At 47.0% G+C, this 62,374-nt stretch overlaps 1 protein-coding gene across 7 annotated transcripts; it reads right to left on the reverse strand.

The window, feature by feature from the left end:
• Positions 1-798: 798 nt before the first annotated feature.
• On the reverse strand, positions 799-52,870 carry LOC122363172 (alpha-1-macroglobulin-like). Of its 7 annotated transcripts, none has more exons than XM_043332129.1 (35): positions 52,727-52,870; positions 44,117-44,322; positions 43,601-43,713; positions 42,701-42,826; positions 42,223-42,339; positions 38,977-39,131; positions 35,027-35,234; positions 29,661-29,810; positions 29,126-29,214; positions 28,715-28,766; positions 28,291-28,464; positions 27,610-27,795; positions 26,890-27,066; positions 26,323-26,413; positions 25,610-25,722; positions 25,139-25,200; positions 24,496-24,655; positions 24,107-24,211; positions 13,944-14,140; positions 8,913-8,997; positions 8,275-8,418; positions 7,648-7,844; positions 7,229-7,314; positions 6,704-6,816; positions 6,098-6,251; positions 5,470-5,607; positions 5,102-5,202; positions 4,788-4,934; positions 4,348-4,480; positions 3,762-3,916; positions 3,160-3,324; positions 2,684-2,767; positions 2,375-2,561; positions 1,700-1,872; positions 799-1,337 (listed from the first exon to the last, which is right to left on the reverse strand). In XM_043332129.1, exons 1-35 carry the CDS (start codon positions 52,792-52,794, stop codon positions 1,311-1,313), a joined length of 4,638 nt encoding a protein of 1,545 aa, XP_043188064.1. In that variant the 5' UTR covers positions 52,795-52,870; the 3' UTR covers positions 799-1,310. The 7 variants fall into 7 exon arrangements, with proteins under 7 accessions (XP_043188064.1, XP_043188060.1, XP_043188066.1 ...); XM_043332125.1 differs by lacking the exon at positions 13,944-14,140 and adding an exon at positions 22,763-22,965 and having other exon boundaries at positions 52,727-52,845; XM_043332131.1 differs by lacking the exon at positions 13,944-14,140 and adding an exon at positions 9,950-10,113 and having other exon boundaries at positions 52,727-52,844.
• Between the last annotated feature and the right edge of the window lie 9,504 nt (positions 52,871-62,374).

The raw sequence follows: 62,374 nt of genomic DNA on the forward strand, positions 1-62,374 counted from the left end.
TAGTCTTCAGAGTTTACTGCAACCTTTCTGGTTAATTACACAGCCAGGCATTTCCCGGCATAGAAGCCACTTCTTTTGCTGAACAAGGCACGAAGTTAGGAGTGATGTGTGAAATTGCACATTGCAGACCCTTCTACACTGATAACCTAAGCTAGAAAATCACTTCAGAAAACAGCAGTGGAATTCCATTGAATCAATCACGTTGTCCTACAATGCTAAACGTTCTTTTGGTACTGCCTCTGAGACAGATTCTGACTTTCTGAGAACCAGCTAAGTTTCAGAGCAATCGCCCCGGTAATTGCTGAGTTATTGCAATGGGGGACAAGCTTGACATGGGAATGTGGGTAGGCACCCAACGGGGAATGCATATCCATATATCACGGTTGGGGTGCTACTGCAATTGCGCACGTGTAGGGGATGACTTCCAGATCTCGTGAACGGCCGGACCAATTGTGTTCAAATTTGGCGCACGATTAGGGACCAGCGAGTAGGGTGCCCGGCAGAAGTCAGTTTGAACCCAGTTTGCACGTGCGCACGCGCAAGGTGCCAGTTTAACATACATCTTGAGAACGGCTGGACCGATTGCGCTCAAATTTGGTGCACCCTTAGCGATCGGTGAGGAGAATGCCGGAAAAAAACTATGTTTGGGCCCAGTTTGCACGTACGCACGTGCAGGAGAAGCACTCCCAGGGCTCAATCTTCCACTCGCTCTTTTATCGCCCCAAAAGGCGTCTTACCGGTTCTTACAAATTGCATGACTTGGCAACGGTATCATCGACATCAATTCCAAACCCAAACTACCACGGTAAAAGTGTATTTTTTAAAAGCAGCACGTAAGGTCACAAGTACTGAATTACCCTTTTCAAAGCCACTGATGATGGACATACATTGTTCTCAATCTTATGCTGAGAACATCCTGAACAGGGTGTCACTTGACTTGGTCTTTGACAAACGAAGCACCATAAGCATGGACTATGGCGTACAAACAGAACTGATTCGCTGCCTAAATATACGTTCGAAGCATTTTAATATCAAGCAGCATCACTAAACGGCGGTGCGTGCCCCTTTTCAGCCAACCACCAATGGATACATACACAGAAAGTCGATCTAGCAAGCTATTCGAAAATCAAGCCCCTATGGTCATACGGGAAATGCCAATGCCTTCACAGCTACGATTTGACGTCCGCTACCGCGGTCCGCGCCGCCTTACGGCACAGGCCGTAAGCATACAGTACGGGCCGTATGATCTGCTCGGGCCGTCAGAGCTGTGCTACGGGCCGTAGACGACGTGCAGAGATCGATGGAGTTTTCTAAGCAGCGGGAGTCAGCTCGTACTCCTGAAAACATGGGAGACATGTCATCTGTGAGTTTTGGGAAAGGTAACACTGGTGTGATAGCACAGATGCATGATTTATTACATTTGTTGTGATACCTACTGTTAATGTGTTAACATACTCATGTTTGCTTTGTAGTATTTAACCTCACATAAAAACGTCAATTCTTTAACGCATATCTTTTGACGTGTTTCTAGAGAGGGTACTTTATAACACAATGTAGGTTAGAAACATGTATAAAGGCTATTTCATCTGATATTTCCATCGTATCTACAGTTATATCTCAGCTTACACCAACTAAACAGGCTACCAGGGTCACGCTACCCAATCTGGTAGAAAAGCTCTGTAACTCCCAGCGTGCTCACCTGAATGTTCCTCTCCTCGGGACGGTAGAAGTCGTGCACCTTCACAATGGACGGTTTCAGCTGCTCAACTTCGTTCTCCTGAATAATGCGGAACTCCAGACAGGTCTTATCTTCGGCCACTCCTTGCAGTGTGAAGATCACTTTACCTTCCTTGATCTCATAGCTGCGAACAGCTGTAAAAGATAGGCAAAAGTTTAGTCTAGGATCTAGTTGTTAGAGACCAATGTCAACCGAACACGTTATTTTTCATTTAACAGCGTGTTAGCTCTGTAACTCCCAAACAGCTGAAGTCGAGTTATGGCGTGCTATATTATATTTTAAGACTTTTTGTGAAAAACGAAACCGTTGGAAATTCCAAATGTTTCGTAATAATGCCAACCCACTGATCGTTTCGATTCAGTACAATTACATTACAATTACATGTAACATGATATACATCCCGCAAATTTTTAGATGTTTATTTTACCAAACGAAGACACCTAAAACTATAAGGAAAGCAATATAGTAGACACAAGCCAATGCAATTCAGAGACCAACAGATATGTGTGACCTATGTCGGCATGTCCTGTTCTGACATCGCTTGAGATGCATTCCGACTTTTTCGTACTCTCTCCTACAGAGTGACCATTTCTTGAACTTCTGTGTCTGTCTATTATATGTCCTATGAAAGCCCACCTGAGCCTCTGCGCAGGTCCCTCAGGGTGCTGTCCACAGCAACATAGCCAGAGGGCAGTTCCATTTCCAGAATGGCGCGGTCCACGGCGCCAGAGTTTCGGAGGAAGCTGGTGCATACTTCCAGCTCGTAGCCGGTACGACCTCGCTTCTTGGCAGCCACACCGAGAGAGAAGGCAGGGTCGGGCACCTGGGAAACCGTGAGGGCGGTGTCATGAAACAGTACATCAGCGCCATACCATCATCAACATTAACGAACGCAGGCAGTGGCACCAGCAAGGAGTGGCTCTGAGAGCAGCACAAACTCCGTACCTCTAGAGTGCTGCTGAATCGGAAGATACTCTGGTAGACCACGCAGCCAGGCGGACTGACATCAAAGTTCATGGTGCCAGGCAGCTGAAATACAAAGGCACACACGTCTTAGCAGCCGGTCAAACACATGGGGTACATTTTTAGAAGAAAATGTTTATCGACTTTGCGACCTTAGGGCAGTCAAACAATGCTTGAAAGAAGCCGAATGATCGAATTTATCTAAGCGATGCCTAGTTTCCCTTTCGTGAAGCCTCAATTTCATATCTTTTGGAATGCCAAGTTGATCCTTATTCTATATCAGACATTTTATAACGGGACTGCCTCACGAAAAATTCTGGAATGGTGGAGGGGTAAATAACCTGAGATGTACGCGCCAGTATCATGGGGGCGTCTTGTATTCCATTCAAGATATCGTGAGCGCAGACCTGACACCTTGGACTACTGCTGCAAGCTCCGTCTCCGCAGTCTGCACTTACCGTCAGGTCTGGCACCTTGGACTCCTGATACAGCAGTCTGTTGTCTCCATCCACCATCCGCTGAACAGTCTCTCCTCCAGCAGTCACAGACACACTCGTGGCCAGATCAGAGGCGAACGTGCGAGACGCGAACTCTGACAGAGCTTCCACAGCAACAATGGTGTCCTGCAAGCGCAGAAAGAGGCGGGACGTGAATGATGGCACTTTAGAAGGTAGGCCAGGATTGTAAAGCAGTGGGAGAATGCAATTTTTTCTAGGGCGCATTCTCCCGCTGCCTGAGGCATGCCGTCAGAGGTGACAAGTCAGCAGGAAAATGTCAACATTGGTAGCTTCAAGTCGGAATCCCTGCGATCCAGTAAGATCTCCATGTCCTCGCGTTTGAGGAAAAGATCCTGACATCTCAAGTCGTGATATAACCAGATAACATACTCAAAGAAAGTTATGCATTCGAAGACGTTCCATTTCACCGAGTTTCATTTGGCATTTGCAGTTGGATCATTTTACATTTGGGGAGTACTACTCGAAAGAAATAATCCACAAACACCTGAAAATGGCACCAGATGTGAATAATGCACATATCCTGAGCCTGAGCCATCACTAACCTGAGTGGATTTGAAGCCTCCGTTACTGTTCCTCTGCGTGTTGATCCAGCGAATGGCGCGCGCTGCTTCCTCCATGTTCCCCTTTCCGGAGATGTGCATCAGCGAGAGAGCCATGTAGGCAGTCATTTCGACGTCCACGGCTCGGCTTCCACCGACTACAGACGTAAAACGGCGTCAGTGTTGAGCAGCAGTCTCGAGGTCGGGTGGCGCGAAATACAAAGCCAAAGACAAGCGATGGGTGCGTCTCCCCATCGTGGAAACAAAAAAGGACGTAAGAAACTGACCGATGACTTTGCTGGACTAGACTAGCTAAGTTTACGTAGACTTTGCTGGACTAGACTAGCTAAGTTTACGTAGTTATTTGGCATGAATGTGTAGAATCGCGTGGCGCTTCCACAGTTTCACATGGTGCTGTTGTGTATGCTCGATGAGCAAGTTGGGGCTGATTCTGAACACCGTTCGTAGCATTCATCACTGCGTGTCATTATACTTTCCACATAATGAGACAAACGGCAGGACTGCTTCAGCAGCAACCAAACCGGTCTCTCTCACCATCCGTCATTTTACTGATTTGAGCTGAACTCACATAGAGAATCACGGTCGCCCTCCCAGAACAGGATGTCATCTCCCTCGCGTTTGGCCTTCGACATCAGCTTGTTCACCAGCCTCTCTCCCTTGACATCTTGGCCCATATTCAAGTATGTGTACGCCAAAAGAATCTGAAAAAAAAACAGGGGAGATATTGCGTAACGGTCCCTTTGGATTATCATGTTGGAAAGATATATCGAGTTATGAGAAAAAGAAATAAACAAAAGGAATACTTCATGTGTTTGAATCATACACATGTATGTAGTCCCTAAATTTAAGGCTTCGCTCCCCAAGCGTCGCCGAAATGCAGCCATTTTCAACAGTTCACTATTTATCTCTACGATAATGCCCACTATAAGAATCAATAAAATCATTGTGCCACTTTATTCAACTGGATCCCACATAGTGCGCTGCTCGCTGACGGCGTTGAACACTCACCTCCGAATACAGTGTCTTGTTGGGGAGCAGAAGACCATCCTCTAGGCAGGCGAAGCCGCTGGCCAGCTCATTAGTGGTTGCGATGTCCTTCAGAGCCAGCATGACGAAGGCCGTGAGGGCCGCTTCACCGCCTCGCTCGGTGCCACCCTGAGTGCGACAACTTGATGATCAACTCTGACACATTCAAAGGACCATTCTTATTACAACCTTCAAACTTAAATTACATAGACATGATGTAAGAAATTGGAAATCAATTTCTAAGCAAAACGTAATGATGAACTCAAACGTTAAGTAAGAAGAGAATGGAACTTTACCTTCAGCTCCTTGTGAATAAGCTCGCCGAACCTCGGGAAACAGCCAGTGGTGTTCTGTTTGCTCAGAATCCAGTCCTTAGCCTTGTTAATAATAGTCTCATCTAGAAATAAGGTAGAAAATAGTGTTGTTAGAAAACTAATATTGATTTTGCTGCAAATTATTACCAATGAATTTTAATACAAGTTTGCTGGTCCAACAACTGCTTTGTTACCGCACCATAACAGCTTGACGCTACCGCAAGGGTACCACCTTGATATCGATTCAGTCTTAGTAAGCATCCATTACGAAAAAAGTGCTATCCCAAATCATTGCGTGCAAGCACCGCAAAATTCACGACACTTTCTTGCACACATTTTCAAGAACTGACCGATTTCGATGTACTCGGACGCCTCGCGGAAGGCCTTGACAACAAAGGCAGTGAGCCACATGGAGCCCTGAGGGTCCTCATTTCCGTATGACGAGAACGAACCATCGTACCGCCTGAAGCGCAACTGGCGCTGGTAACCTGTAACAGAAGAGTGATGGGACTGTAAATGGGTCCGCTAAACCGGCAATGACCATCGCACCCTTGCGGGTACTCGCTAACAACAATACGGACCTGTCGGTGCGACGAATTAGATCACGTCGCTCCTGAATTTCCCGAACAGGCTATCCATTATCCGACTCACTGCACTTATTATTATTATTATTATTATTATTATTATATTATTATTATTATTATTATTATTATTATTATTATTATTATTATTATTATTATCCGACTCACATTTATTAAAGCATGGATCGTCCTAACTGATTCAAGAGTTTAATCCTTCTTCCAACACGTCATTAGGAGAGTATCCCATCCAGTGTTTTTACTTCTTAAGATTCCCTTAACGCGCTCACTCCTCCCCCATCTCCCGAGCCCGATGTCCTCACATCCTCCTTAAGATCTACCGTCCTCGCTCTTATGTCCCTTCACTTCACAGGCATAAGATCTCATCTTCCTTTCTCACCGCTCTTCATGTTGTGTTCTAGCTGTCGCTTCTGACGCTCGTTGAGCTGACCAGTTGTCTCCAGGTAGCGACGGATGTAGATATTGGGCACCAGAGTGATCATGTTGGGCTCACCGGCACCGGTAGGCGAGCTAATGAGACCTCCCTCAAGACCCTGGAGGTAGTTACAGACACAGGTTAATGCAACCGTCCGAGAAAGAGGTGTACGATGACGCAGCTTCATGGAATGCTATGGTGCGGAGGGTGATCATTTGGGTCCCTGCGTTCCTATTTCTTTGAAAGAAATGGCGATGAAGTTATTCTGATGGAGTTATTTGTCATGCAAATAAACTGCGCCGATTGACAATTCTCACGGACAGGTTCAGAAAATGCAAAAAGGTGGAAGGTAAAATCTATGTTCGTGAGGAAAAAGGACAGCGGCTGGGAAATTGAACTTAGTCAAAGTGAAAGGACCCTGGTAATCCTAGACATCCATGATGTAACACCCCACACTCCACAGCCTTGTTCACGATCTACCACAGCCCCGTTAAAGGATCATTACAACATTGTAAACAACTTAACTACCCGGCCCACCATAGCCTTGCCACCTCCCGTGTGTCGTCCTACCTGGAAGGTCGGTCCCAGAAGATCTCCGATGACGGAGAAGTAGGCGCGCTGAGAGTCGGGCACCAGACCTTCCGGCACCGGCAGGTTCACCGTCTCCGTGTGGTGGTCGTCATCTGCGTACGAAAACATAACTGAATCAGCATTATGCGGCAACAGAGAGAGTGCGGGATTATGTGGGACCTGTATATAGTAAGCGCTTATGGACTTGATTCCGTGTTTAGTGCGTAAAGTGCACGTTGACGACTTGAGGTTTATAACTGGTGCTTGGCCCTGCGACACCAGCAAGACATTTTGACCACACCACCGCATTTGCCGGATTCAGATAAGCCCAACGTGTTTCAGATATCCGGGCATTACTAACTTCTACACCATACGCTTTCACCTTTACTCTTCGTCAACAATATTTCCCAACATATTAAGCTCCCTAAAATAATACACGAGTGATTGTAAGAATAAAGAGAGTATGAGAGTACCTATAAAGAGAGTATAAAGAGAGTATAGAGTATGTGCAATCAGAATTCTTACCCTTGTCGAGACAGATGAAGCGAGAGTGGGTCACTTCTTGAGGGAATCCCTCTGGTTTGACGACAATTGGTCGGATGACGGTGTCACTGCGGTACAGAAAATGCGTCAGAAGTGAGCGTGATGACAGATAATCTTTTCATTCTTCGCTGTTAGACTAGAAATAATTTTTATTCTTATTTACCTAATTCTTATTTAATTTCAAAAGCTGCAAGAATCTTGTCCAGTAAAAGAGGCAATATGTAACCGAGTGACCCAGTGGTCAGTATCAACAGGCGACGTATTTCACGCCACATGACTAAGAACTGACAATAACGACTGACTGCCAACCGGCCCTTCCTAACGCCTATGAACTGCATCCGTTGATGGCCTGCCCGACATAGAGCCACCAGGAGCTAAAGTAGCTGTAGCCAATAGCTGACCTGCCCGGCGCGATGGTGTTGCCTTCGTCGCAGTATCCGTCCTGTGCCCTGGCCGTGACTGTGATGTTGACCTCGCCCAGACCCAGGAAGTTGACCGGGAACGACCTGACCTCAGTGCGACCGGCCGCAATGCAGAGACCCATGGCGACCTCTCCGCTAATCTCATACTGGTCAGAGGCACCAACTTCGAGGTAAACCTGGAAAGAGTGGACATGAAGTGAGCGGAACTCTTCATCTGCAGATACGAAAGTACCAAACGAACACCCGGATAATGAAGCACTGTCACAGAGATGGACCGCAAGCTGAGATGTGAAAGAATATCTTCAGGTAAGGGACAAACAGATGTGTATTGAATGTCATAACCGCTCAGAACGTACATCGCGAGACTTACGAGACTTAGAGCCACAGGTAGTAGATTATACAGTATACACATGCATCTTCCGAGGGGGTACAAAGCAACAGTCGAAGGTTAGAGACTTTCATCGCTAAGCTTATATGTGACTGTGAGAAGGGACATTAAGCTGCTTAGACCCAGCTGATTGCCCCACTTAATCAGCTTCCCAAGTGAGATCTAGCCCATCTCACATTTGGGCATCAAGCAGGAAGGCCAAATTGACGCAAGCTTACCGAGAGACTCGAGTCGAGGAAGTTGAAGACGCTGACAGACATGTTCAGGATCTCACCACGCTTCATCGAGTACGGCAGAGACACCTCCGTGAAGAACGGCTTGAAGGTGGTGATGCTGGTCTTGTTAGAGATGCCGAATCCGTCCTGCGAGTCATCCAAGGTGAAGTCAAAACTTCCCATCATCGGAAAAAAGTTATCCATAACTTGGTGCACTGTACTGGGCGCAGAGGTACCCCTCAACGTAAGCGTCTTATCAGTTAAGATCCCGAGAATGAGTAAAATACAACAAGTAAACGCGTGTTTAGTTTCGTTGTAATGAGCCCTATCTAGTACTTGGCAAACCAGGATGGCTCAGAGAAACGATCTCTATTCTGTGCTCCCTGGCCCATCACTTAGAAGTTGAGCCGGACTAACAACACTTCACGACCAAGGCTTCACGTATGCCATCCACCTGTCACTGACCTTGCTGTTGGTGCAGATGGCTGATCCGACCACCTGTCACTGACTTTGCTGTTGGTGCAGATGGCTGATCCATCCACCTGTCACTGACCTTGCTGTTGGTGCAGATGGCTGATCCATCCACCTGTCACTGACCTTGCTGTTGGTGCAGATGGCTGATCGGACCCCCTGTCACTGACCTTGCTGTTGGTGCAGATGGCTGATCCGACCCAGGAGGTGATGGTGTCGGGCATCTCGGAGGTGATAGTCTTCACACCCTCCGCACTGGCAGCGTAGACACGGGGGAGGGCTACTCATACCGCGACGTTACAGGGTAGGTGAAGGACGCCCATATCAGGGCAAGGCACAAGAGAGGATCACACATGTATTGACAAGGAAGGCAGAGACTGGAGGCAAATTTGTAGGACACAAGGTGGAAACATCCACACTAGAAAAAAGAAGAGCAACACTCATACCAAAGAAGATGAGGAAAAATCATAAAAAATCAAGGTAACAATCACTCATACGGACAAAGGTGAGGAACGCTGGTTTGAGACATACTATAGATATGGGAGACATGAAACGGCATTTGAGAACACTAGAAGAAAAGGGTGATGAGCACACATCACGGGTGGAGAATTGTGCTGGACTGGGGGTGCTCGAGCTCTCCCAATTCCACGCCGGCTTGGCTTTGGAGCCGCGGCCGGGCGGCGCGGGTCAAGGTCACCGCTAGGTGGCGGCGGATTTGCTGCGCCCGAGCACCCCCAGCTGGTCACAATTCTCCACCTATGGCACACATATTACAAACAACACAAACTCAGGTGTAAAGGCCCACTGTTACTACGTTGCTGAACATGAACGCGTTTGTAGGCTGATGCCCATTCGGCATGATAAGAAACACAAATTTCACCGGAACAAAGTCAGCACTGAGACATAACAGATAGCAGCGGCTGTCCTAAAGAGGAACAGAGCCTATGGGAAGGCTAGATAACGACTCTTGGGAGACAACTCTTAGTCGCCCAGAGGTTGGCGCAGCGTTGGTCTAACATCCAGTACTCTATCTGGTAACACCTAAGCTGGTTAACTCTGTCCCTGCATAGTGCACTGATCGTACATTTATAGGGTTATGTTCCTGACGATTCTCGGACTATAATTACGTTCGTACATCCCTGCCTGCCCTCCACTATGAAACATCGTTCTTAGTGTTGTCATCGTCTTCGACAGGTCCACCACTCACTCTAGCGTCTCGATGCTGAACAGGAAGGCCTCTGGGAAGAAGTCGCGCACCTGATCTTCTTGAGGCGGCGCTCCGCCCCCAGCGGCAGATGCCACGTCGGCCGGACTAGCGGCCAAGAACGCCTGCTCTGGTGCGGGCGGAGCAGCGGCAAACGCCACAGATTGCTGCCAAACGTGTGCGCGCGCAACATCAGCGAGGACCGGAGAACACGAACGACTCAACGCCACGGCTCGGTGGACGACCACGAGGCGATGCGTCAACGAGAGGTCCGGCTAAGCCGGTCGCGCGGAGCCGACAGCCAGAATCGGAGTCCTCTCGTATGGCCACAGAAATGACGGCAAGGCCAATGAAGGCAGTGCGAATGGAGCAACAATTAGGCGCAGTTGCCATTCCGAATTATTTACAAATGTGCAACACTGCTGAATAGAGACTATATTTTTGACATTGAAGAAGAAGACTCATATAAAAGCATCCCAGGAATAACAGAGACTTGACACTTTACACATTATCAACAAACAATTGCTCTTAAGAAATTTAACAAAATTAAACACTACACAACGCCGCAACTTGGACAACAAAACAGCTCCCATTGGCCCAGAATGGAAGACGACGTGGCTGCGATTGTGGTAAGGTTCGGATGGCGTACAGGAAGCTGAACTGGACGTGAAGGTCATCATCAGACGCCGGCGAAAAGAGGACCGCCAGAGCGGACAGTGAGTAAGTGACAGCGTGCACCCACCACCTTCGGTATAGCACGAAGACGAAAAGAGACAAGCTCACGGTAGTCGGTCAATGAATGTTGAGCAAGATATTGGAATATGAAATCGCCCGTCTTGCTGTCACGGTTAGGGTTAGAGTTAAGACGGGGTTTAGTATGCAATCATCTATTTACAAAGCGGTATTTCCATACAACCTATAAACTTGTACTCGGAGAGCCGGACAGACGAGCAACACCTACTCATTGCGAATGTTTACTGAATGACCGAACATGAAAATGTGTTGGACAGTTCATCCGGCGATGCGATGATCCACTGGTGCTGCAAACAGTCAACAGACTCCATCATAAAGCTCGGTCTGAGCACGCTGAAGGTAAGGCCTTGTCAGCAATATCAACTCCACATGGTGGATTGACGTTGATGTGCGCGTAATGTGACATACAGCACCAGCAGTCAGCACTTTGTCACTTAGTCGACGGCGGAATTGATAGAAAGCAGCAGGCGCGAAACGCCGAATCGCTCGGCGAAACAGGGCAAGCACCAACCCTGCAGGTTTCTGTTCTAAAGCATCAAGGAGAAGATGGCTGTTTATTTTGATATCAACTTCTGGATGCCCTCAAGTTTCCTGTTCCAAACATCAAATCGCTATAATGAAAGGCTATAACTGGCTAGGACCAATGCAAGGTAAATGTCATAAGACTGAGTGGGCAGCAGTAGGTATACCTATATACTTTTGAGTGGTTGCAGTCACCATTTCAGTCTTTAATGCCATATTCACTTACTCGGAATCTTGAACCAAATACATAGAAACTCTTCACGCCATGTCATTCCTCCGTAACCAAACAATGAAATGTTCAGAAGACATTATAAGGGCAGACACACCATACATAAGTCAACGGTACCAAGAAAGTCTTCTGAACCGAACCTTGCCAGACATGGTGAAATGCATCACCTGAAGCAATCGTCATCTTCTTGGAGCCTTGTTCGGAACTGCACCCACTAAGGGCCCTTCTGCGCGTATTTTTATCGCCTGTGCTTGTGCTGTGATCTTCTGTTGCCCTTCCAAGTGGTTTTCGTCGGAAATTCTGTATTCAGCTATTTACCCAGAGGTTGCTCTGTCTTTGTGCAGTGAGGCTGGCGTGTCTCTACAAGCTATACTGTTACGGGATCCCTGAGGCTAGATTATCCTTAAAATTGAGGATGCTAACGTATTCGGCACACTCTCACTTCCGTTCCAATGTCACCTACAAATTTGTGATTGGATCAACAGAGGACGACCATTCTATACTTGCGCGGGATTTTTTTTTTTAGGTTACGTCCTACTGTGCAAGTCCATGTAATCACGTTGCTCGTTGAACTCTTCCACTATCCTGCTTGCCATGTCTACTTTCCTTTCAAATAAATTGGGGCAAAGTGAATCCTACACCATGTACCGGGATTCACATCACACGCATCGTCTTCAGCACGTCCAGCACTCACTCTAGTGTCTCGATGCTGAAGAGGAAGGCCTCTGGGAAGAAGTCGCGCACCTGATCCTCTTGAGGCGGCGCGGCGCCTCCTCCACCTGAGACACCACCTTCTGCGGCGAACCGTGAAGCGTCCGCAGACTCTTTGGAGAAAGCCAACGCCGGTACCGGCGAATCCAGGTCGTCGAGAAGCTCTTCTTCGCCGCCCCTAGACGCCTGGACGTGGATAGATTTTTCAGCAAAGGGCGTCAAGCCTCCTTGAGCAGTGGAGAGACGGACGATCTCTCTGAGCTCACGACAGTGGAGCAGTGCAGACAAAGTGCACCGTGTTGCAAGCAGAGGCCGGTGTGAAGGTGCCAAGCAGGTGTGCCGGGTGCGAAAGCAAACGAAAAGATATGGAAAAAGACCGAAATTGACTAAACAGCAACTGCGGAACGATGCTAGAGCAATAACGGCAATGAAAAGGCTACAGCTATATTTTGATTTTGAACGATGGCCATGCCAAAGTTGACAAAAACAAAGCATCTTCATCCTAACATGTAACTTCATGGATGGCTGTTAACAAAAAGAACTGAATCGCTTTCACGGCAGTAATTAAGCGCCTTTAAATATTCACAACTATCCGACTGACAATCTCTTCGTAGTAGCTAATCAACACGGAGTTTGGCCTATCGGACACAAACAGATCCTTGAAGGTATGTGTAGGGACTGAAACCGAAAGTAGCCGAACCGAAACATGCAGATGAGAAAGCGAAGCAGTGATGTGTGGAAGGATATCTGCTCATAGAACCAAAGAACCAAGCCATTCATAGAAGAATCGAGAGGCATAGGTAGCGAAGAAGACCCACATAAGCCGCTTTAGTAAGAGGCGAAGAAAAACTACCTAATTAAGTCAGATGAAACTTAACGAAGCTTAGTCCCTGCGTATCCTTCCTTCCACCAACTGAGTTGGAATAAAAAAATCACAAAATCAGTCGACATATTAGACATCGCAAAAACGGAAGCCTTCCCAGAGGCCCTCCGCTATAGCTTCTTGCAAAGCAAATAAAATACAGTTTATGTTAAAAATCAGTTAAAGATCGTGTTAAGTCAGCGTAAAATCTGTTTCCCCATTAAACTAGACGCTTTTAGATAGGTATACCCATGGCGTGCTGAACCCAGCGATGGGTAAATGGAAAACGTCGTTGGTATCTAAGCCCAGGCATAAATTTCAATTATTAACATAAATAAACAGTTAATGGTGAGGGGCTAAAAATAAGTCCTAAAACACAGATGGATTCTTCTGTTTTATCCGTACTCAAAGGATATAAGTAGCTTTATTGACATACAGCCGGCTAGTAGTTGACTTTTTTCAATCGAAATATGCATTCCGAATGCGCATAGAAAGGCCCGCGGTCACATGCAGCGGGTACAAAAAATCATTCGAAATGCCTTCTTACCTGTCAATTGATAGATTTGCAATTAATGCGATGAATCAATCGACCTATATTTGTATCATGCAACTTGTAAAACCAAATGGATGATTAACTTTGAATATTGGGCTGAAACAGATTCTTCCCGCAGCCAGGAAATCGCGTGCGAGAGCCTATTCAAATACCTACATTTCACTTCTGCCCATATCAATCGCATGCTAGAGGTGCGTACGATCAATGTGAGCGTGACATAATGTATTTGAATAGGCTCTTGCATGCAATTTTCTGACTGCGGAAAGAGTCTGTTTCAGCCTTTAGAGCACTGCGCAGCTGCCAGTCTAATCAACAACTTCAGCCTGAACAACAACATGAATTCAACTTTTTATTCCTGATTACTCACTCAAGAGTTTCAATGCTGAAGAGGAACGCCTCAGGAAAGAAGTCGCGGACCTGATCTTTTTCAGCTTCCACAGCAAAAACACCGTCATTATCTTCATCATAAGCCACATCGCTGTCCATTTCCACGCCGGCGACGGCCATCACAGGAGCTGGCAGTCTGGCTGCGCCACCGCGGTATTTGTGCTTCTTGCTGAAACTCTGAGCCATTGGGATCGATTGGATTTCGTTATGCATAAAATATCTGATTAGCAGGTTGAGTCAAAGGAAGGAGTAGTACGCGACTCCGCGCAGGGAAAATTTGTGTAGGATGCAAAAGTAGTTCAGTAGAACTGACAGAATTTTGAGTTGGGAATAAGCTGGCAAAGCTGCGGGCCTGTGGGTTTTGGGTGGGGCATGACATGACATAACCTCTGATGGTCGTATAACTTTTTAGTATTTTCATGCTTCGCCCCCGTTGATGCCGAATGGCGATTTTAATCTTGGGGCAAATCATAACTTATTTGATGACTGAACTTCATATAACTCTTTGATTTATACTTCCAAGCACAATGCAGCTTATGGTGAACAAAGTAGGTTAACCCGCGCCCTGCTGGGGGTCCTGGATTTCCACGCCCTGCTGGGGGGGTGTTTGAACACCCCCCCTTGTAACTCGGCTCCTGGGCCATGTAGCGATACGCAGAAGGCAGCGTTCGAAAGAGCGTAAAAAATAATGACGAAATCACTTCGGTCAATTTTTTGGTCAGGTCAAAGGTCAGGTCACCAGAGGTCATTGAAGGCAAAATTTCGCCGATTTCCAGGTCCAATGTCGAAAATTTCCAAGAAGCCAACGCATAACTCGGGAACCAATAGAGCTACAGCGCCGCGGAAAAGCGCATTCGATAGCCCTATTAACGCCCTTTCTGAGTAATTCTCTCAGATTTGACCTAACGTCAACGGTTTTGCCTGCAGGGGGCAAAAACTGCAAAAATAACCGATTTTTTTGAAAACAGTTTTTCTGCAATAACTTTTGACCCAAGCCTTGTACGAGCTTACTTTTACCGGCATCGTGTTCCTCTCGTCATGACGCATCGAATGAACTATAACTTGACCTTGAAAGGTCAACTTGAAAATTTGACCTCAGGTCAAGGTCATGACCTGACCGGAAAGGGTCATGTTGCATATCAGTCGATCCGTATCGTCGAGCTGAACACATCTAAGGCGTTTTCATCGCTCTAGCATGCCTCTATCAAAAGTTATTTGCGAAAAACTGTTAGATACCATTCGTGACCTAAGATGACCTCAGGGCATAAACAAGGGTCACGGACACCATTTTCAAGTTCAGTGTGTCTAAACCACTTGTAATTCGGTGTTTGGGAGTGTTTATAATGTCTTTCATCCAAAAGAGGCGCATTTCAATTTTCTCCCATTGACTTATAATGGGGAGGTCGCAAAATTGACCTGACCTTAGGTCATTGATATCAAAATTCTGAGATATACATTTTGTACATGTTATTGCTCTTAGCAATCGCTGAAAGTTTCAAAGCGATCGGTCACTCGGTGTAGCTATGACAGACATTGAAAGTTTTTATGAGGTGAGGTCACTTCAAGTGACCTGGTGACCTGACCTTGAATGACCTTGGTCTGAAATTTTCACAACATGTGTAGAATTGATGTATGATAAGGTGTACCAAAAACGGCGGCGCTCCGCGCCGCCGTTTTTGAGATATTCGCGAAAAACCACAGGGGGGGGGGTGTTCAAACACCCCCCCCCCAGCAGGGCGCGGGTTAAGTGGTGTGCCTAAGTACCTACGACACATTCAGCGCGCAGGGCTAAGCACATAGCCACATGAAGACCTCCACCTAGGCTAGACCTAGACAGTATAGATAGGTACCAACCCAACGCGTAGTGCGCTATATTCGACAGCGTCAGACGTATGCTTCAATCCTATTTTCAACTGGCCGCTTACCAACAGGCATGCCAAGTTCTCTAAGTCTGTCTAGGTTTGAGTTCCGTCGGGTCTCGCGAAGCATTGGCAAGTTTCGCCAATTTCTGTTAACCCGCGCCCAGCTGGGGGTCCTGGATTTCCACGCCCTGCTGGGGGGGGGGGTGTTTGAACACCCCCCCTTCTAACTCGGCTCCTGGGCCACGTAGCGATACGCGGAAGGCGGCGTTCGAAAGAGCGTCAAAAATAATGAGGAAATCACTTCGGTCAATTTTTTGGTCAGGTCAAAGGTCAGGTCACCAGAGGTCATTGAAGGCAAAATTTCGCCGATTTCCAGGTCGAATGTCGACAATTTCCAAGAACCCAACACATAACTCGGGAACCAATAGAGCTACAGCGCCGCGGAAAAGCGCATTCGATAGCCCTATTAACGCCCTTTCTGAGTAATTCTCTCAGATTTGACCTAACGTCAACGGTTTTGCCTGCAGGGGGCAAAAACTGCAAAAATAGCCGATTTTTTCGGAAACAGTTTTTCTGCAATAACTTTTGACCCAAGCCTTGTACGAGCTTACTTTTACCGGCATCGTGTTCCTCTCGTCAAGACGCATCGAATGAACTATAACTTGACCTTGAAAGGTCAACTCCAAAATTTGACCTCAGGTCAAGGTCATGACCTGACCGGAAATGGTAATGTTGCATATCAGTCGATCCGTATCGTCGAGCTGAACACATCTAAGGCGTTTTCATCGCTCTAGCATGCCTCTATCAAAAGTTATTTGCGAAAAACTGTTAGATACCATTCGTGACCTAAGATGACCTCAGGGCATAAACAGGGGTCACGGACACCATTTCCATGTTCAGTGTGTCTAAAACACTTGTAATTCAGTGTTTGGGAGTGTTTATAATGTCTTTCGTCCAAAAGAGGCGCATTTCAATTTTCTCCCATTGACTTATAATGGGAAGGTCGCAAAATTGACCTGACCTTAGGTCATCGATATCAAAATTCTGAGATATACATTTTGTACATGCTATTGCTCTTAGCAATCGCTGAAAGGTTCAAAGCGATCGGTCACTCGGTGTAGCTATGACAGACATTGAAACTTTTTATGAGGTGAGGTCACTTAAAGTGACCTGGTGACCTGACCTTGAATGACCTTGGTCTGAAATTTTCACAACATGTGTAGAATTGATGTATGATAAGGTGTACCAAAAACGGCGGCGCTCCGCGCCGCCGTTTTTGAGATATTCGCGAAAAACCACAGGGGGGGGGGGTGTTCAAACACCCCCCCCCCCAGCAGGGCGCGGGTTAAAACCGGCCGACCAAATCTTGCTTGGTTTGGGCAAGGTTGGCATATCCCGGCCCCTCCGGCATCCTCGATGCAGATATACAACTTGACAATGTGTTCTTTTACAACCTTTTGAAAAAGTTAACGCGGAATGAAGAGTGCCTTAACCCTCTAGTGCCCGGGCCCCCGGTATCATATCTGTAAGTCAATTTGCAGAAAATTCGCCTGCTAATCATAGAGGTGAAAATTGTTGAAAACCCTGCAGTATCAGAAGTGGTACGTCTTGGCAACCACCTGGTGGCAAAATTTTTAAGTAATGATATCTCAGTTTCCCACCAGGTGATTTTGAAGAGGGTCAGTTTGTCCTTTGCTGAAAGTCAATTTGAGATGCAAGTGTAAATTTAAGCATTTAGAACACAAAAAAATAGTTATTTGGAAAGAAACTTGGTATACTGTGAGACAAATGTTCAACATATATCATAGTATGTTGCAAAACATCGCAGCTATTTCAGGGTCAAAGATATGGACCCCTATTTTTGGGGATACTAGATATGATACAGTGGGCATAGCACTCCAATATTTTCTATGAATTTTTCGCCGCTGCAACATGCGGTGTGCCAATACCATAGTTTTTTTCCGGTGATAAGCATTGCAATGGCCTGTGAGTCATTGCAAATGACGATGGTACAAGATGCATAAATTTGTGAAGTTCGCACCTCTTGCGCCAGATGCTCCAGACTATTCCGCTCCAGACTTAAAATATCATAACGATATTGGTACGCTTATGCCGCCTCTCATCCTTGTCAATCTTCTAACATCTAGCTCTCTATGAGTGGCCTTATGCCTCATACATCTCGACTTTTCTAACGCTCGTAGGAATATGGTTTTGCAACTGTTTGACGATGACAATAGTGAACCTTTTGATCTGCAGGACACTAGCAGACCATATCTTCTAAAACCACGTTAGGAATGACATGCTATCGATGACAAGCTTGTTGATTTCAAGGAACGATCATCCGTGCGAGCATTTATACTCGTGAAACCAAAAATTGAGACTTGATGTTAGGGACAGGAGGATTCAGCGGTCTCTTGCACAATTTCGATATTCCAACAGGGGTTGTGGACGGGCTTATTTATGTCTTGTGGGTCTATGTGTTAGCTGGGCATGGATGAAGACTTGCATTAGCAGCCAGCCAGCATTTTTCATTCATATTGGAGAACGATTCACAATTTGTTTGCGATTCAGATCTCCTCCGTTCATCCCAGTAGTAAGAGATTGAATGTGGAGTGGAAAACTATATCGTCATCTTCAGAGGAAGCTCGCTAAACGGGCTCGCCATGAAGACAGACTCAGGACCGAAGGGCGTGGTTCCTTTGATTTCCTATCTAAGAAGTAGGCAACCATGCACTGCTGCCAGGTTCCAGCAGGTGCCTGACACCTGGCAAGCATTTTCACTGCCAGGTATGTCATTTGTTGTCATATATTGACATATGCCGCCAACTATGGTAGCTGAGTGTCACTAAACAAAAAGGATTATACTAAAACATGGATACTACTTTTGTACTGACCATAAGAATAAAAGTTACGGCATTGCGTAATGCGTATGCTCACCTCCATATGAGGTCAATGAACATTGTGCAAGTTCCTGCCGATCGGTACACAGTTACCTGTACCTTTGTTGTCTGACACGTACAACGGTTACTGCACTGGTCAGTGCGCGGCTGTTGTACTGACGCTGATGACATCAGGACCGCACGACCAGTCAAAGTAATAACTGACGATTCACAGGCTGAGGGTTTCAGTCACCAGGGATTGTCCGGCTATCGTGAAGATAAACCAACATCGTCTTTGGCATTGATCCCGGTCCGTCGGCAGGCTGTCCAGTGTCCAGCATTTTGCATCAGAACTGCTTCACTTCAACCACTTACCGCGAGCCAACTGTAATGTCTTCATTTCTATATCAAGTATGCATAACGCATCTACGTTTGAAAAGCATGGCCCACATGTCTGAATTATGAAAAAATTGCACAAGTGCAACGCGCTGTATCGTGGAAATTGAAGAAATAGAAGGCACTCGTAAATAGATGCCTATGATTAGCGTTGTTCCCTAAGCAGTAAGCACCGACTGAAAGGACATTTTGATACAAGAAGAATGCCAATGAAATATTAAGAAAATGTTCTGATAAAAGGTGCACAGTAAAGGATGTCTTGTTGGCATTTTACACATTGTAACTGCCACTTTTATCACTGAAATTTTTGATAATATATATTTTCTCATCTATGTCTTCACTTCCTTCTGCACTGTAAAAAATATTGACTAGCCCCTCGTCAAATGATTCTCAACGCTAAATGTCGGGGGTACAGACTAGTTTTGCATCCTACTTTTGACACACGCTGCGAGCCCCTGGCTTGTTTTGTGTTCGTCAGATGACAGTTACCAGGTGTCGGTTAGTTTTTACCACGTCCCAAAAATAGCTGGAGCGTTTCTGCCTTGTTTTGGAAGCAGGTCCTCGTTAATGCTGCGTATGATAACAAAGTACCTAGTAACAATAATAACGAAAAACAATGTCAAAACGAGGGAGGCTTGTTTAGTGACGATGTTCAAAAGATGCATCGTCTTGTTCCTACTTAACGAATGAAGCTCAAACTAGGTCAAAACTAGGGGCCCAACTAGGCCCTAATCAACCCATAGTCAGATGACCAGCAGATCCTACGCCGCCCAATCCAGTCATCGAATTTGCCAGCGAATTCGTTTGAAGACCATCATATTATTAAATATCGGTGGTCTTCAAACGAAATCCCTTACTAGTTTGATGACGAATTCATCCCGCCCATTCCAAAAACGCTCAAGATAAAATGAAAGTGTATTTCTGAAATAATGTGCTTTCTTGCAATGCACCTTTCGTATATCAAGCGAACCTTTCACTTCCAGCGCCCGTTTACAGTTATCAATCGAATCAGAAGCATGCACATAGCTATCGATAGATCTGAACCTAAGAACACAGAAGACATTTTGTAGAGTACCTGTCTGAGCCTATGCAGTGGAGCCCGTGAGCCGCCCAAACCGCAGCTGCCTCATGAACTTGATGATAGGTCTGAACCTCAGATTGGCCAGAGCTTGGCCGTCAATAACCAGCTTATTTATATCCACAGTTGTAGTGACTTAGGGTTTGGAATTTGCCAAACCTAAGTTTTGATTACCAAGAGAAGTTTTGTAATTCTTGCACTTGGCTTTTCTTCATAACTTTGGCGGAAATCGTCGTAGTGAAACTTCAGTGTTCCGTTAGCTGTCGGTTCTTGAGAGAGTTGGCCAGGCCGGACACCGGGGGCGGCTCCACAACTTTCGAAAAATTAAACCTAAGTCCTATTGCACTGCATGGAGAGCAATTCATTTAAAATCGCTCTTGTCCCCCCCCCCCTCGACAACTTTGCAAACGTCTCTGCGCAATTTGGTTGAGAATAATGGCTTATGGCAAGTTATTGAATCAGAACGTCGATCACTGCAGGTCATATATCGGCAAGCAATTCTTCATAACTAGACACTGCACAAATGGAAACGATACAGGTTTGCCCAGTGATAAACACTCGCACTTCACAGACGCGCGCACCCCCGACCGAACGCGGCACGGCACAGCGCAACTGGCGCCGGGAAGCCGGGAACGCATTAAGTGAAGGATTCACAGGTGCGCAACTTTACTGCGAACACTAAAAACCTACCGCAAACGATTAAAAAAAAAAACTTTTAGGGCAATCGGAAATACAAATGTATTGACTTATAGAAATAAAATTGTCATTCACCTTCCAAATAACCCAACAATTTATTTGCCGTAAAAAGTGTCTGGAAATGGAAAGTTGCAAACATGATTCAGCAAGTAGGGAAACACAGCAGCTACCTGGCGAATAATCTCAGGCTGGTTTAGTGACGAGTGCATTGCTACGGCTTGTTCCTCACCCTTCACAGATTACTATGACAAAACTACCCCTAGTATTTTGATCATCCTGAGGCTGGCTTTCACCTAATAATTTGATGAGGGTCTTCCTCGTTTCGGATTGAGGCGAAAACAAACGTCTAACAACCTTGATAGTTAATTCAGCACTTCAAAACAAAGGTACACCTAGGGTATCATTACAATACCGGATCATAACGATCTGGATAGTTCTCAGCCTGTGAGCTAACTAAGCGGTAACTAGTCAAGTGGTAGGTACCGGAAGCATTGACAACCTGGTGACTGTTTCGAGACCCTTGTTTTGACACATAGCTCGTCAATATTTTTTACAGTGTGTGTGGTCTGATACCACTAAAAATTAGCAAGTGGAATGCCCAATGTATCATATCTGATACAAAATTTATTTCCGAAATTTGAACTGCGAAAAAATATTTGACATCAGATTTCGAACAAGGGACCCAAAATGAGTCATATGTCACAAGGTGTTAATTTTTGGAACCGTGGAACTATGTGTGGGCATTAGAGGGTTAAATTGCAGAACTAACGACTAGTTAACCATATTGGGAACAGGCCGCCGCGATTGCTCCCAAAGGTCTTCCAATCAACAGTAGAGCTGGGAGAGACTGATGACATAAACGCTGAAACTATGATGATATGTTGATAATCCGTTCAAGGACCATCCAAATAAGTCCTTGGGGATATCTCAGGATCAACGTGCACGCAACCAGCTGAAAACGTCAGTGCTGTAAATTTCACATTGCAATAGAAGGTGAACAAAGTTTTTGAATGCTCAGAGTGGGTAGTAAAATTTCAGCTAGCACTTACTCCAGGGTTTCGATGCTGAAAAGGAACGCCTCTGGGAAGAAGTCGCGGACATGCTCAGCCGCTGGGTCCGTCACTCCAGGTGACCCTGCGACCTCCACGTCTTGCGCGAATTCCAAGTCCTCTACGACATCCTGACCACCGACTAAAAAGGCTATTTCTTCCTTATCAGCATCAATCATATGTATCTGTGCAGTGAAAATCAGCTGTCAAGGATGTGAAAATGAAACACTTAAACATATCTGACACATAGGTTTGAACAAGTTTAGCTTTTATAAGAACTTAGCAATGATTTCTTGGAATATCATCCCAGCAATCAATAAGAAAAGACAGTCTCGTCACGTTAACTTCTCCGCTGACGGTGTGATACCGGGCTGACAGAGGGCAACGCAACCTCCGCAAGAACTTCCGAAACGACTGTGCAAAGAGCGACTCGTGCAATATGCAGACAAGAGGCACCTGCGCCTTGAAGAGCTATCTCGCTACGTGGCCCAAAGGGCTAGCTTGTAGAGATGGGCTGGCAAAGAGCAGAGCGACTTGGTGCGGTAGATCCTCAGACAGGACCCCATGATAGTGCGCAAGAACTGCGAATCTCTCCGATATCCAACTTACTAAGGAACCTTCAACACAAACTATCCCCCGCTGCTATATGAATGTCTCAGTGCTGACTTAGTGTTGGAACAATGTTACATAGATGTCTGGCGCTGCTTACAGACTTCTGTCGGTTGAATTTTAGAAAGCACAAAAATCAGTGGAGCACCCCTATCACAGTCCGCTCCGCATCGATCAGTTACCCTCCTAGCTGAGTTAGCATGGTGCTAGTCGAGACTGCCACGACTCACTCCAGAGTTTCCAGGCTGAACAGGAAAGCCTCCGGGAAGAAGTCGCGAAGCTGATCTTCCTGGGAAGGTGCAGCAGCTACGCTAGCGAGCGCGACCGGCGGCGGCGGCCCTGCCTGACCCCGAGCGCCGAAATCGGCACTCGCTGGGCTATGAAAAGCCACCGGCATGACACGATGACTTCCAGAGTAGCTCACACGCGTAGACTTTTGAAAAAAAAAGTTATAGTAAGGAATCAGTCAAAGCAGTTTTTAGGCGACCAGCAACTGCATGCTGACAGTATTATCAGTAAAATCAAATTAGCATACAAATCGTAACGCTAGCATTCATAACGATTCTTTGAAGAGAAAAATCCTTATCCACAAGCCTTTAACGTACTTTTACTGTAATGCGCCAATTTACTGTGAACAAACCGAAAAAAAACTTATTGCTATTTTCAAGTTCTTCGAGTCAAACATTTATCAACCATACAAAACAGTTTCTTTTCTAGTAACTTAACAGCACCGTTAAAGATAATGCAAAAACAAAATGCTCTTTTCTTTGCAGCTTATATTCCGAAAGCATTCTCCCTCATTTATCACAAAAGCCCCTCAGATATGAGATATCGAGATAATTCGCAGCACTTGCGCACGCCATCATCCTCAAACCACGCTAGGTGAGTACCAAGCCCATTTCAAACGAGAGCCTCGTGATAACGTTACGTCCAACGGTGGCAAAGACGCGAATCCCTAGCGCGGCTCACAGCAGTCTCAAGCCGGGTGTGCCTGATCTCCAGTTAGTACCAGGCGCTCTGGTGGGGGCCAATGCGGCAACCCTCAGTTCGGCTCTTCGCCGGAAAGTTGCGAGAGGAGATACCCGACTCTGCTAGTCCCGGTCCAAGAGAATTGGGCAGCCAATGTTTCGCGAAATTTCAGGACTTCTCTTATTCCAACCCCAAAAGCATGTCAAGCAGCTAGGCTGAAGATACCAGCAATTTCCTCTTGGTGTTGAGGCCACGAGAGAATGGATTAGAAGCATACGTCTGGCGTTGCCGCGTTAAACTCGAGCACTTAGTTGCTCGGTTGGTGTCATGCATGCTGATAGCTAGCGTTGCACCACAAACGTGCGTGGTTACAGCACAAACCTGCATTATCGGGAGGCAGCTGACGGGCGCTAAGACGTTGACGGCGTCGATGATGCTGGTGGCGGGGGAGAAATACCCAGCTGGGAATATGTGGCCATGGTAGAAGTGGAATGGGCGGGGACCTGAAGGAACACTCTGGAATTTCAGGTGAGGTTTTCCCAGCGGCAGCCCCGACAGTAACCTACCGTGAAGAAAGCAGGAGTGGTCGATGTTACGCGGCTTGCCTGGATTTTATCCTCGGTGAGCTCTGGCAGTTCCTTGGCCTGAACTCTCTTGTAGCAGGGCCGAGTCTCCAGGGCCAGGTTGGAGAGAACGAGGAAGCCGGCTTCCTGCGAAAAAAAAGACGAGGCTTTTAGAGAAGAATTCACTGACATTGTCAGAGCCGAAGACAAAAACATTAGGTCGACATTGTGTCATTAAGAACGCGTTCTAAGCAATGTTTAGCTGTTGAGAGGGGATCGATATCATAAATATTGTGCGATATCCATGCACAGTACTGAACACTGTGCCAACTATTCAAGAAATAAAACAATCCGCAATGATATTCTGGTCTTCCTAGCCATACTAAAATCTCATACCACCCGGTTGCAGTTTCCAATGTCGGTTCACTTACATCGAAAGGCTTGATGGCGTCCTCGCGATCCGTGCGGAATCGCTGAGACCGTATCGGTGGAGGGATGAAGCGCGACGACTGGGCAGCTCCGCTGGTTTCAGACTCCGGCGTTTCCTCCGGGGTTGACTGGCCAGTAAGTTCAGCCACCGTGGCGCCTCCGCTGTGGGATTGGAGGGTGTTAGATACCGTCGCTCTGGTGAGTCTGGTGGCAGTAAGACGCGGATCATTGCGGTCCTTCAGCTGGATTTCACAATCAAACTTTCAATGAGGAGGTAGACACTAACTTAACAATCAGTAGGAGGTAACTGGATGCCACCTCTTTTGCGACTCCTCTCTGACGCAGAGCGTTGGAAGTGTCAAAGTGCACAATTGTTTCCCAGTCGCGGACTAAGTAAATGCCAATATTCCTGTATGTAGAACGTAATAGAATGCAACCTACTATGCTCACTTTCAGGAACAAAGGCTCAGCATTGGTACCGACTATTAGCCACTCTGCTCTTGAACAAGTGTCTATCCTTACCATTTGATGATAAGTTAAATCCATTATTTTGTGTATCGCCTTCTTCTTCACTGAAAGCGTCTACCAGACATTTACGAACCATAATATGTAACAGTTCACCAATGGCCATTGGCCCGAACTCACCTTCGCAGAGTGTCTACCAGTGAAGACTGCAGCTCCTTGCAGTAATCGCTATCGCTGCGGACCTGGGAAGGTCAGAATAGGAGCTGTAGGTAAACGCTTGGTTTTTGTAGTTTTTAAATGCCAGAAAGGTTTCCCATCACGATGTTCAACACTATATTTGGTGCATCGATGGGGATGTTACAAAATCAAGGCCCTCTAACCAAATAGTCTTAATAGTCTTATCAAATCAAAAAAGTCTTATCGACAGCCATATTTATATCTATTGTCTGGTGTGTAAGCATCCAAGCACATCGTAGGGAACAAAAAATGCATTTCTTTAAGATGAACACAACCGCTAACTAGTTATTGGGAAGTCGTCCACCAAACATTCAGGCGACCATCGTCCATCTCTATCACGTGAATCAACTGGCATAGAGCTCCTGTTGGTCAGGACAACTTTCTCATAAAACTCCATGTCGTTTGCCTTCTCACCTGGTTGGGGCTCTCGAAGCTATGAATGATGAACTGCTGCAGCTTGCTGAACACAGTGTCCAGTGTGATCTGGTTGGACGTGCCCAGAAGTTCGGTGCTCTTGTCCACAGCGCCTGGGAACAATCACAGATATTATGTAGAAGATATCGAAGACACCAAGAATTGACGTTGCGTATGAATTCAGCACCGCCGTGCTGACGGTGAATTGACGGTGAATTGCTGAATTGACGGTGCGTATGAATTCAGCACCGTCGTGCTCGTCTGGTGCATGGTGAAAGGTCCATGGGCTAATGAAATAACGAAAAGGAATATCTGCGCTATACTTTGTCGATCAAAGGACATGGAAATAGTTCGTATTAAAAGGACCTTCACCTCGATAACTATTGTACTTGCAATAACAATAAATAGATTTGTTTGGCAAACTCTCGAATAACATATGACATGAACATGAACATGATAATGAACAAGTTCTCGTTCATTATCAAGCCACTTGAGATTATCTGCTTTTTTTGCCAAATCGTATTTATCACTCTTCCCCACAGCGGACTAATATTTACTAAAATTGTCCCACAACTGGCCTTTTTCACGCATCATTTACAAGATGCATTGGAATCCGCATCAGACTATATGTAAATGGCCCTAAAGCATGGCTCTTGCAACCCTTACGAGTTCCCCGCATTTATTTATGAGTTTCAACATTATACTATACTCACTGATTCCACAGACGGAGTTGGGAGCGGCACGAACGGTGAACGAAGCGGAGTCTCCCGGCTTGACCGTCTTCTGATCCCAGCTGACCTGGACCTGAAGTCAGCAAAACACAACAATGTCAACTGTAACACGCCATTTAAGAAAATTGATGTGATTCACAACTATGTACCTACTTAAGTAGATTCTATAAAACATTAAAACCTTAGGCCTGAGTGACAAGCGGGGGTAAACAAAGACATGAACGTTTACGACGGATGCTCAACATATTTGCTAGCAATTTTTATTTTTTACCCTATCAAATTTGGGGAACTTAGTTGAAATCGTGAAATGGTTAGAACAACGCGATCATCCTGCATGATGTGTTGAAATTCGTCATATCATTAGAGCTCAATGATATACATACACCGATATTTAATTATGAAAAGTTTGGGATTTGCAGTGGAAAGCAAGAAAAAAGACATTAGACAACCCGAAAAATAACAGAACTGCGAGTTTTACCCAAAACCAACGAAACTAAGCTACACATGTCACCGAACTTTCTACTCCTACATCACTGTGGCATAACTTACAGTGTTGGGGAAGCACTTGTCGACCTTGAAGACCCTGGAGTCGCTGACCACTTCGCCACTCTCCTTGATGTAGTAGACAAGCAGCTTGAACTCGGGGCCCATCTTGGGCAGCACCGGGAACGTCAGCGTGTTAGTGTTCATGTTGCCCGCCTTGATGATCTTGCCTCGGGACAGAATCTGTTGAAAGGAAGACATTTCCATGGTGAGCTAGAGGGTAAAACGACGAACACCACGACAGCTACTGCGTAGCGTAATTCCAACTAAATGAGCAAGTAAAGGACGCGTATAGGCATAAAATAGATCAAGCATAACCCAATTTGAGTGAGGATCGTGGCTAAGGCAGCCCTTTGCCAGTCTGTAAATTTCTCAAAGACTGCGGTTGTACACGACTCACGAGTGCACTTATTTGTATATGCACCCCATCAACCACTGCATACTTGTTACCTATTGTGCTGGCGGAATGGAATTCCCTTCCCGATTACCAGAAGCCTTTGCGTTATAAAATACGGGTGCATGCTGCTGTTCTTGTAGACCATAGAGAGGAGGTATCCTGGGTGTTGAGGACAGCAGATCATGTTGCCTACTTTGAAAACATAGCGCGGACGATTCAGGTCTAAAAAGCAGCTTCCTTCAGCTAACTAACAGAAGTCTGCCGGTAAGTACTCGGGCAGCCAACTTAGCTGTCAATTGTCTGGATGAGTGTGGCCTCCTGCTACCTACCTTGTAAACCATGGCTGGCACCGGTCCCTCCTCAGTTGAGAGCAGTTTCACAGTGACATCTCCGGAGCAGGGCAGCTGTTCGGGAAGTTCGTGCGCGTCGATGCTCAGGTACGAGTGGGAAGGCGAGAAGAACGCCCTCAAAGTGGAGTGCGAACTGTCAGAATCGCCACCGACGCTGGTAGAAGTCTGTGGGCACACGAACACGACGAGACGATGTTAGATCAACGTTCGGTGACGTTTACTTTATGCAATTACTGGTTCATGTATGGGATTTGGATATTTTGGTGGAAGGAAGGCCTAGTAAACATCGACAGCATACAAACCTTCGGTTATCCACACACCTGTCCAGCCTCGAAGCTATGACCGCGAAAATTCGGAACACGACAGGCGAAAGCAAAGAACATTTTGGGGTGAAACGAAATAAGTCCAATTAAAAATTAACATAAAAGCAATCGACAGTCCAAAACACATTCTCGCTGACGTCAATCATATCCGTTTCGAATCCATACTTCCCCGCCATGGGCCATGGGCCTGGGCCCATCGCACACTTTCTCTTTCCCTGTTTATTTTTCCTCACGTCTCCCCTTATTTCCCACATCCTTCCTCTCTTCACACTCGTCCTTCCCTCGCACGCATCATCAGTGAGTACATAGTCACCCACTCTTACCCCAGCCCACCTACCGAGATGTCAATGGAGTCGATGTCCTCAGCCTGCGGTGGGATATAGTAGACGATACGACCGTTTTCGTCTGTTTTATACTCGCGACATTCGCCACCGGTGGTGCGGCGATTGGGCTCCGAAGTCTCCCAGAAGAACGGCGTGTAGCCGAACTCGGCCTGCACGTGCGACTCGTACTGTGGAAGGTATACAATAATGAGATAGAATTTGTGATAGAAAAAGCAAAACCAAACGCATGCGCGTTGGTTTATGCTATGTATCCACAACATTGCACGAAGACCAGTATGAGCGAAATAAGACAATTTATGGTTGTTGAAAACAGGTGCTAAAGCTGACTGACAAACGTGTAGTTGATTAAAAAAAAAAGTTAAAAAACACGGTCATTAGACCTGAGTAGTTACGGAGCAAACGAAAACCTTGTCTTACCTTCTTATGTGTGCTATAAACGGGGTCATCGGGAGTTGGCTTCTTCTCGTCACTGCAAACAGATTGATGAAAAAAATGTTAGTCCCAGACAAAGATACGATAGCGTTAATCCACTGGACGAGGTTCATGGGAGTTGAACCGAACATTGGACAATCATGTAGCATGTTAGCCTTCTGAAATATGAAAGAAAGTCTCTGGTAGACGTTTCTCTTATTTTGTTGTCAAATATTTTTCTTTAATTAGTTGAAATAAAATAGAACAAACAAATAAGACCGTATGATTCAATCCGCTATATATCGAGACACCGGAACATTCCAAGGCAAAAAAAGCAAGCACGGCAGATGGCTTTAATTTTAGATGGCTTTTGCGCTCGTTCGCGGTCCCGACACACAAAGCTTCAAAATAACGTACCTGATGACCCTCTCCTTGTACTTGGCTGTGTAGCAGACCTTGACGATTTCATTCTTCGCTGCCTTACCATCTCTCATGCTCAGCGTGTACTGAAAAGAAAAGAAAAACGGAAGCGACCATAATGTTAATTATTCTTAGACATCCATCGCTGTTTTATATTGATCAACACAATAATATGTTCTTTTTTGTGGCTGTTTGATGATCATCTTATTTTACTGATATTGAAATGAACACTAAGTGTGCAGGCCTTGGTTACCATTTAACGAAAAATAGAGTGATGAAACGGATGGTGAATCCACAATATTTATTCACAACCGAACGAAAAAGTCGCTAAAATAGTCCCGATATCATATTGTTTAGCCTGTATTACAGTTGGATTACTGGGTTTCATCAGCGTGCACATCGCACAAGGCACAAGTCGAACCCTTGAGGTCAATCAGCGTCAAGCACCTTACTTCTGACCAAACGCTCACGTGTCATGTGCGCTCTCGCCCCTATCGAGAGCACAAATGACGTCAGGTTTGCGCAAGCCTACCTCTCCGTAGAAGGGCAGCTTCGGCTTCAGGAACTTCTGCGCGTTGTCGCTCTGCCTGAGGTTGATGAAGGAATACGCTTGACTGACCTCCTTGACCTCAACCTGCCGGAGTCCTGTACCCTGCTCTTCCACATCGATGGTGATGATGACCTGAAGAAATCAGCGAGGAGATATTGGCCAACGTCAGAAAAAAATCAGCGCACGTCAGCAATCAGCGTAATAAAAGCAATGTTCGTGTAGTTTATAGTTATGTGTAGCTCTGTGTGACCGGCTGAGACGCTGCGTGGCCCAGACGCGCCTGGGGGACGCCGTCTAGCCGACACTGACAAATGTGTCCAAGGGGGGTGTCCTGTTACATGTGTGGCGACGGGGGCGCCGAGTCGCGGTGGTAGCGGCGCCGGGTCGTGCGAGAGGGTTGGCAGTGTGGTTGGAACGGTCGCAGGAGAAGCACCCAATACACTCGACTACAAGCTATTTCGGCACCATGCCTAAAGTGAAGGCATCTGCGAGTGCTAGTGCTGGTGTGACACCGACGGCAGCGGAGTCCGGCGGAAGGGCCACTTTCGACCCTCGGCTAATACCCGAGTTCAGTGGCGAAGGGACCGGTGCGGACATAGTGGAATGGTTCACCCGTGCCGAGGTTTTGAGCAAGCACCATGGGGTGAATCTGGCGCTCGTGCTGCCAGCACGACTGACTGGCGGTGCCTTCGCGGTCTGGCTGCAGATGTCAGAGGAGAGCCGCCGCTCCGTGGACAGCGTCAGGGACGCGCTGTACGACGCCTTCGCCATGGACCCGCTGGCGGCCTACGACGCGTATGCCAGCCGCCGTCTCCAGCCGGGCGAGTCGGCCGACGTTTATCTGGCGGACCTGCGCCGTTTGGCCACGCTGCACGGTGGAGTATCGGAAAAGGCCCTCGCTTGTGCCTTCATCGCTGGACTGCCGGACACCGTCCGCAGCGCGATTCGGGCCGGCACTCGAGCAGAGGCGCTGGACCTGGCCAGCATTCTGACGAGGGCGCGGGCAGTGCTCAGCGACGAGCGCACCTCCACGGTGGCGGCGGCGACCCGTGAGCGGGCCGACGGAACGAGCCGCCGTAAACCGACGGAGCGCAGAGCCAGCCGCCCCCCGCCGCGCTGTTGGGTATGTGACCAGGTGGGTCACATCGCAAGAAGGTGCCCAAACGGTCGGGAGACCGCGTCAGCGCCAGCGCCCGTCTCCCAATCAGTAGCGCGCACACTTCCGGTCGTGTGGATCAGCGTGGACGGGCGTAAGTGCCGTGCTCTAGTGGACACGGGCTGCACGGACACACTCGTTCATGCTGGAGCCTGCTCGGACTGGTCACCGCGCCCGGTCAACATGATGACCGTGAACGGCGGGACGCTGCGCTGTCTGGGCATCGCTGAGATCACCGTGCAGCACCGGGAGAACCGGGCGAGCCTGACGGCCCTGGTCTTACCCGATCGGCCGCTGGGCATGGACGTGGTGCTCGGTATGTCTGGTATTGTGGCACTGGGCGGAGTGTGTGTGAAGATGCCCAATGGCGTGGAATTTGGTGCGGCAGTGGTGCCGGCAGCGGCAGCGGCGGTGGCGCCGACAGTGGTGACGGGGGCGGTGTCGGCTGTGGAAGCAGCGGCACCGGCGGTGACGGCGGTGGCGCCGGCGGTGCCGACGGTGGTGACAGGAGCGGCGCCAGCAGCGACGGCGGCGGTGGCGGTGCCGCCGCTGGTGACAGGGGCGAGGCCAGCTGCTAGGACAGCGGTGCCAACGGAGACGGCGCCGCCAGCAGCGACGGCGGCGGTGGCGGTGGCGACGCCAGCTGTGCGTACGGTGGCCCCTAAAGTCGTGGGAACGGCGGCCGCGGTGCAGGGCGAGACGGCGGCGGCAGGGCCGGTGACAAATGGAGCAGTGGTGGCGGCCAATGCCAAGGCCGCGGCAGGGACGGCGCCCGTGACGGGGGCGGGTCCGGTGAGAGGGGCGGCGCCGGCCGCCAGTGTGGACCGTGGGGACCTGTCAGTGGACGCCGTTGATTTTACGGCCCGGTTTTCGGCGGACAGTGGCGAGTGGACTGTGGCCTGGAAGTGGACAGACGGAGAGGGCCCGGACCGCCTCCACAATACTGTCGCCCAGTACAAAGTGCCGGACGCGGCGCGGCCAGCCTATGACGAGGAGCTGGAACTGTGGGCTCGAGAGGGGTGGCTGCAGCCATATGACGAGCGAGTGGACGGCCCAGCGCGCGGTCTGATACCTCTGATGGCGGTTGAACAGCCCAACAAGGACAAGGTGCGGCCGGTATTGGATTATCGCGAACTCAACAGGCACGTCACCGCCCATACAGCAGACGCAGAGGTGTGCGCAGAGCAACTCCGTCGCTGGCGGCGGCACGGCTCACGATTGGCAGTGCTCGATCTCAGAAAGGCCTACATGCAGCTCCGGCTGGACAGACGGCTTTGGCCATACCACACCGTACGAGTGCGTGGTCAGCTTCACTGCCTGCAGCGCATGTCATATGGGCTGAATGTAGCTCCGAACATCATGAGATCTGTGGTGCGGACTATACTTGAGCAGAACGAGGCGGTCAGCCGGGGCGTTCTCCCGTACGTTGACGACCTTCTCGTGAATGAGGACGTCATCTCCGCGGAGCAGGTTGCAGAGCACTTCTCCCGGTACGGCCTTGTCTGCAAGCCACCGCAGCGCCCGGCTGACGGCGCTCGAATGCTGGGGCTGCAGGTGAGCTGTTCGCGCTCTGGAGAGCTGCAGTGGCGCCGGGACAACCCCGTCGGCGCACCGCCAGAGGTGATGACGCGCAGGGCGCTGTTTGCATGGTGCGGCCAGCTGGTTTCCCACCTTCCAGTGGCCGGCTGGCTGCGTCCAGCTGCGGCCTGGCTAAAGAGACGGGCTAATGCTCTCAGTCAGGGCTGGGATGACCCCATCGATGACCCGGACCTGCGCGCTCAAGTCAGCCAAGTGGCTGAAAGGGTGACCTCCAATGACCCGGCCCGTGGACCCTGGAGGCTGACGGGTGAAAAGCTGACCGTATGGACAGACGCCAGCAGTCTCGCCTCGGGCGTCGTCCTGGAGGATCCGGAAGGCGGCGTAGTGGAGGACGGGAGCTGGCTGCGGCCGGAGACTAAGGCAGCCATGCATATAAATATGGCTGAGCTGGACGCGGCGCTCAGCGGCGTCAACATGGCGATCGCGTGGGGGATCAGAGTGATCGATCTCCGCACGGACTCGGCGACCGTTCATAAGTGGGTCGGTGACGCACTGAGCGGCCGGTCGCGTCTCCGGACAAAAGCTCATGCCGAGATGTTGATTCGCCGACGGGTGGACATCATCCGTGAGCTGGTGGCTGAGTTCCAGTTGACGATCACCATCAAGCTGGTCAAGTCAGATGAAAATCCAGCGGACGAAATGACACGCGTGCCCAAGGAATGGCTTCGAGCCTGCAGGGCAGAGGAGGAGACGGCAACGGCGACAGGCGCGGTGCCGGTGGCGGCTGCAGTGGCGCCGGACGGAGAGTCCACACACCCCGACACGGCTGCAAAAATTCGAGCGGTGCACGAGAACATTGGACACCAGGGTGTCAGGCGCACGCTCTGGTATTTGCGGCGTGACGGAGAGCAGTGGGCCAATAAGCCAGCGGTGCGCGCAGTGATTCGGACGTGTGACGTGTGCCAGTCAATCGACCCGGCACCGACCCGCTGGCGACACGGGTCACTGGGCGTTCAACTGACCTGGGAGCGTCTCGCCATCGATGTCACACACTACCGTGGCGATCACTATCTGACCGTGGTCGACTGTGGTCCGTCCCGCTATGGAATATGGCGGCGATTGCGCCGGTCAGATGCGGCCGAGATCACTGCTCATCTCGAAACCGTCTTTCTGGAGCACGGGGCGCCAGCAGAACTGCTTCTGGATAACGCCACTGAGTTCCGTGGTCGCCGCATGGGAGCGTTCGCGGCGAGATGGGGCGTGACCCTTCGGTTCAGGGCGGTGCACGAGGCAGGTGGGAACGGCATCGTGGAGCGTCATCACCGGACGATTAAAGTGATGTCAGCCCGCAAAGGATGTACCATCGCGGAATCACTTCACCGCTACAACATGACGCCCCGAGATGGCTCGCAGCCTGAGAGCGCTCCCGCCGCCGGCGTGTTCCGTCGTGTCGGACGTGACCTGCCGGTGACCGGCGCCGGCGGACACGATGACCGGCCGCCGCCGGCTCTCCCTGCAGACTCTGAGCGGGGAGCCGGCTTTAGGGAGGGCGACCTGGTGTGGGTGCGGCGCCGCGGGCCTGCGACTCGCTGTACTGACGTTTCCCGACCTGGCACCGTCACACGTATCGTGACCGACCAGCTTATCGAAGTTGACGGTGCTCCGTGGCACGTTAGGTGCGTGCGCCACCGGCACACGGGGCAGCCGACGGCGGCCGATCCCCCGATCGAGGACGACAGTGAGCCGGCTTTGTCGCTCGGTGCGTCAGAGCATTCATCGGCAGTCGGCGACCGCGAGACTGATCCCTCTGTAGAGGTGGAGCTGCCGCGGCCGACCTCTGATGAGCCACCGGCTCAGAACAGTACTGAACCGCGACGTAGCGCGAGAGTGGGGGCTCCGCCAGAACGCTTCGGGGTTGTAGTACCGAATAATATCGCCTAACTGCTGTAATGTATTTTGTCTTTCGCGTTGATTGTGTCGCATTTTGTGTCTCAAGTGTCTGATGTAGGTGTCCTAGTGTCCTAGTGCATTGTGCCATATTGTGTGTATGCATTGAGATGTGATCTTAAAGATCAGGGGGACGTGTAGTTTATAGTTATGTGTAGCTCTGTGTGACCGGCTGAGACGCTGCGTGGCCCAGACGCGCCTGGGGGACGCCGTCTAGCCGACACTGACAAATGTGTCCAAGGGGGGTGTCCTGTTACATGTGTGGCGACGGGGGCGCCGAGTCGCGGTGGTAGCGGCGCCGGGTCGTGCGAGAGGGTTGGCAGTGTGGTTGGAACGGTCGCAGGAGAAGCACCCAATACACTCGACTACAACTACAGTTCGTCAGCCACATGCTACACGACGGGTATCAGCGCAGAAGCAGGCATCAGCAGTCAGCACAAGGCAGCACTAGCAAAATACACAATCGAGATCTATTGAACACATCAGCTATCACCTATAATGTAAGTATTGCACATAGACCAGGCAAAGCTTGACCTAACCATTTGGTTTTTTGACAAGCCAGGACGTATTCAAATGTCAGTAGGAAATTATGGATATATTTACTAACTACCCAGAGTAGGTAATGTTTCGGACGCCCGGACAATTCTGCCATGGCCAGGTCACCGCCACAGTCCAACACTTCGTTACCTAGCGATCATCCACCCACCGTATTTCCGCCTCCAATATTGCGATGACCGATGCCGATCTTGCTGACCACCAGGTCGAATATGGCACATCCCTGCTCGTCGCTGAACTGATAGTCTGAGATATTCCTCAGCAGATCCTTATTATTGTTGTATTGCCAGCTTCCAATGCCTCTGGCTGTGGCATTGATGCTTACGTTGGCAGCAATAAGCGGCTTTCCGAAAGTGTACCTGTGAAGAGCGGATAAGACTGGAGTTAGATTCATGAGTCGGTGGTTGGTAACCGTCCTCATAGCAACAAAAGCTGAATAGAACACAATAGGGATTTATTATCCGGGCCCTGAGATTGGGACGTTAGAAAAATTGGTGGCCCGCAAGAAAGGCACCATTAGCAAACTGCAGACTGTAAAAAAGTGCAGCAATCCTACAGTGTCATCGCCCTAATAACAAATTATCAACATCGTCGCTTACTACTTACCTAACATTTACGCCTATGTTTTGTGATCATATGACCCAATAGGTACAAGTATGAACATACATTGTACACTGTACAGCCATGAGGGCGTATTTTGTCGTCATGATCAGTTATATCATCAGGACTGCCAATAATACATGAACATAAAAAATGGTTCATTCGTTGGAATCGACAAATGGCTGAATAGTGAACACTTAACACTCTAACGCTAGTCTATATCGACCCTCGTTATACGGACTTCCAGGCACATGTTTCATCATCAGATGGGGCTGGAGGGGCAGGTACTTACAGCGGTCGAGCTCAAGGTTAACTGGGGGGGGGGGGGGGCAATAACAACGTCAACGCTTAGGGTTGTTGTCTGCCTAATTGGTCTCTCATACATTGTCACTCGGGACATTGATCGCTTGGCTCTGCGCATTGTCGCTCGCGAATTCCGATGATAATCTTTGAGCTGCATGCTAGGAAGGGTTCAACATCGGGTATTGCAAGTTCAAAACCGGGGCCTCATCCGGTCCGAAAGCGTGGAACTGAATCAACAACAGAGATTACGTGCGCACTAGTCCGATCCACCGATGACGTCATATGTGACAAATGGTCGCCGCACTGGTGGCAAATACAAAATTTGCAATTAACTATGAAATGCCCTCGCGATCGCATAATGAGCCCTAAGTATTGAACATTTTATAACTCATCTTCATATAAATTCCAACCTTGCAATTCACGATCTTATGTCGGCTTCCCATGAATTCAGCAATGGTATAACAGTTTATTCGTTACAGCAAACGTCTCTCGCAAATATTTAATCACCTGAACAAACTCGTATTTCATTGGCATCGTCCTTGAGCGAATCGTTGCTGCGCCATTAACCGATGGCTGCTCAATCCCTTGTGTGCCTCTCTAAAACTGGTTATGAAATATTCAAACCATATGAGTGAACTGACCATGGGTAGCGTTACGTGCCGGGCCTGCCAATGCTCCTCTGACATTCTCAGGAATTTCACTTAATTCGCAATTAATCTGTGTAGCCCCTAATAGGGCGAATCGCTTGTTGAAACAATGGGATTCGTTTTTACAGCAAACATTTATCGTTTGATCCCACGCAGGCAGCTGAATGTTAAAAATATTGCTATTAATGGTGCTGCTATCATAGTCTGACGTTGCAAATGTACTTGCTTTCGTGCAGGCTTTCAAAAGCGCAATAAGCGTGGGCTTTTTTTAGAGAGAAATAAGTGTCAGGTGCATGGTTGATGTGTGTATGTCTTTTAGGCAATATGAAGATTCATGAATTATGTAATATGGCTATACCTACGTGATCAAAAAGCTGAGGCGAAGGCACTATACACTGTTGTGTCGGAAACGATTTTGTATAAAATACCGCTAATTAGGCTTCCTTTTGTAAGTATTGCATTTGAATTTACTTCATTTTATCGTAGAAAGAAATAAAACCAAACCCATCTTAAAGACTGAAATGCTAAATGAAGATCGGTGTTCGATGATACACAAAAATAGTAGCTAAAAACAAGTTTTTACGTCAGGCGTCACGGGACTTTCCCCGCCAGTCCCGTCCCATTCCGTGACTCTTGTGTGACGCTCCGAGCGAACCGTAACGTCCCGTGACACATCGTTACTCAGCAAGGACAGTGGAGTGCGCACTGGTGCCCGGGTCGCACTGTCGCGTCCGCTGTCACCGCCCCTGATCCCAGTGTGCCAGACACCCGGTACCGGATATACTGCACCGGAACAATAGCGCACCCCTGGGGCAGCCCAGCTACATTTAGATTTCCAGCGACACTGAACGCACCCGCCTCGGGTACACAGAGTGTGGGCATAGTCATTAGTTTGGGATGAACAGATGATGCCAACAATCAGCAATTTGTGTATGGAGAAAACGAGAAATTAGGAATTTCGCATTATAAGCAGCACAGCAGATATGAATATCCATTGGCATATGTTTTTACTTTTTGTTTATCGGTAACATTAAATTATGTTCCAATATTGTCAACCTCCGGTCGCAATGCATCTAAAATAAACATAAGCATTAAATCCAAAGTTGTCTCGGCGACGTCCTCAGTAAAGCATGATCACATAAATCTGGGTGTGCTTGCTGATAAACATTGAGAAACATCTCACTAGGTATAAAGCTTAAAAAATTAACGATGAATAATTATCCATAGAAGTTTCCACTGTATGGTTGTTTATATATATATATATATATATATATATATATATATATATATATATATATATATATATATATACAGGGTGTTTCATATAGAATGTCAATTTTAAATTTGTCATATTAGCCATATAAAACAATATATTTGCATAATTTTCAGATTCACATACACCAGAAGACTTGGACATTTGATTTTTGTCTGTTCACTTTTCTCTATCTAGACAAACGGTTCCACGACAGCCCCGTGAAGATCAACGCACTTTCGGTCCCGTCCACGGATATGGCGCACGGCCCGGAGCACTTCTTCGCAGTCCATGGGGGAGTCAACGAAGTCTTGCTCTAAATCCAAAGTGAACTATAAAGTGAAGGGTTAACTCTAAAGCAGGGTTGTGCTCGACTCAAAAAAAATTTGCTGACTCGACTCATCATTCAACTTCAGAAAGCCCTGACTCAACTCTGACTCAAACAAGGAGCTGATTTTTTTCCCTTGACTCAACTCATGACTCAAGCGGCTCAATGAAAATGTGAGTCGACTCAAACTTGACTCAATTTTTTTGTTGAGTCAAGTGAGTTGACTCAAAATTGACTCAGATAAAAAAGTTGTTGAGCGGGGGGGGGGTCGAAAAAAATATAGATATATATAATTCTGTTAAGTTGAGTCAGCTGACTCATATTTCTAAATGTTTGACTCAACTCAATGTCAAAAGTTATTTTACTGACTCAACTCTGACTCAACTCAACGACTTAATATTTTTGTCCGACTCAACTCTGACTCAACTCAACAGCTCAACATTTTATCCGACTCGACTCAAATCTGACTCATTTGAGTCAGAGTTGAGTCAAATTTCTGACTCGACTCATGAGTCAAGCACAACCCTGCTCTAAAGTGAAGCCGAAACTTTCTCATAAATTTGGGAGATGTTCTTAAGGCTTCCCGAGCTGTAACACTAGCCAACGCCTTCTGTTCTTTCGAAAATGGCGTATTAATCATTTGAGCACGGCGAGCCGCGAGGTGAACCAGACATATCCCGTTCTGAAAAAGGAATGTCAACAACTTTGGCATTGAATGCTATTTATATAAAATGTCCATCAATTTCCAACAATGCTTGAACGTGTGCACGTGCTAGACACATTTTTTTCTTTTTGAATTCCCCAGTTTAAAATTGACATTCATTATGAAACGCCCTGTATATATTATATACCTATATGTATAAGGTTTTCATTCCAAATATTGGCTCAGTTGTTTGATTCGTTGAGGACACACAAGGCTGTTCCCTTGCACCTCCGACATTTTGACAACACGTGACTCGTTTTATACTCACTTTGCGCAAACTTTAACGGTGACAGTCTTCTCGTTGCTCTCAAGAGACTCGGGTGCCTCGATCTCCAGCTCAAATGTTGGCAGAACATACTCCTCCACCGTAAATCGCTTGGTGTAGGTGTCCTGGGTAGTCAGCACGTGAATTGTCCACGAGCCCTGTGAAAGGCAAACATGAGCTGAACATGAGCACCACTGGTCACCACGGGCCAGTCCAAACATTGATCGCCACACAGACTAAACAACCTCGCCAGCCAGCACACCATCGGTTGCTGGCTTTTGCTTTGAAAACCCTGCCTGCCCTATGGATGACATTTAGAGTGTTAACCTCGGTAGGTATGTGTTTAAATAAGGACATGATGTATATGTTACGGGTCATATGCTAACTTGGGCAGTATGCAAACTACCCGGACAGTATGCATACTACCCAACAGCCCGGGCAGTATGCATACCGCCCGGGTAGTATGCATACTACCCGACCCCTTGGGCAGTATGCATACCGCCCAAAAGCTTGGGCAGTTTGCATACTGCCCGCTTTCCGACTTAAAGTTGTGTAATCCATGTCCACATTAAGAATATAAATGGCTCTCTAGATAACAATAGATCGACCGAGAAGAATTTTTGTCGTCAAACGTGATTGATCGATCGTAGGATGGAATGAGGATTGGAATAAAGTGTTGAAATTACTTTTTTCCCAAATCCATTGTTGAATAACCAGTGGCCAACAAGTCATTGTCATTGTGAAGCGTGAACTGAGTAAAATGAAACGACGACGACAAAATTTGACGTCATCAATTTTGAACAGTTCTTTTTTCGCTATAACTTTGCCAAAAAAGAGGAATCAATCTCAAATTTGGTATGTGGATAGAAGGCGGTAGGGACTATCCACATAGGTATTTTCCGTTTTTTTCGAAATTCAAAAAAAGAACTTCTTGGATTTTTTGCCTATTATATTCAAAAAATTACTTTTTTGATTGGGGGGGTCAAAATCTAAAAATTTAAAAAATCCGAAATAGCAGTTTTGTAGCCCTCTAATTCGACACCTTTTATACCTATTCTTAAACATTTTCTGTATCTATAAAGCTGTAGGCCTGACAGCTCTTCCCGCGAAACCTTTTTTTGGGTCGAAAATGGCAGAAATGACGTCACTCCGACGTCATTAGCGGCCAACCTATCATAGCCTTTGGAAATTTTTTGGTCACAATGTGTAATAGCTACGATCCCGGGAGGGTACTGAGAGTTTGGTGGCAATCGGCTCAGCGGAATTCTGGAGATATATCGAAAAAACTAGGGGGGGGGGGGACAAAAAATACCCCCCCCCACCACCCGGAAGGTTAAAACGTTTGTCATTCACATATATACGCGAGTTATTGCATTAACAAGCCTCACGAAGTGTAGTCAACATACTGCCCGAGTAAACATCTTGCCCGTTAGAAGAAAGGTGGGTGGTATGCATACTACCCGGGAGGTATGCATACTGCCCGGGCGGTATGCATACTGCCCAAGGGGTCGGGTAGTATGCATACTACCCGGGCGGTATGCATACTGCCCGGGCTGTTGGGTAGTATGCATACTGCCCGGGCAGTTTGCATACTGCCCAAGTTAGCATATGACCCGTAACATATACATGTTCGGTCCCATCCCCCGCCCCCAGCAAACTATCGGTTGCTGGCTTTTGTTCTAAGAAATAAAAGGGCAAACGCAAGCCCCATGGATGACATTTAGAGTGTTTATAATGTCGGTATATGTTTGAACATAGACACCATGTGCATGTTCTGGGTTCCATTGTTTTTCTAAATGCAACATTTCATCTAGAGCCGATAAATGCACACGCAAGAGCACAGAGAACCGTCACGCAAAACCAAGTGGGGGTCGCAAATTTTCACAAATGTATGCATTTGCTCACTGCGCAGTAACGCCGGGAAGCGTATTGACGCTAATGGATTGCCAGCAGGCCCACCATTAGACTCTGCAAGCGTTTCGCGCTTTCTGTAGCTGCGCAGCACTTTTCCAGTAGCCTTGTCTTGTTTTGTTGCCGCGCAGCGCGCTTCTATTGTGACCTGTGCAGAGCTGAGGGCGCAGCAGACAACACGAACCGGCGCTAACCGGTTCAAAGACCAAGGTCAGCACAGCCCACCAAACGAGTCACCTCCGGATGAGAGCCGCTCGTGAATAGGCGAGGTCGGATGGCCCCGATGCACGCACATCGAGAGCCGAGGTTATTCCCGGGATTCGAAATCATTAGATGGAAAACCCAGATAATCTCAGATCTCAAACGATCTTTTAGTCTTATTCGGGAATTCCCTTCTGCCCATCAAGTTAGTAAAAGCAGACTCAACTCTAAATTTGCGAATCGCACACCCTTTATCACCGTCAGGTAGGAAGGAGAGATCGCCTGTTCTGATAGTCCGCAAACAAACAGGCGATAATACCGCCGGCTTCTTGCAGTGTGCGGATGGAAGGGAGGTACGGTCGCCGCATTCCGAGTCGCCAATCGGCTCCGTCGGAGCCTCAGGTTCAAGGTTGTACCCTTCAGGGCCTGGACCGATCGGCATAACAGCTGGACGTTGGCATGGCAACAGTCCACGCCGGCTGGAGTGGGGGCCGGGCTACATATAAACAGCGGGAGGCCAGTGCCGACCGAAACCGATCGCTGGAGAAACCGTCCACTCGATATCGGGACACTACGTTCATGAAGTTCTTGGCATCGTGGTACTTTTGCGCGGTAAAAAATGTTTGCTTTTTAGAGTCAAAGAGCAGTTTCAAGAACAGAATCTGACCACAGCATCTAAAAGCTCTTTGAACGTTTCGGGGATCCGCCATGCACCAAAATAAGAGACGAAAAATCATAAGTAGCAAAATGTAACTGAATGATATTTTTTGGCACAAGCCCAAGCAAATATGAAGATCAAACTAAGAGCTGCTGGCTCCAGTTATCTAGCTGAATAAATATTTGTGTAGTGGTTGCCGGTTGGTGATCTGATTGAACAGTGACACCCGAAGAATGTTCAGCCGACGTTCATCTGTTTATGTAGAATTCCTTTTTTCTATTACATCTGTTTTTACATCCAATGTAATTAATATGTTGTCCATCTTATTGTTCAGTTGGTAGAGCACTGGACTCCCGTTGGCCTAGCGAGGGCCGTTAACTCATTCATTCAAACATTCGAGCCAAATCTATGCATACAAGCAAGGCCCTAAATACATGCATACAAGTATGTATCGTATATCTTTGCGCTCCCTTACTAACCAGAGGTGGTTCCTCGGTCAGCTGCAGTTCCAGCTGCACCATGCCAGTGTTGGTTTTCACGTTCTTCCACTGTGCCACGCGGATGTTGTCCGGAGTGGTGACCCAAACCTCATTCAGCTGAAAGACACAGCGGCGGAGCGTCAGGTCACATGCGAAACGCGATCGTGCATAGTGATTTGTTCGCGTACTGTTTGCGCATCACTCCTATTGCGCACGCTTTAGCACAATGCTTCTGCAGCATGCCGATTAAACTTGAGATTAAGGCTGGTCTATGGAAGTGAACTTTCAGTGTAAAGCAAGCCTTCGTATTTCAAAACAACAACAAAACAAAAAACGTGAAAAGCAGGTCAGATGGTAAATAGCTCATGCAGCTCTATTTGTACATGATTGAATACACCAATTTTATTTAAATCAGGGTTTCGCTGTGAAGCATCGAACCCCATCTCCATAGGATATGCTCTCGTCGCGGAACACTCACGTCATTGTTGAGGGCGGTCAGGTCGTGACTGAGTGTAACCACCCTGAAGAGCACCTTCTGACCAGGCTGGTACTTGGATTTGTCCGTCTGAACCAGCGTTAGGAACGTCTCCGATTTCAGAGTCACCTGCAGGATAGTTGGCACGAGTGGAAGGTTAAAGTTACAGAACTTACAAGCGGAAGCCACGCGGAAGCAAGTCCCTAACGCAAGAACGATGATAAAAATATCAAAAAATTTACTAACCAAGTTGGTCAATCCCGCCCAGCCAAACAAAGAATATATCAATGAATATCACACTACTGACGAAGCCTCTTCCTGAACTGAGGCACGCCCGCCGTGGCGAAATACCGGGTCATCGGACTAAGCCGGGGAGGAGGCAGGGGTGGGGAGGTGGTCTGGTCGCGGCGGGTCGATGCGCCGTGGTTTCAAGGTCGGTCAAACTCTACACTCTCCCAGCCATTTATGGACTGAGCGAGGTCAGTTGGAATCGGTCAGCGACCGTCTGGCCACGACTCTCGTCTCTCACGCCGGTAGATGGGCATGATGGGCAGAAAATGAGCGGAGCAGGATAAACAGCCGGAGGCGACAGATGACTAGAGGTAAATAAAGCGACCCAAAGCCCGCAGAGGGAGAGAATTGATACGGGGAATCTACCTCGCTTCGTAATTGCAGAAGTGGAGAATATTTTACGGATAATTATTGAACCAAGAAACTGAAAAAAGAATTAAATGAAAATGTAATCCTGCCAGCTTGGTGGCATATTATGACCAAGTAAGACCTCAAAATGTGATAAACTATGCAACGTTTGTTTGTGCGTCACCCGGATCTGGTTTGGGCCACCTTGTTTCACCATGGGTCCTAGCACCGACCCTAGGTGAACACCCGTGAGAGTTCACTCACCACAGACTCCTCCTTCCAGACGCCTTCGCCAGCCGTCAGCTCCATGTGCATGTCAGCACTGCGGGCCACCACCTTGGATGGAATGGTGATGTCGAAGCAGTACTCTCCATTCTCTGAGGAAACAACGACGTACTCGTATGACGTATCAGCCGTGGGGCGGGCTTAGGAGAAGGACGAGAAATAGCCAAAGAATTGATGCATTTGAAGACAAAAATTAGTAGGTAGTTAGAAAATTAATTATAGTAAACTAGTTATTGGTGCCTAGAAAGCGGCAAAAGCAAAAGATCCCTTCCCTATAGGCTGCCTTATATGAAATTCTGCAAGTACCTAGTGTGCATAAGTGAAATAACTTGATGGCTTTCTATTTATATGTAGCCAAGGGAATTCGCATCTCAAGTCGGGTATAAATCAAGCACACTGCCAGCCAGACCCGCACATTTACCTACCTTCAGTAAAAATAATTCAAGACAGCCTATACTCAGCCCAGATTGAGAGAAATGCTATCTGTAAACCCACCTGCGACGCTGTCCGGCACTGCAGTGTTTGTCTCAAACAGCAGGAAATCGCTCTTATCTAGCGTGGTCGACAGACTGCTTGGAACGTCGCGCTCGTAGAACTTCAGCTTGAGAGCGCGATTCGGCCCGGGTAGGTTGAACAGACTGAGGCAGGCACGTTCATCTGTGCCAGCCTGAAGTACTTTGGGTGCCGTGAACAGGTACCCGCTGAAAGAGAGAATGATGAATGTTAGAATAAAGCATATGTAGCGCATTTATCCGCTGAAACAGGGAACGGTGAACGCTAGGTACATCACATACGACAGAAAGTACCTGCTGGAACCGAGAAGAGTCCCCGCTCTTTTAGAGTACGCCGTCTAAAGCAGGAAGTGTACGTTGAAACGCGATGACTGCCAGAGTTCGGTAATTTTTAATGTATCGGCAGTATAAACGGTACCTTTGTTTTGCCGTCCAAAGGAGTTTTTTCTTTTTTTTTTGGAAGAGTAATTTTTCATTTATAAAACTCATTTATACCACGCCGTTAAGTGTAACCATCTCTGAAATCAACAGTAATTGGAAAGGAAGTGTGTTCCTTGCCGTTCCCAATATCAAAGCTGGTGACTTTTAAAGATAATTCAGACCGGTCACAGTGTGTAATTTCTACAGCAAGCAAAAACCACTCGCAAAAACCAAAAACGCTTCATCCTATGTGGTAGATACGCAATTCAGATTGAGTATCATAACTATACGTACAACCAAACGGTCATCATATCTGTATAAAGTATGTTACAGAGAGTTTGAGAAATCCGTGATTTAGTTGCAAACTCCCTAGGAAGTTTGCAAACTCCCTGACCCGTCAGTGAGTTTGCACACCCACTAGGGAGTTTACAAAATCACTAAGAAGTTTGCAACCCACTGACCGGTCAGGGAGTTTGCAAACATCCTAGGGATTTTACAAAAACGAATTTTTCAAACTCCCTGTAACATACATAAAGTTCACTTTCTCCCGAAGAGGGCCTCTTTACCAGGAGCCACCCGCTTTCATCGCCAACAACCCTTGTGGAGGCCCCTCTGGTCTGTGATTAGCCAATGCAGACCACCGATATATGTATTTGTAAACACTTCAAACAGTCTGCCTGCTCGGTGACGGTATCCAGACAGTTACTGCCCAACATCACATCTTTACGGGGCGAGAGCTAGAGATGTAAATCGGACGCCAAGTTTTTGTTATGAAGACCTACAACTGCTCACTTTTTGAGTAAAGTATTTGATAAACAATCCAAAAGAAATTACAACTTCACTTAGTTAAAACTGACAATCAAAATATCGACAAATTAGTCACTCGACAGACACTGACAACGAGTCTGTCATTGCCAGCCTGCGGTCGAGCGTTGCATTGTGTCAGTTTGCAAACGCTGCTTTTCGCTATCAACCCCAGGCGACCCTTGGAAAGCTCCGACCGCACCAGCCTAGCAATCGATTCGTGAGCCGCCTGCGGCATGATGGGTCCATTTAAAGGAAGGGTGCCACCTTCCGAAATTTTTGTTCTATGAATCTATTTTACTTATTTGAATTTTTAGACGTGGTTAGCGCGTCCACAATATACAAAAAACCGAAACATTGCATTTAATACGTTGGCCAAAAAAAAAAGATCGTTGTTTATATCACCACTACAACTCAAGGTCGTTTGATGTGGCAGCTAGGACGGCTGGCATATCCTGTTGTCATGGCAACATATCATTCTGCCATTTGCATTGATGGCGCAACTGAGACAAAAAGATGAACAAATAAAAAGGAAGAAGATAACATGATTTGAACTAAGTTGTAGTAAGTAAGTTGAACTAAGTAAGATACGTCAAAAGAACATCAAATAAGTCGAGTAAAGGTTTTTCCTTTACAATGCTTAAGAGATCTATGGAACCCTTCACCCTTCATGCAACTTACTAGAAAAACTTCCCAATTAAAATTTTAAAACTTAAGTGTATACCATAAAGAAAAAATATACCCTTTCAAAATGATAAAACATGCTTCAAAAGTATAACTTTTATACATACCTTTGCTGATTTCATGTTTTATAAAATACCCTTAACACGACGAGGAAATAGTGCTGAAGATTTTTGCCTGCCCGAATGCTGGCAGCAAAACTCGCAAATGATAACTTCACGTGCGGATTCAATGCTGACCGTCTCGAGCATAGGTAAGTGAAGCCGGTTTTTAGGTTCATGTGAGGCTAATCTTGTAAAAACTGCGTTGTGTCCAAAAGGTGGCACCCTTCCTTTAATATTCATCATGTCACGAACCACCCCCTTTCTGCACCCAGCTAACGTCAAGGTCGTCCGGCCAAAACACTTTAATAGGTGAACTGAAGCAATGAGGAACATTCATTTCGCCGTAACAGCATGACAATTAGGGAGGTTCTGTTGCATGCGAGTTGAGGTTTGTAATATTATTGTCGGGAAGACGGCAGGCTTAGGTGTGGTTCACACGTTGTTTTGAATGTCAAACACCTGGTGTACTCGACATCGACTAACAACATGAATGCCCTTAGCAATGTCAGAGGGGCAGCGGTATGTTTTTGTTTTGCATTGTAGTCAAGAATCACTGTTGTAAGAAGTCTGAGACCGCCACTTTACGTATATAGTTCGTTTCCCTGACATTGAGACTTGAGAGCATGTCGTTATCGAAGGCTTTGTTATCTGACATCTCGTCAGTACATAACTAAAAGTTGAGTATATAACACATTCAGAAATCAGTATTGACCAGCGTCGACCGCTATTTTTGGTATCTATTTCTAAAACATTACGTTACGTCTTTTTTGCAAGGCATCCGCTGAAAAAACTCAAACCTTTTGGCCTCATCATTATCCAATAAAAGACACAAATAACTGGTCATGCTACCTCTGCTGCGTCCGATCATTTATGCTGATCATGCAGCTAATAAATAAACTTCCTTGGCCCGCTGAGGGCACTCCGTACAATATCATGCGCAAATCACGCAGCTATCACGCCAGCGCACGCCACGATTGTAAGGGAGGTCGGTTCTGCCCCCCCGCACCCCTCGCCACCCTACCCCCCCCCCCCCCCTCCCTCCCAACCCCGCAAAAGTGCCAGCCCGACTGTGACATGTTCAATCACTAAACATATACGAGTATAACCTTTCATTACGTGTAAACACTCCGTTGGCAGCACGTATCGGTGGGGTAAACCTTGTTTAACTTGAGACCAGATTTATCACGGGCGGGTGGTATGTGTATATGTCGAATATTTTTTCGCGCCTTGCACAAGTTCATTTATAGATGATTGTTGCCAAGTCAAGGATGACATTTATGTCTGGGCTGCCAAAGATGGCGCTCCGTGAAGTGGATCTTGGTTGAATCCTGTACAAATATTTAGGAGCCCGAAGGTAAATAATTCATTGATTCGTTTTAATATTTAGATAAATAGATAGTTTCACATGAACTTTACCAACTTTAAAATATCATTTTTAGATTGTGTTTTCAAGAAGACCCTTCACAGGAATACAGCATTGGAAATTCCTGTTACTGAAACTCTTATTCAACAAAAAGCCGGCGTAAGAAGATCGTTTACAATAAAATAAATGACAAATTACTGAATAATGTGCAGCTGCAATGGGTTACAAAATAAAACTTCTCACGCTCCGACTACGTTAATGTGTTCGGAGGGTGTTGATATGAGCCCCTGACCCCTATGCTCCCTGACCGGTTGCTTTAGCCAGTGAGTGACCAGCGGGTGTTGTTTGGTACACCCAGATAAAGGCACGACCACCTTGACCAACCGCTCTTTGTCTAGTGGCACCTTTTTAATCGGTGTTGTCCACTTGCCGTTCGTGTCTCCTGTCACCAGCGTGTTGTTTCACTAAGAGCGAAAGCAGGATTGGCTGTTTTTGCGCCATTTCACTCTGTTCATTCGTTTTTGTATGCAGTGGATTACTGTCGGATTAATGTTACACAGAAGACGGCAGCAAGGACAAGTGTCTCTTCGAGAAGAGCAAAACCACTGGTGGTTCGAAAACATAGCTCTTTGCCTGCTCAGCCGTTCTGTTTTCCCTTTCCAGACGTCAGTCATTGCCCTGTCCTTGTCTACGAATGCTTTACTCTCGCTTCCCAACTCTTCCCAAAGACGTCCCTTCAAACTATCGGTCTATGTTAGCCGCTAAGCTACCTCCACCCCAACCCGCCCTCAGAAGTCAAAGCTAGTCTCAAGTCTACACCGGCTGCTACCCCTCCCCTTTGGCCACCCCCTCCCCCGCCTCCCCCATCCCTCCCTTGAGCCGTCTCGCGCCGCACTGGCTTCTGCAGCCAAGCGCCCGAGGGCAGGATGGATGGTTCCACCGCCAGCTCCCCAAGGTCAACTGGTCAGCTGACTGAGAGTTCGGGGCCCTCCAGCAGCCCGCAAGCCTGCTGAATACTAAATCAGACGCGGGCGGAGGGGGTGGGGGGGGAGGGGGAGGGGAGGGTCTACGGTGCGCGCTTGGCAAACACCACTCGCGTCGCTCCATACCAGGAAACCAGCATGGAATAGCCAACCTGGGCAGGTGGAATTGCCCGACTTTGTAAACACGGTGGCATGTCGTGCGGTTTATGACAGGCGCTGTCGCGAGGCCTCTGGTTCAAGTCGCCAAACAGGTGGTATTTGCCGGCATTGGGGCGCCACTTCGCGGAATTTCAGTTGATTATATGTTATGTCTTGCATTGCTGAATGAATAGCACATGCAAGGGGGATATGTGATGACAATGCATGGAAAAATGAGCTGTTGAGGTACAATGGAATGAATATAGAATGCGTAGTATGATAACCAGTCTTATCAGTTACTACAAATTATCACCACCAGGGCTGCGGAGTCGGAGTCGGAGTTGGAGTCGGTCGGAGTCGATAGAGTTCTGCCAGGAGTCGGAGTCGGAGTTAACGCTGCATGGCTCAACGCAATGCACTACACCTGTTTGATTGACGATACTGCGCTCGCCATTAGATTTTGTCAAAAAGGTCATTTTGCTGTTTTGGACGAAAGTTTTCAGCGAAAGAAGCAGACGACGGTGAATGCCCCAGAACCTGGTTTTTAATTTTGCATGTTATTTTTAATGCATATTTGCAACGCAAAGTTTTGGAAGGTGCATAAGCTCATTTCAGGCAAGATAAAAACAACTCCATTATGAACTTTAATATCATGATATGCATTGGATCATGGTGGATAGATCAATATCATAATAGAACCGTGCGGAATCGGAGTCGGAGTCGATTTTTGAAGCCGGAGTTGGAGTCAGAGTCGAAATCACCCTAAAATACACCACTCTGATCACCACTAAGTGCGGCTAGGCACCTAACTATTGTCTTGCTTATTTTTGCAAGCAAAGTCATGTGATCATTGACTTCAAAAACAATATCGTATATCTAAATCACCGCAGAAAGCCAAGTAGGTATGTCATATGTATGAAGCCTAGTAGTGTAACGAATATCTACTACCGAAGCTACTGATTTTAGCGCCCGGCGGTAGCCTTATCAAATTCTTACCAAAGCTCAATCTTTTAGCTCCGAAGCTGCGTCAATGTCAACCTTGAACAACTCGTTGTTACGCCAGACTTCTAAGCACATATGACCAATGACCATTGAACGAAACGTCACTACTGAGACGAACTACGCTTCTTCGGTGTGCAGAATGACGACATAACACCCGTGAAAAGTGAAAGTTAGCATTGACTTGTCTACTGCTCGGGGTCTGTGTGCCTCTGCGGCAGTAATGTATGCATTACGTAGGGTCAGGGTAGGAGAACACAAACAAATGGTCGCGTCGGGGGGACGGGAGTCAAACGTCCGCCAATCGTCACTTTGAATACAAAACAATATGCGAGATGTTGGCACTTGGCTTTTGCCAGTGATAGATGCCCTTTTTCCGCTTAAATAATATGGGTGCAATGTGCATTCGAGCAGCATCACAAGTCTGTTGCAACTGCGGCAATAGGCACTAGGCAGGTTAAAACGAGACTAAAAATGTTATGGTTTCAATGACATCATCTGTTGCCGTAACAAACTTCAACTAACTTAGTTTCTTTGGTAGCGGCCCAGTCACACTGGAAAAGTCTTGCAACAGCGTTTGCATCTCTATTACTGGAATCAAAATCGTCTACCTCTTTTCAGTCTGCGCGATCGACAGATTTTCCATATTAGCAACCGCCTAGTGCTTAACGTCGACACGGCTGTGTTGGTAAATAATGAAATGAAATGTCGCAATACCACTGAGGCTTATCATATACCACTACATTTCTAATCTTAGCAATGCGAGTTTTAGGAATCGTGGGATAGTCTCTCAAATCTTGCAGCTAGTATGCCGTAAATTGGCCGTTCGCTGACGATAATGAGCTACAGTTGACGACAGCTTCAAGGCCATCATTAATCTTAACATGCCATTCCAAAATTAAATTATTGCAACATCGAACAGGACAGCTGAAAGAAACAGCAGACAGGTTTGAAGACGACGCTTCAGGAAGATATTTTATGCATCAGCATCAATCAAACTCGGCGTCTTGCGATCAGCGACGTCAGTATCTGTCCTTGGTTCAAAACCTGTACGCAAATTTGGAAATGTGGCACTATCTGAATTAAATATTTAAATCCTTCATATGCTGCGAGCATTTGAAAACCATGGAGATATTATCAATTACCATTTATGCAATGAAACCTAAAAATGTAGGATTTTTCTGCGTTTTTTTATATGAATTTTATGCCGTTTTTATCGAAGTTACCAAAAAACGAACCCGTGCCTTGGTCCTCTTGACCTGACCTCAGAGGTCAACGATTGACCTGAAACCTTAAAATCGGGTACCAATCTCTGAGTCTCGTAACGGCGCATACGCTCGTTTTTTCTGAGAAGCTCTAGCTCCATCAGGGCCGAAACGGTGAGGGGGTCAAAGCAACCCCTCGTCTGGCGCATTATGTAGAAAACCAATAGGACTGCGGCGAGGGTTAAACCATGCGTCTTCAGTTATTGCTAGGAAGCATATAACTTTAAGAACACTTTTATGCGTTGACGAAAGCCCGATATCAGCCACCGTCCATGAATGCATAAATCGAATTGTTGTAAAATCTCCTTAGGGAAGGTGACTAAAATAAATAGAAAAATGAATATTACTGGGATATTGCAAAAAAGGAACATCAAATTAGAAACGAGATAGAGTTAAAACAATTCTAGCTACTGAAACAAGTTCCGCTGATATCCAGTTATTTCCGCTGGCCGCAATTCACACCGGTGACCTGTACGAGCCAGACTGATCAAGTGACTTCAGCTGATGATCCAAATCGGCCAAAACAAGTTGGGGCCAAAATCATTTTTTATCCAAGGTACGAACGTCTACAACCTGCACAACTAGCGACGACTGATTTTTTATAATTCACTGAAAAATAGTTTTTGACGGCTCAGACCAAGGCCCTAAAACAGCTCAGACTTATTAACCCGGCAGTTGCTGGGGTATTTCGCCACCCACCGTTTGCTGGGGGGGGGGGGGGCGTTAAACGCCCCCAGCCGATAACTCGAGAACCAATAGGCGCAGCGAAACGCACGAGGCGGCAAACGAAAGAACGCGACAAGACGCTTCAGATGAGTACTTTAAAGTTGAATTTTGAGGTCACAGGTCGGGTCAAGGTCAGGTCAAACACCTGAAATCGGGCTTTCAGTAGCATGGACTTCAGGACTTCGCAATGGGCGCCTCTCGCCATAAACTCTGTCAAAACGGTGCACAATCCATCTTATAAGGCCTACAAGAGTGTCAGCTCCATGTAGGGGTCAGTCAAGCATAGGTCAAGGTCAAGGTCAGGTCAACCGGGTAGGCACATATCCCCGAAAATCAAAACTGATATTCGCAGCCTGTGACACATGTTTTATAGGTAATTTGGGGCGTAGAACACGATGGTGACATTCATTTTATCATATGTGTACGTGTTTGGCTCAAAAAGTTCAATTTAAGAAATTCATGTATCATGGTCGTGAAGTAGTCACGAAAAATTGCCAAGATTCAGTTCAAGATTATGGAAAATGCGGAACGATAATCAAGAATCGAAGATACCCATTTGATTGACCATGGTATTGGCAGTCTAATGGCGTTTACGGCATGTCTGTATGCCTATTCTGTGATTTTATATGATTTTTTGAACATATGCCGTTTTTGGTCGAAAACTCAGAAATCATGACGTCACTAAAACCTCGATATCTCAAAAATTTTCCGACCGATTTTTTTGAAACTTTGTCACAATAAACTTCAATCAATTCTCTACAGGTACCCAAAATTTGGCGCGCCTGCGGCGCGCCGTTTTTATGCTATGGCCCGGCGAAAAAAGTGGGGGCGTTTAACGCCCCCCCCCCCAGCAACTCGCGGGCTAATATTTCCGAGATTAGCTCAGGTCAAACAATGTGACCATCACTAGGCAGGCTGATAAAAAGTTGTCGCCATCAACCAAGAACAACCAAGCGACATACCAACTGATCAACTGATCATAATAGGTACATACAATTGCCAAAATTGACTAGTTTTCATAACTAGACATGAGCGTAACGACCAACTCTGACCAAAATAGCAACCAACCACAACAATTACCCAAAATTACTACCCTTAACCCAGACTGACCTTTCGGGGACCTTGACGGCGCTTGCCGTCGCCAAAGCAACCAGTAGAACGACGACGGGCCGATCCATGTCCTCTTCCAGTGCCCCGTGTAGAGCAACTGCGAGCCGCCGCCCGGCAAACAGCACATTTGTAGCTGCAGCGCCGACCCCCGGCGGCCAGTGCTGCCATATGATATGGCAGCACGCCGGCCCGCGAGGGGTTCCAGGTAGTTCGGGAAATCCTGGTCAGGTGAGCCATCACACTACGCATGAGCTGCGCAGCGGCACCGAATGATCATGGGGAGGGGTGGGGTGTCTTCCTGTAGGTAGATGGTTGCAGCGAACGAAACCGGCTACGCACCGGGTCGCCCGATTGAACATCATGAGACACTGCTTTGTATGGGTGTGGGAAGGTCAAATGTGATATGCTGTTAACCGCAGGTCTCTCTCTCTCTCTCTCTCTCTCTCTCTCTCTCTCTCTCTCTCTCTCTCTCTCTCTCTCTCTTTCTCTCTCTCTCTCTCCCTCTCTCTCTCTCTCTCTCTCTCTCTCGTCCTATCTTTCTCTTCATTTATCTCTCTATGCTTTACCTCTCATTTACGAGTATACCGTCCTCTTGCTCAATTGTCGTGCATTTGGGTACTTTACCTGCTAAAGTCTATACTACGTCATAATCCAAAAACCAAACACCTAAATCTACAGTAGCATGGAACCTAGCAATCCTCCTAGATTATCTTCCTAAGCAACACCAATGAACTTTCATCTCTTTGCTGTATGTATTTATTTATTGGCATGCTTGTCTGCTTGTTTTATACGTACATAAAACACGAGCAAATCACTCACAAAAAAGGTTATTGATATTTGCAGTATACGCCCTTTGGTTTAACCCGCGCCCAGATGGGGTCTGCCGAGCAACGCCGTCTGATGGGGGGGGGGGGCATTTTGCCCCCCCCCCCTCAGATCTCGAGAACCACGCAACATAGCGACAAGCGGTAAACGGTGTTGGATAGCCCCAACGGGGAAATACCTTGTGACCCAATTTCATTGACCTCGGTCAAACCGATGACGTAACAGGTCAGGTCAAAGGTCGAATTTTCACCGTTTACAGGCATTTCAAGAAATGCGTTGTAAAATCGAGTAAAATGCATTTCATTGAAAATCATCGATGGGGAAATGTTCTTCAAACACATATTTTGCTATTTGAGGTCACTGATACCAGGTCAGGTCACAGAGGTCAGGTCACTGGGGGGGGGGTCACAATATGAAAGTGTCGTGTGATACATGTTTTAGGGTCCATTTTACATGACAAATGCGATTATGTGGGTCAGACAGACTTAAGGGCCAGCTTAGGTCACGTTTTGGTCAAGGTCAGGTCAAGGTCAGGTCAAGGTCAGGTCAAATTAGGTCAAATTTCAAAGTTGATATTTTTGCATAAAATGGGTATCGATTCGATGCAGCTTGTCACGGGGAGTTTAATGGTGGTCTCCGTTTTGCGCTACGAGGTCTATAATTGCTAAAAATTGAGTTCAAAAATTTGACGTCATCAATTTTTAACAGTTTTTTCGCTATAACTTGGCCAAAAAAAGAGGTATCGATCTAAAATTTGGTATGTATATCGAAGAGCGCAGGGACTATCACATATATTCCGGCTTTTCGAAATTCGAATTTTTTTTGGAAATTTTTTGAGTTTTTTTTAAATCAATTTTTTTAATTTTTGGGGGTCAAAATCCCAAAATATCGAAAATCCGAGATAGCAGTTTTGTAGCGGCGTCTTTTCTCTACACAACCACCTAAAGAACTTTAAAATTGCTTGTTAACTGTAGAATTGGTGAGCGTTTCAAGATGTCATGTTTTTTGCTCATTTTTACTCGAACATGACCTCAGTTTGAACTCAATAACTCCTGACCTGAGGTGACCTGTGACTTGAAATTTTTTGTGAAGGTGTCAAATTGATGCCCGGTAAGGTACCCAAAATTTGGCGGCGCTGCGCGCCGCCGTTTTCTCGCTATTTAAGAAAAACCACAGGGGGGGCCAAAATGGCCCCCCCCAATCAGGGCGCGGGGTAAACCTTTTCAGATTCCAACGCACTGGCATTGAACTGTAGCTGGCCAGCGATTACTGCACGCTGAAGGTTGAAGCCCTTTCAGATTCCAGAAATATACGTCCCAGGACCAGCGCTGCCAGACATTATAGCGGCTACCCTGGTGAATGCTCGGGAGTTCCCCCAGTTCGAAAAGAGCATAGCCGCCACTCAGTACCCGGGAAGTATGGAGCAAAAGGGAGGGCGATTTCATGAAGGACGGGAGGATTCAGAGGAATGAAACTGGATTTTCCAGGCTCCGAACAAGCGATGCGCACTTAGCACTCAATAACCCGTAATGGCGGGGACGAAATGTCAGTGCTGTCTTCCTCCATCGGTATCTCCGAACGTGAAAAAGCGTCGTTACTAGAGATGTCAATCGGATACCAACTTTTTGGTATACCGATACCAAACCGATACCAACATGGTATTTGGTATTTAAATGCTAATGTGTTTGGTATTTTGTTGGTATCATGAACCCTCACAAATGTATAACAGGCTGAAAACTTGGTAAAAAGTTGGTATTTCCCTCATATTCCCAAGTTGGTTTGGTTTCGGTATTTCCCCACGGTTTTAGTTGGTATTTGGTTTGGTATCGGTATTCCGATTTTCCGTAATTGACATCACTAGTCGTTACCATATAAATTCAGCGGCTGTTACTCAAATTTGATGTCTCAGGCTAACCAGTGACCTCTGAGGTCAGGTCAACTGCCCCGAGGCAGGGGTTCGGTTTTTGGTGATTGGCCTTGCTAGAAATAGTTACACAGCCGCGATTTTAGCTCCGTCATATTTGCCAAGCTCAGGTGCGTCGAACATTCTAATTTTTGTTTAGGACAGGTCACCCAAAGGTATACCTATGGTCAAGATCAGGTCACACCATCTTAGGTCACGGAGCTGTCGCTTGAGTTAATATCATAACAGAAGGTTTGCTGTCAATAGTTAAAACACTATTCGTTAGAATTGTGTTTGTCTATTGAAAAACAAATTTGAGTTCCCTGGCAATTTGACAAAAGATGCCTGAGAGCACTACATCTTGATATACCAGAGTTCTATAGCCTTGGATAATGGATATACCAGAGAAAACGGCTGTTCCAAAAGTTCTGTTTTTTTCCGGATTTCTAGTGGGTCAGGTAATCTAGGTTCTGGCATGGGTCTCTACTCCGGGAACATTCTGGTGCACGTGCCACGTGACTGAAAATTTCCATGTTAACCCGCGCGGGGCTGGGGGGGTAAATTTTACCCCCCTTTGCGAATTTTTGCAATATCTTAAAAAACCAAACTTTAAGTACCTTTTCTTACATCAATTTGACACGTTCCCTGAAAATTTGAGCGAAATCCTTCGAAAATTTTTGAGAAAATGACGTTTTAGTGACGTCATGTTCGCCATTTTCGCCTCAAAAACTGCAAAATTTCAAACGCCGCTAACATCTTCATTTTTAAAGGAATCAAGACGTAACAAAAAAGGTTAGGTATACGTGATTCTACTTTGTCTATCAAATGGCTATCTCGGTTTTTATGGAAATTTTTTATTTTTGTCCATTTTTTTCTTAAAAAAACTGACTTTTTTGGAAAGTAATTATAAAATCCAAAATTTTGCGTGTATTGAAAAAACCGGAATATATGTCAGAGAAGTCCATGTGCACCTATATACCAATTTTTAGAAGAATCGGTCCAAAAATGTGGGAGCTATTCAAACTTTTATGACGTCACGACAAACAAGTTTTGTTGATTTTTTTTTTGGAAGTTCTAGACCTTGTACGAAAGCAAAAATAGCACCATTCGATTCACCGTGAAAAACTGCATCAGTAAGACACCTTTTCAGGCCTTAACAACCATCTTCAAAATTTGACCTCACTTGACTTGACCTTGCCCTGAACTCGACCTGAAATTCATCCAGCTGTGGTCCATACTCCATATCACCTACTGAGTGTGCCTATTGAATTCTTTGAATAAAATGACCCATAAAACATGTGTCGCACATGCCCTTTTCTACATTTTGTTTTTGGTGACCTGACCTGACCTGACCTGACCTTGATCTCGACCTCTGAATGATATTGTATGCAACGAATATTGTCTTGGTAGCCTAAGAAAACGTTTTGGGCAATCAGTCTCAGTCCATGACTCCATTCTTCGGCAACTACGGTGCAAGGCCGATACTGCAGAAACTTGCAATTTGTACCCTTGACCTGACCTTGACATTGACCTCAAACTTTAAATCAAGTACATGTTTTTAGTTGTTCGTGATGAGATTTTTCGATTGGCGTTTGAATTTTCCAGATCGGACCATTAGTTCGGGAGATAACAGGGGGGGGGGGTAACCCCAGCCCCGCGCGTTCGGCTGGAGACCCCAGCCCCGCGCGGGTTAAACCAATGGGGAAAATGAAAAAAATGCGTTCCAGGGCAGATTGCTCGAAAACGATCCAAACGACCCCCTCCCATTTTCTTCCATGCGGATCAACCACCTTTCGGTTTACTACCCATGGGTCTTGCCCATGAGCCTTGCCTATATACGGCCTTGCCCATGGGTATATTCCAGGTGGCATGTCTATTGTCTTCCATAGTCCGTTGGTGGCTTTCCCGACTCGCTATCTCAATGTGATTGATTTGAGAGTCACCGAAGAAAAACTCCGATGAATATATTGACGACATACATGGCGTCATAGCTATATACTTATACATGGCGTCACTAAGGTAAACAGTTCAAAAATTAAGCATCGTATATATGCAAGAGAAGGAGTGTATGCAACAACGATTCTATGTCCTTGGGGTAAACTTCAATCATTGTCAGCCGTAAAATTAACAATCTCTTTATTTCACTCATTGACTTCAATTTTTGTAAACAACAGACAGACACAAACGTTCAGTAACTATATTTCTGCTTCATAAAGTTTCTCCTTGTGTCAAAAAGGGAAGTTGCATATCCCTCACAGGTTAATTGAAAATACCTAGCATAGAAGTGGCAGGCCATTCGGTCATTCTGATGCAAAAGGACGTTCTACGGCAAATGAGCTCAATTATGAAGCTAAAAGGTACTGATTTTTTTATGGACAACCAACCCAGGCTCGAAAACGGTCACCCACTGCACGCGAGCCTGCTCCGATGGGACCTACTCGAGTTGTATCATTGGTCTGGTGTAGTCCGGAGCAGGAAGTTTGGGGTTTTGGGAGGAATTTGTGTGTCTTGAACATAGGTCAGAGAGAGTTCAGCTTCCCATCAATGCACGTTTCGCATGGACAAATTATTCAACATATTCAAATAAACGTTCGAGAGTCAGAGTCATAACTCGATAGTCGAGCCAGGCTCGTGTAACCTGGGACCGATTCGCGTTGGCGCACTAAGGCCCTAGTGACACTTAATTTCAAGCGTCACCTGCGATTTCGGTTCGCGCTGAGCCACTAGCCGATTGGTGTAAAATGCCGCTTAGTGTCACTACATTCAAGTGTCACTTGGCCGCCTAGTCTTACTACCTTCCTTGTGCGCCATCTCGAATCGGCCCCAGACTTGATTCTGACTCCACTCCGACCTCTGGCTCTGCTCATTGCTATCACTCCGCTCAATTCCAACTTTGACTCCAAACTCCATGCTCCCCTGCCCCAAAACGTGTGAAAGCGACTAATAAGGAGGATCTATTTATTATTGGTACTCGTTGGTGACTATAGGTGACTATAGGGTAACGGTGTGTCTCATCGGCCCTCGGCAGTCATTTGATCACTAGCGTCATCTGTCAGTCCGCTTGTAGCGCCACCTGCATGAGGACTCGCTGAGTCGGTGACCGCTCGATGGATGGAGAAATTGCAGGCGATGTTGGTATTTGTGGGCATTTTGATAGTTCTCTCTCTCTTTCATAGCCGGCATAATAATGACTATAAACAAATTATGTAAACAAATGGGGCCTTCACTCATGTTTGAATAACTGGTTAACACTGCAGCAACAAAACGGTTTCGGTGTGCGACCCGGCCACTGCGCTTGCATAATACATTCATCTGAAAAAAAGCATGGATATGCCACTATCATTATATTTCCGGCCTCGACCGTGGCTGGCCAACGGTCACTGCACTCTTATCTGCATTGTCGGGCCTGGTCAGCGGTCAATACTCTGCAAATCAGTCGGACAGGATGTTAGCCAGTCAGACGGTCAGGCATTCATCGTTCGCTGCCGAGTCCTTTACGAAAGAAACGCATAAACATTATCATTAACCCGCGCCCCGTAGGGCTATCGGCGGACCCTACCACCCGTAGGGAGGGGGGCGTTTCGCCCCCCCGCCCCCAAGATCTCGGAAATTTACCGGCCGATTTTCAAAATTCAAACGGCGTTCAATAGCCCCACCCGGGAACTACCTTGTGACCAAATTGCATTGACCTAGGTCAAACCGATGACGTCACAGGTCAGGTCAAAGGTCGGATTATCACCGTTCACAGGCATTTCAAGAAATGTGTTGTGAAATCGAGTAAATTGGTAATTTATTGAAAACCATCGATGGTACAGTCCACAGCAGAAGTAATGTGGGGTTTCAGTCATGGGTATGCTCTGCTTCTGAAGCTTAGGAACGATTAACCAGACAACAATGAAACTTTGAATGTAGCTTATATGTATCGTCACCCTTGCAGCTGCAACTTTAGCTATTGACAATTGACATCTTCTTTTCGATCACTCCGCATTAAACAATCGCCAGTCAAAGCCAACCGTTGAGATTGGTAAAACCCTACATTACTTTAGCGGTGACTGTACATTGTTCGTCAAACACATACTTTGCTATCTGAGGTCACTGATACCAGGTCAGGTCACAGCGAGGTCAGGTCACCGGGGGTCACAATATGAAAGTGTCGTGTGATGCATGTTTTATGGTCCATTTTACATGGCAAATGCAATTATGTGGGTTAGGCAGCCTTTGGGGCCAGGCTGGGTCACGTTTTGGTGAAGGTCAGGTCAAGGTCAGGTCAAATTAGGTGAAAGTTCAAAGTTGATATTTTTGCATAAAATGGGTATCGATTCGATGCAGCTCGTCACGGGGAGTGTAATGGTGGTCTTTGTTTTGCTCTACGATGTCTAGAATGGCCAAAAATTGAGTTTGAAAAATTGATGTCAAAATTTCTGAACAGTTTTTTTCGCTATAACTTGGCCAAAAAAAAGAGGTATCAATCTGAAATTTGGTATGTAGATAGAAGACGGTAGGTTCTATCACATATATTCCGGTTTTTCGAAAGTTAAAAAACGTTTTGGATTTTTTGGCTAACCCGCGAGTTGCTGGGGGGCGTTAAACGCCCCCACTTTTTTCGCAGGGCCATAGCATAAAAACGGCGGCCAAATTTTGGGTAACTGTACGGAATTGATTGAAGCCTATTGTGATTTGTGACAAAGTTTCAAAAAAAAATCAGTCGGAAAATTTTTGAGATATCGAGGTTTTAGTGACGTCATGATTTCTGAGTTTTCGACCAAAAATGGCATATGTTCAAAAAATCATATAAAATCACAAAATAGACATACAGACATGCCGTAAACGCAATTAGACTGCCAATACCTTGAACAATTAAATGGCTATCTTCGATTTAATTATCGTTCCGCATTTTCCAAAATCTTGAACTGAAACTTGGCAATTTCTCGTGACTACTTCATGACCATGATACATGCATTTCTTAACCCTCGCATGTGTAGGGGGGGGGGGTCGGATGGACCCCCCCATGGCTTTTCGCGAATAACTCGCGTAAAAAGCGGCCGATCGCAACGAAACTTTCAGTACCCTCACATTGATCATTTTTACACCTACCCTGAAAATTTCATGACCCTGACCCAAATGACCTTTGATCTGTGACCTCTTTTCCGAGACCATGTTTGGCCGGAATCGCGATTCTGCGTATGTCGGCTCGCATTAGCCGCGCGTTTGCAAGCTTTTCGTGGTTTCAAACGTTCAAACATCTGATTTGATGTTGCTTCCATGCATTAGGGTGGGTGTCAAGGTCACTTGAAGGTCAGGTCAGGTCATTGACCTTTGGTGACCTCGGGTGACCTCGGTTCACTTTTTTGAGCTGTACATGTTTCTAGGCTAGTTTTTGGAGCTGAATTCGAATTTATCAACCATTGGAACATTTACGAAGTAGTTTTGGTACCTTCGTAACATGTTACGAAGCTGTCAGAGGCGGTTGACACGTACAGTCGTGTACAGGTTGATGGTCCCCTACTCTTTATCCACCGGGTTCCTATGGCTCAGCATTGGCAGCAGCCGCCTGGTACCGGTAGGCTGTGCCGCATGACCCGAGAGTGAAGCGGCACAGTCTACCCACGCGTTTGACATCGGCTCGGGTCGCCGGGTGGAGCGCTTTGTAGACCAGCTGTCGCGTCAGACCAGCGCGGGGGAGGGGCTCGTCTCGGTGGTTGGCGTGGGCTGGCGAGTGGTGTGGGGCGTGTTGGTGGACCATGGGGGCTGGGCGGGTGTGTGTGGTCACTTGCTGCATTGCACATTTTGCGTCACTTAACAATTGCATTCCTGTTTTTGCTAAGCAAAATGCACGGAAGACCCAGCGAATATAATTTACTTGTGCATTGTGCAAAACGTGATTTGGCACGGTATCGAGGCAACCATAGGTCTTGTGCCACATATAGGTATGCATGATATTTAGGCAATACGCTTATGAAAATGGTAGTTTGATCGGATTGATCCTGGATGTCAATTTGTATGTTAAATGTCGACATGTATTAAATGAACGAATGAATCAATCAATCAATCAATCGACAATCGACATGTAGATATAAAACCGTATAAATGGCTCGCAACCACTAAAATCGAACCAGATCCTAACTCGGAAAAGTAGCCGGAGCCCCGATGAGGCTCGAACCGGGACTCCACGTTGAAAGTTTTGCCAATGATCCATCATCATTCCACCAAGCTAGAGCGACCGGCACCCGGAACCACAAAAACATTCATTGACTTTGCTGCCGACCTCCCGGCCCCGCCGCCCGCCCGGCCAGACTTTGCCCCGGCCGTCACCACCATCCGGTGTAGCTCAGTGTGGGAGTGTTAGACTGTCAAACTGACCGGTAGTGAGAGGCCCGGTTCGAGACGCTTCGCGTGCTGGATGTTTATTTCTGTGTCCGAGGCTATGCGATAAGTTCACTTTTCAGAAAGATTATTTGGTGACAGGTCTGTTTTCTTTCTTTGCTGCAATTCACGAGGAGACCGTATGGACCCTTACCTGTCCTTCCGCACTCCACTTGGGAGATGGGTGTTTGAACTCCCCTGGGTTTTGTGAATATCTCTAAAGCGAATTTTTGGAGGGTGGATTACGATCGGTTCTATGCGACAAGTGACCACACACACCCAGCCCCGGGTCCGCTCACTCCCTCCCCACATCACCCCCGCCCCACACCACACTCCAGCCCGCCTCACCCACCGAGCCGAGCCAAATAGACAGGCCTGACCCTTACCCCCCCCCCCTCCCCCCCAGCCGGTGTAACGCAGCGTCCGGTCAAATCGCTCTAACAGGCGACCCGAGCCGGTGTCATACAGTAAGGTAGGCTGTGCCGCTTCACTCTCGGGTCATGCGGCACAGCCTGCCGGTACCAGGCGGCTGCTGCCTATGCTGAGCCATAGGAACC

Source organism: Amphibalanus amphitrite, unplaced genomic scaffold, assembly GCF_019059575.1.
Source record: "Amphibalanus amphitrite isolate SeventyFive unplaced genomic scaffold, NRLGWU_Aamphi_draft 000608F_arrow, whole genome shotgun sequence".
Taxonomy (NCBI): domain Eukaryota; kingdom Metazoa; phylum Arthropoda; class Thecostraca; order Balanomorpha; family Balanidae; genus Amphibalanus; species Amphibalanus amphitrite.

Coding starts and splice junctions, on each gene's coding strand:
- LOC122363172 (XM_043332125.1), bottom strand. CDS start 52,794: ATGGATCGGCCCGTCGTCGTTCTACTGGTTGCTTTGGCGACGGCAAGC. Junction 5,203..5,469: donor GTCCGAGTACATCGAAATCG/GTCAGTTCTTGA, acceptor CCTTATTTCTAG/ATGAGACTATTATTAACAAG. Junction 4,935..5,101: donor TTATTCACAAGGAGCTGAAG/GTAAAGTTCCAT, acceptor TGTCGCACTCAG/GGTGGCACCGAGCGAGGCGG.